General features: G+C 44.0%; 1 protein-coding gene and 1 pseudogene across 2 annotated transcripts; one reads left to right on the top strand and one right to left on the bottom strand.

Annotated features, from left to right (window-relative positions):
• Positions 1–35,590: 35,590 nt before the first annotated feature.
• Positions 35,591–53,194, top strand: LOC146174650 (uncharacterized). 2 transcript variants are annotated; one of them, XM_084583835.1, is made up of 3 exons: positions 35,599–36,506; positions 44,103–44,263; positions 52,950–53,105. In XM_084583835.1, exons 1-2 carry the CDS (start codon positions 35,777–35,779, stop codon positions 44,216–44,218), a joined length of 846 nt encoding a protein of 281 aa, XP_084439961.1. In that variant the 5' UTR covers positions 35,599–35,776; the 3' UTR covers positions 44,219–44,263; positions 52,950–53,105. The 2 variants fall into 2 exon arrangements, with proteins under 2 accessions (XP_084439960.1, XP_084439961.1); XM_084583834.1 differs by lacking the exon at positions 44,103–44,263 and having other exon boundaries at positions 35,591–36,506; positions 52,950–53,194.
• Positions 46,082–47,083, bottom strand: LOC146174651 (uncharacterized; annotated as a pseudogene).
• Positions 53,195–72,089: the final 18,895 nt, after the last annotated feature.

Genomic DNA, 72,089 nt, shown 5'->3' on the forward strand with positions numbered 1-72,089 from the left:
TTTAGCGTTTTGGTATCTATGATTAGCTCTCGCAAATCAGAAATCTGGTAACGAGAAAAATTAACTAAACTACTGCGATAAATGTTTAGTATCTTTGATACCATCAAACGTGTTATAAACAAGTAGTTGCGTTTTCAATGCCAAAGTATTTTATTGAAATGTTTTCTGTATTTTTTCAAATCCCTGTAAATAATAGGGATCGCGGTTTTTCATAAACGCGCTGTGCAGCTTATTATTTTGGCATATCATTTTCAAAAAGCGCGGCATCGTCCGCGGTTTATGCGCACGTCGTCTAGGTTTAACTATGTTGATGTGGGATAAACGCGCTTTATACAGGGAGCTAAATACTTCTATGAAGCTATTATATATGCTGTTTTCGCAGAAGAAATGAGAATACGCTGTCCCAATTTTTCGTTATAACGTAGCCTAGCGGTATAGAGCACCGGACACGAAACTCGAAGGTAGTTAGCTCGGACCGACTGGTGGCATGTGGCTCTTTCGTCTAATTCCTAGTTAATGTCTCTGTGACTATTTATTCCTTAATATTGATTGAAAAAGTTCTCTATGCTTTCAATTGTGTCCGTTGCTATTAGCTCGCTTCCAATGTATAATAAAATGAAGCCCCTCATTTGCTCTGTATTTTATTCCCTAATTAGTTTAACGACGGCTTCGAATCTGATGCCCTTGACGTCAAAGGTTCGCGTAAAAGGGTTAACACACAGCTCCCACGATTCACGCTAGATCCCCTACTGTGTGACACTGGCGGTAAGAGGGGATGTTCCACGTCTGCCGCTATGAGGGTAGGGGCTCTGGCGGACACTCACTCTTAAGGGTATAGGTTATGCTCAACATCTAAGAAAGTGATTCTTCAACAGCCGGACAGCTAACCGCTCTTTGTGTCGCAATCAGGCATATCAGTCAGCAAAGCCCTCAGGAATGGTCTATTTTCACAGATTCAAAAGAAGCCCTGCAAGCATTAAAAGAGGCTCTTCGCCGCGGAGCTCATGAGCAACTTGTCTCGGAAATACGACAACTTCATCACTATGCCATAAATGGAGGACATGGCATCATCTACCGATGGCTTCCAGGACACAGTGGCATAGCAAGCAATCTCCGGGCGGACGAGGTCGCACGAACAGCCCATCAAGATAGCGATTGTGAGTTGATCCCCTTTTCCATGGCAGGCGCCGCGAACACAGGCTCTCCTTGTGGAATTCTGGCCACTTTGCAAGCTGCCGCTTAAAATCCCTGGACCCTGACCTAAGGCTCCGGTTTTCACCTGGCCTACCCCGACGTGAATAAACTTTTCTGTGCCGCCTGTGGGTTGGCGTAGCCTTCACAAACTCCTATTCCTTTGTGATAGGAATGGCAAATAGCCCTGCATGTACAAAGTGTGGGTGCGACTTGACTATAGGCAATATTCTTTGTGAGTGCCCCATATACAGTGAGGATAGACAGTGTCTATGCCGTCGGCTGGAGCGTCTAGATTTACGCCCATTGACTAAAATTAAGATCCTAGGTCCATGGCCACGGCGATCGGCGATCGTCTGCTGTGAAGGCCTCCTATAGGCATTGCTCCGCTTTATGAAAAGCACAGGACTGATCGAAAGGTTATGAGTTTGCTGTTATGTTACGTGATATGACTCTAACGTGATGTGATGTGGCATATCTGTGATGTGACTGTACTGACTTCACCCATCCTTCTCTTACCCACAACTATTATATCCACTCATCCCCTTCCCCCCGTGCAGGGTAGCATACCGGTTTCTTTTACTGGTTAACCTTCCTGCCTTTCCTCCTCATCTTCCTCCTCCTCTTAATAAAGTGGTAAATAAAACAGCCATCACCGTAGCTCAGGTTAGAGAGACACTAAATTCGAAGGTCGTGGGCTCCGCTCCCACCAGAGGAAAGTGGCAGTTGTTTCTCCAGTTTTGTAGTAAATTATCTGCACGATTACTTAGTACTTCACTTCTGTTAAAAAGAATCCCCTATGCTTTCATTTGTGGCAGTGGCTATATCGGCTGCCTTCTTATATATATCTGACAAAAGAAAGCTTCTCATTTTCCTTACATTTTGTTTAGATTCTCCTTGAAAGAAACACCTGCCAACAACGCACCCCTTTCTTCTACTGACTCGTCATGTACATCGCATTGCATGTTTTCCTGCTGCTGCGCGATATTTTGTTTACTTTTTCAGGTCACGGGGATATTGATTCCATCAAGAAGAACAGAAAGCTGGGCGAGTTGGTTGTTATCCATTATTTAACAGCGCGAAAAAACGAGGGCGTTAACACACACAACAACACGAGCGCCAACTTTCAACTAAAGATTTATTATCACGAAGGACATTTATACACAATCCCGCCAAAACACACACACACAAAAAAAACCACTGATCCTAGTCTTAATCTTTTTGCAACGACCTCTCAAGAAAGGCAATTTCACAGTTAATCAGTGACAATGACGGTTTTGCGACACACGCGGAGCCCCCCTTATCAATGTGATACGCTTCTACTAGTTCTCCTACCGTATGATCTTTGTGTTTGAAAATGGCAGAGGTCTCTTGAAGCAAAAGGGTGGTGTGTTCCCGTTGTCTGCATTGCAGAGCTAAATTCTAGCCGCTTGCTTTGTCCAAAGAATTAGAGAGTTCCCTGAGGCGGTGGTTTAGGCAACGACCTGTCTATCCTACATACTACGCGCCGCAGGACAGGGGGATTCTATATACAACCCCCTTTACGCAGTGTACTCTCGTTTCAGCATAGTTAACAGTACAATCATCTTCGGCCCTCCTACCTAGTAGAGACTCGCGCCTTGGTTGTACAGCCGGGCATATATTGCTCAACTTTCTTCGAGACGAAAGTAAGACGTCAACTTCAAATTTACGGCCAACTTTCTTGAGACGGTGTGATACCAGGTGGATGTAGGGAATAATCGCGACCTTCTGGCGCTTGGCACATTCACGCATGGGGTTAGATTTCATTTTGGACACCATTCTTTCACATAGCCTTCCAATCAGGACCTCTGGAAAACGTGCCTCCGAAGCCTGGCAGTTTGCCTTTTCGCACTTACCTCAATCAGATAGAGGCACGACTTATTCAGAGCGGCGCGAATACATGAAGTGCCAATGCCATCGTATCATTGTTACAAAACATACGATCAATAAGACATGCAGATTTCTGCGTTATTCGATTAGGTGAAACAAATTACATATTGTAGGTTCAATGACTGCTTAAGAAGCAGGTGCTCGCATCCAGAACATCCATCATTCAAAAAACAATATTTATATTGCCGCTTATGACGAGTGGAGAAATCAAAACTATGAGAGTTAGTGATAGTTTGCATATCAGAGGACAAATTCTTTACATTCGCTTTAGGAGGCCGGTAAACTACACCAGTGCTTCACTTTCCTCAAATACTATTGTGCGCAGACGACACCACTCTTGTAGTTGCTGCGGAATGTCTTCCGGCAATTCAAACAACTATAATAAACTAACTGACAATGTTGTGTTCCTGGTTCCTAAACAATCGCTTAACACTGAAAACTAAGTGCGCTATTTTTACTCTAGGCACAAGACTATTACCAATGCATTTACACTTACTATAGGTAACTCGCTAATGGAACCAGTTTCTTTTTTAAAATATTTTGGCATTATATTTGATTGCCATTTACACTGGAAAGAACAAATTAACAACATATGCAAAAAAATTGCCTTTGGGTGTCACACGCTCATTAAGGCGGGATTCTATTTTCCTTACGGTATATACGTTCCCTCTACTTCTCGTTTTTCCATTCAAATATCAGTTACAAGCTGTGAATCTTGGGATCAAATATATAAACCATAGTTATCGCCGTTAGAGTCTTCAAAAGCAGGCATTGAACGCAATAACTACTAGTAATTTTGATCAATTCAGCACCAACATTTTTGATGCCACCAGCTTACAATCGTACCTAACCTTGCGCAACGATAACGTTTCACCTGTGATCAACTCTATAATCAGCACTGTCTCCTCTTCCGTTAGGCCTATTTTCCCAGCCTTCGCGTAAACTAGGCAAGCATCAAACTCTAACTTTAACCTCCCCAAATATAGAAACGTATATGGTGAGCGACTTATGGCGTTAAATGGTGTTCAAATATAAAATTAATTCCCGATCGAGGTAAAAGCTGCCAGAAATTCTACATTGACATGTAAACTGCATTACCAATCTAATAAAATTCTGCCTAAATTTATTGCTTAGTAACTTTCACATTTGTTATCTAGTTTTTGAAACTTTCTTTGCACTGCTATTATTATTATTATTATTACACACATGCTATTACATGTGCATAATAATGTTTTGAATATCCCATACTTCGTTTGCACTTTATTGTATTTTGTCATCATATACTTTCTTACTCTCTTCTTTTCATCACGGTACATGCTTATCGATTTTGTTTACTACGCGCAATCACGTGGGCATATTATTTTACTTGCACTTTGATTTTGTATTTTTCAGACGTGTGCAACTATAGCAGTAATGATGTTTTTATATCATCATTTTTTTTCAACCCTTGATCCTCTGTGGCTGAACATGAGAGCAACAGTTGTATTTGGACCGGCCACCAGCCTTCTGAGCTATCGGTCCAAACAGTGTTGTACATATTATTTGGTTCTGTCAATAAAGTTCCAAATTCCTTGATAAAAAAAAACAGTAAGAGCGCGCTTGAGGTAAATAAAAAGTGATTCGACAGTAAGTCTGCTACATAGACTATCCGTGATGCATTTGTAATATTGTCACGCCACTGACGACGAGGAAGAATTGTGCTGGTCTGGGAGAAGAAGAGGAGAAAGTGTTGGTGCCTGGGGTTTAGTAGGCTTCACCTTATCCCACTGCCATATCACTGTAAATAAACACCCCTTTTCTATTTCACCGTAACAACTTAGTGGAGGTTCTCCGTTCGATCCCTAAGTACGGCGCACCAAGACCAACTGGAGTTTCGACGTAGTCGCCGCCTTGCTGGACTGCCACCGCTTCCAACCGTCATGGACCACACCAAATCTAACCGTGCCAGTCGCGACGATGCAAGTCAGGCTGGTGAAAGGCCTGCCCCCTCCAGCTCTGTTCCGTGCCAGCCTTACCGGGAACCACGACCGTTTGCAGGAGAGGAAGGTGAGGACGTTCAGAAGTGGCTGCTTCATTATGAACGAGTTAGCCGGTACAACCGGTGGGACCCTATCACCATGCTCACAAATGTAGTTTTCTTTCTAACTCCCACGGCTATGACCTGGTTCGAGAATAACGAGGACAATCTGACAACTTGGGAACGGTTTGCCACCGTAATAAAACAGCGTTTTGGTGAATCTGTACCGAGCAAAAAGCGGCTGAGCAGACCCTTGCTCACAGAGCTCAATTGCCGGATGAAACTTGTACCACTTATACAGAAGAGATCCTCAGATTGTGCAAATGTGTGAATTCCAACATGCCCGAAGAAGACAGAGTCGGCTATATTTTGAAAGGCATCGCGGCTGACGTGTAAAACTTTTTAATTGCCAAACACACCCTTGAAACCGTCTCCGATGTTATTAAACACATCCGCGCTTTTCAAGCTCTCAAAACCGATCGTATTGCACCAAAATTTAGGCGGCTGAACAACTTGCCTACCGTGGCCAGCCTTGATGATCATGCCCAACTAGATCTTCCGTCGACGATCCGGCAAATCGTGCGGGAAGGACTGCTGCGGCTCAACCCACTTCCCCTGCACGAATCTGCTGAGGTCTTTGTCCAGACGGTATCTAGACGGCCGGCTTCACCACCACAAGTGATTACAACGCAGCCTTTCGCACAAGCTCCTGAAGTTGCAGCTTCTATTGACTATCCTCCTATACATTTCGCCAACCGGAATGCGCCGATGCCTGACGCCCCAAGCTATGAAGTGCACATAGGTCTTCCATTCGATCTAGCAGGATTCCTGAGCAGTATGAGCATTCAGCCAGACCTACGACGTGCCCAGCTGTTCCTTGCTCTTATTCCCAACAGCATTTTCTACCTTCCCCGCCGATATGCTACCGCTGCGGCGTCGAAGGTCACATCGCCAGGTACTGCCGCAGTAGGTTCCCACCTCGCTATAACCGTCCGACGCCTCCAACAGTACCTAACAATCGGCAATACAGGCCCGTTTTTCAGCAATCCAATACTCAGCGTGGGTAATACCGCAACATCCATAACCAGAATCTCCGCCACCACTCCCCTGCATCTGATAGAAGTGTTACTCCTCCACCCGCCTTCCGTGCGCCTCGTTCTCCATCACCGCGGCGGCGCACCATGTCGTCTCAGCAGGAAAACTAACCAGCGCAACCAATGCGGGTGAGGCCGCTGGAAATGTGCTGTGTGCCAACGTCCCTCCAACTATAATGCTCAAAAACAAAATTCGTGTGTTTATTGATGGTGTGTATACATTAGCTTTGGTGGATACGGGTGCGACTGTGTCTGTGATGAGTAATCAGTTTAGGCGCTTGTTGGGACGCAAAGTGATGTTTGAATATGACCGTGCTTCAACGTTTTGTGGTGTGAGTGGAGAGGCGTTGTGGCCACTGGGTGTGTGTAGTGCGCAAGTGACTGTGGGTGGTGCAATTTTTCAAGCCAAATTCGTAGTCTTACCCCACTCTACGCATGACATCATTTTAGGAATGGACTTCTTGAAGTTTTGTGCCGCTACCGTGGACTGCCGAAGTCAAGAGGTTCATTTTGACGGCTCGCATCTGCCGACTCTTTTTGAAAGTGACCGTAATGAAGACACAGTTTTTAGTATTACCGAAGACACAGTAGTTCCACCTTTGTCTGCCATGTTCGTCCCCGTGTCCGCTCCACTTCTTGACCAGGTTTCATTTCAGGCCGTGGTGCACCCAGTTCACTCAGCATGCCTGAAGAAAAATGTTATTATCCCTCACTGTATGATCACCTTGCATCACGGTAGTGCCTCGTTATGGACAATTAATCCATCGTCCGAGCCCGCAGTTTTACCAACGGGATTAAAGCTTGCCTTCTGTGGACCCGATGCGCCCCACGTCGTTGCTTTGGTCACAGATGCTACGAGTGCCACCGTACCTCTGCCTGCTGATGAAACTTTGATCTTCCGCATCTTTAGCGCCGATCTCAGCTCACCTCAATGCCGTACTCTTGTGGATAATCTTCTACCTTTTTCGCCTATGTTTGACTTTTCTCAAACAGATGGACCAACCTCTCGCCCTGCACATCGAACCCATCATAGCATCGACACTGGTTCGGCTCGTCCCATTCGTCAAAAGCCATATCGCGTGTCCCCATCTGAGCGCAAAGTCATTCATGAGCAAGTGGAGGACATGCTACGGAAAAAGGTGATACAGGAGTCATCTAGCCCCTGGGCTGCCCCTGTTATTCTTGTACGCAAGAAAGACGGTTCGTGGCGATTCTGCGTCGATTATCGGCGTCTAAACTCTGTTACGAAAAAGGACGTCTATCCTCTTCCTCGCATAGACGATGCCCTCGACTGCCTCTCTGGTGCGTCCTATTTTTCTTGTCTTGATCTCAGATCTGGCGACTGGCAAATTCCAATGGACCATGCGGATAAGGAAAAAAAAAAAGACAGCCTTCGTAACGCCAGATGGCCTTTATGAGTTTAATGTTATGCCATTCGGGCTGTGTAATACGCCAGCCACATTTGAACGCTTTATGGACACAGTTTTGCGCGGCTTAAAATGGGACATTTGTGTTTGCTATCTGGACGATGTCGTCATATTTGGGAAATCCTTCCATGAACACAATGACCGTCTAGTACGCGTCTTGAATTGTCTGCACAACGCCGCCCTAATCCTAAACTCGAAAAAGTGCCTCTTTGGAGAGCGCCAAGCGCTGGTGCTAGAACACCTTGTCAGTGATGATGGTGTAATGCCGGATCCCCAGAAAACTGCCGCTGTTGAGTTTTTTAAACCCCCGCAGACAGTGAAGGAGTTGCGCTGTTTTCTAGGGTTGTGTTCTTATTTTAGACGCTTTATACATCACTTTGCGGACGTCGCTTACCCATTGACGTGCCTTCTCAACAAAAACTCCACTTTTGACTGGACACCAGACTGCGACACGTCATTTCGTCAACTGGAGTTTCTTTTAATATCGAAACCCATCCTACGTCACTTCGATCCTGCTGCAGTGACAGAAGTTCACACGGACGTTAGTGGAATCGGTCTCGGGGCAGTCCTTGTCCAACGGCACGATGAACGAGAGCATGTTATCGCGTACGCAAGTCGTACCCTGAGCAAGCCAGTGCAAAACTACACAGTCACCGAACAGGAATGCCTGGCTGTAGTTTTCGCTGTGCAGCGTTTCCGTTCATATTTGTACGGACGGTCGTTTACTATCGTAACTGACCATCATTCACTCTGTTGGCTGCGGAACCTTCGAGACCCATGTGGTCACCTCGCACGCTGGGCCCTCCGGTTACAGGAATATGACTTTGCCGTGGTGTACAAAAACGGGAGGCTTCATGCAGACGCAGATTGTCTTTCTAGGATGCCAATGGTCACGACTGGACCTGACAGCGACGATTTCGACAATTATATATTGACCCTCGAGCCAGCGTTCCCTGACACGAATGTTTTCAAAACGGAAACAGAAAAATGATACCAGTCTGCAGCCTCTCTTTGCCGCCGCCCAAGCCAGCGTACCTACAAGCCGTTTTTGTGTGCGTGATGGCCTCTTATGGAAAAAGTTATTCGTCTGTCGACCAACGATACTTACTCGTAGTTCCCAAGACGCTATGCACGGACGTATTGCGTGTTATGCATGATGATCCAACTTCTGGGCATTTAGGATCGGTTCGAACACTCCACCGTTCTCAAGAAAGATTTTACTGGCCCAGAATGCGCTCGACGATTGAACAATACGTTGCCATGTGAAAGCAATGTGAAGACCCCGACAGCTCCATTTGATCAAGTAGGCATTGACCTCGTAGGTCCGTTTCTGAAATCCGTGGATGGAAATCGCTGGATTGTAATTTGCGTGGACTATCTCACACGTTACTGTGAAACCGCCGCTCTTACATCTGCTACGGCACATCAGGTGTCGCTTTTCTTGCTGCACTCAGTCATCTTACGACACGGGCCGCCACGAATTGTCATCACTGATCGGGGCCGACAATTCACTGCTGATGTTGTTGAAGAGCTCATGCGTTTATGCGCCGTAACTTTCCGACACTCGACGCTATACCATCCCCAGACAAATGGCTTGACTGAGCGCGTCAACAGAACGCTTATCAACATGCTAGCCATGTATGTGGACGCAGGGCATAAGAACTGGGACACCATACTACCCTTAATCACGTATGCGTTTAATACCGCCACGCATGAGACGACAGGGTACAGTCCATTTTTCCTGCTCTATGCCAGACTGCCATGCTACTCCCTGGATACTATCCTGCCGCCCTTCACAAGCCGTGAAGACCCCTGCCTGGCTGAGACCCTCTGTCTCGCCGAAGAAGCTCGGAGAATCGCCCGATTACGGTCTGGTGCTTCACAAGAACGTTCTAAAGTGCTATACGATGCCAGTCACCAGCGAGTCACATACTCTGTAGGTGATTTAGTCTGGCTGTGGCGTCCAGTTCGACGCCGTGGCCTACATCAAAAACTCTTGGCCCACTATGACGGCCCATATGTGGTTGTCAAACGCATCAGCGATTTAACTTATGCAATAGCCCGCCTGACAGCATCGGGTCGTCGGTCTGACAAAACCGAACTATGTCATGTTGCCCGTTTGAAGCCGTGTCAGCCTCGCACGACTCACGAACACGCCCAAAGGGCTTAGGCTGAGTAGGGGGGAAATGTCACGCTACTGACGACGAGGAAGAATTGTGCTGGTCTGGGAGAAGAAGAGGAGAAAGCGTTGGTGCCTGGGGCTAGTAGGCTTCACCTTATCCCACTGCCATATCACTGTAAATAAACACCCCTTTTCTATTTCACCGTAACAATATTAATTCGTCATTATGAAAAACGATACACAGTCTTTATGAAAAACGATACACACCCGCCGCGCACCTTGGTATAGACAGCAAAACATATCCCGGTATCTTGGCAGTGCAGTTTTCTTTAATCCGTATTTCATAATTACAATAACATCATAAATGAAGGAGTGTTGTTATAAAGAAAGAAATAAGGCGGTCTAAACTTTTGCGTATACTGCAAACATCGCATTGTAGAATTCACGTGTTTTCTCTTTCATTCCGAATTTGCTCAATCTCCTAATATGTAAAGACATCGTTTTAGAGACGTCGTTCTAAGTCTTATGCACTTGTCACACGAAGAACATGTAAATATCTTTCTTTACAACAGCAGAAAATCTTAAATTTTTCAATTGCGATTTATACACGCTTGCGCTCTTATGAATATAGTGGCGAATGTAAGGTATGATGTGCGGTATATGAGCTGTAGCATCTCGTAATGACATCAGCTTTGAAAGAGACCTTACTGGACTGCACCATTAATTTGGCCAGCTGTGGCTGCATGACGAACGCTGATATCGCAGTGTATTCTGGCACCTTGCATCTCGCCTCCATTCTCGTAGGTGTGTGTACGTGTGTCACCTATTTCAGTTACGTATAATGGAATTTTGAAGCAGCTGCAATCGCTCGATGTGCAAAGCGCTATTCGTCCTGATCAAGTTCCATCTTATGTTCTGAAAGCATGTGCCGAGGTGGTAACACTTTATTTGATTACGCTGTATAAAATCTCGTAAAACTCTGGTTGTCTACCCACAGAGCGGAAAATAACTAACATAGTCCAAATCCATAAAAATGGCTTCAAAGCTGAGCTTTCAAATTACCGACCAATTTCTCTCGCAAGCGTAAAATCAAGATTCTAGAACATATTATTTAGAGTGCCGTTGTAAAACATTTGGGAAATAGCAACTCTTTTGCAAATGTACAGCATAGTTTCAGGTCTGATTTCATGTTGTTCACAGCTGTTGGAATTCAGTTATGATATCATTTCGTGTTATGACTGGAAATCTGCATATTTTTGGATTTAAAAAAAAGCGTTTGACTGCGTACCACAAGCCCATATATTGCATAAACTTGCTACCCTCGGGATACACCACACTGTACTTATAGATTCGTGACTACCTTTTCGATAGATCACAATATGCTGTAATTGATGGTGTGACATCCCATTCTGCAGATATTACTTCCGGCGTACCTCTAGGGTTAGTTTTGGGGCCCTCGTTGCTTTTAATTTATATTACTGATATTGTCAAGAACATTTTCTGCAAAATTCGCTTGTACGCAGACGAATGTGTCGTGTACAGCCCAATAGTCACCGAACATGATGTTCGCACTTGCAGCAAATTTCAGGAAGCATCCATCAATGGTGCTTGTTGTGAAAAATGACGCCGAATTCAAATAAATGTAAATATGTTGCTTTTACACGAAAGCACGAAAACGCAACCCTATAAACTCTGCTCACTGTTTAAATTCTACTCATATGAAAAATGTTGCAGAATTTAAGTACATCGGTGCGTATTTCAGAGAGGACCTCACATGGAGAACCCATATTGACTGTGTAATAGGCAAAACATTCAAAATGCTGAATTTCTTCCAGCGTAATTTCCATAAAGCACCCACAGATATGCTGGCGCGGTATGAGTTTAATGTATGATTACACCATCGAATGGTTTACAACGCGTACAGAACCATGCAGCACATTTTGTCGCCAATGATTGCGACTTTCAACACAGGGTTTCAGCAATAAAGTAATCTTTTGGCTGAGAACTTCTCAGTAATAGGCGCACGCGCTGTAGACTAGAAATCTTCTATCGCACCTATTTCAGCCAAACCGGGATAGATTAAACTGTGTGTGTTGAGCTGCCACATTCTGTATCTGCACGTTGTGATCATGCCTTTAAGGTGCCAGAAATCAAATGTCGAACTAATGTTTATCAAAACTCTTTCTTTATTCCTCATGTCATATCTGTTTCGATCAAACGCTTCAATAATCTTGTTCACTGCGCATCTGTGGAAGCGATCGGCGCTTTTATTCATAGAGCCACCTAATCTTAACTTTGAGGACGAAGAAAGAGCACTGAACGATAGCAAAGGGGGTTATTTCAGTTCGCAAGCTTCGTCTGGGCAGACGAAGACAAGTCCACTTGTAGAAACGTTGGCTCGGTTTGTGAACCGAGGATCCCCCTCTACCCTCGTTCAGTGCTGCTTCATACTAATCTTAACTATGTGTCATTTAATGTACGCGCGTGTGTGATTGATTTTCCTGTATTTAATGGCTGTTGCATGTGTTGTTTGAATGCCTTATCACCTCACTATAGCACTTGTAATGCTTGATTTCGTTATACGTACCCCTGCAATTATGCCTTCGGGTGTTGTAGGTATATGTAAATAAATAAATAAATAATGAGCGCGGGCGCATGGCCAAGATTGAGCCCGCTCTCAGAATCAGTAGTAGAGCGCCCTAGCCATTGAGCCATATCGGTGGGGCCCTATGAACAATATAACTTGGCCTGTGAGTCACACGAAATGGTGATCTGTATAGTTTGCATTTTCATTTTCGTCCGAATGCACAAGGTACACTGAAAAATACGCATGTAAACACCATAGATATCAGTGTAGAATATTACATCCGATCATATTTGCCAAGATACTGGGCCGCACGAGTGGGGTGCTTAAGAGAAATAGCACCGTCAGAAAGGAATTCTACAAGTTTCTGCTAACGTTTTCTCAGTGTACTCACGGAATAGACAAGCAGTGAGCAGCCGTTATTATGACCCAGTTTGTAATAATGCTTCCAGCACATTGGTACAAATTCCTTGATGTTTTAATCTGCAGCCTAACCTGGGACAAATACGAAACAAAATTAGTTTGTAGATTTACTATGGGGGGGGGGGGGGGGGAGGGGGCTTACAAGATATAATAAAACAAAGTATTCAAAACAGCTTATGTTAGCGGTAACTATATGCAAACATTTCAGGTAGCCGTTTATCAGTATGATCTGTAACTTTTGAGTTTACACTATGTTCCTGAAGACAATATTTGAAATTAACTCATTCTTTCTTGTTAAAGAATATAATTTGGAAAATGAATATAATGGTGCTGACTATGCCAGGAATTTCTTAACAGACCCTAATTTATTTAATTGGACAACGATTCTGCGCCTCTTCGAAATCTAGGTCACATTTAACTTAGGACACCAATTGTACATGCAACATGAAAGTTATGAAACTCACATCTGCCACCAGAAGCAGAATAATGACGGATAACAAAAACCCGGAGTTGCGCTAGCCGAATGCCAAACATCGACTTCTCTTTGGCTTTTGGTCGGCAACTTAATAAACTCCCCGCAGCGAAGCAACGCAGGAGAAACTTGACGATGACGTCATTATCAGACGTTTCAAATTTCTACTGCTTTCGCCCAATTCCGTTTGTAAGTAGACTGATGCCTGGAAACAACGCCTCGTGGCTTCTCCATCCTTTTATCCCTTGGTGTAAGCGTTTGCGTTAAATACGCATCCCCTCTAGAGATGATGTCACCATCGGTATACCTACCGTATGCTGCGGCGTGAATGATTACGACGTCAATTTAAATGACAGCGCAAAGTGACTCAGCATCATTTACCATCAGGCATTCACAGATTCGATTCATTTAATTCAAGTGAATCCTAAACCGCTTCGGCTTCCCTTTAAGCAAGAGTTGAAAATGAGCGAATAGCTCCTTTAAGTTGCTCTACAATTGCAATAATCTGCTAACGTGACCGTACACGCATCAGCAGAGTTGCAGCGATGATGACGGAAGGACGCCACATAGAAAGTAGCCCCAGATCCATACCTACAGTTTACAAGTATCACTCAAGACGAATGTATATAACACCTTCCCTGTACCCCCCTATGGGCTACAAACGTGAACATTAACGAAAACAGTTGAATTTAAATTTCCGGCAACGAACGCAGACAACTATAGAAAAGCAACTCATAGGTGCAATTTTGAGAGGCAGGCAGCGTGCAGAGTGGGTCAGGGAACGTGCGCAAGTTACCGATATTCTAGCACAAATCAAGAAGACTAAATGGCCTTCGGCAGGGCATGTTTTGAGAAAGAACACAGCCGATGGTTGTCAAGCATAACGACTCGATTACAAGAAAATGCAAACGTTGCGGGAGGCGGCCGAGCGACTAGAAGTAAGAGTAGGAAGTTTTCGGGGACTGTGCTGCAACAGGATCGAGTTAATCGGTGGGATACAAAAGCGGCGTCTGCCCTGGATCGGGTGCAGTCACTGCTGATAGTGATGCTGCTTTTGACGATTAGATTGTCGACGTCAATATAATCCAAAATTTTCAGTTGTATTTCGATTAAAAGGCTGATTTAGCAGATGTTTTTTTTTCACATATCTCCGGCGGTAACTTGTACAGGTGATAGTGACCCGTTCCAGTGCAGATTCTGTAAGTGCTTGCTGCTTACGATTCATGGCATATTGGTCCGGCTGATGTGCTTGCCGTGCACAATCCGGGTTTCCGGGTTTGTGTTTGCATGGCCGCAAACTGCAAAAAGTAAAATAACCATCTTAAGTGATTGCGTAGACTTCCTGAGTCATCAGACAGGTGCGCAAGTCATTCCAGCTGTTTTATTTCTGAATAGCTAGCAAATTGTTTACACAGTTTATAATGAAACCCGTGCATTGAGCTCAAGAACAGGAAAGCTACATTTGCAAGCTTCATTCCGTGTACTTGCTCACTACTTAAAGGTGCTCGATGGGACTTTATCCTAATACAAATTTGTTAAGCTGAACTACTTTCTCTTCTGATCGTGCCCCAAATCGCGAAAAATGCAAGAAAAAAACAACAACAACAGCACCTAGTATTTGGTGTTTGTACTTGATGATAAGGTCATGGTTCAAGACAATGTGCAATTGAAGAAGTGCTCAAAGCGAAGTTTGTTCCAAATTATTATCTGTGTGATCAGCAACGTTTAAATCGCGCTTTCGAAAGCTTTTGAAGATTACTTGCACCTAAATGCGGCCAAAAGTAAGTTCACCGGCTAGAAATAATAATAGAAAAACTAAGTCCCATCATTGTTCACCGAATGTACAGTTCCGAAATCATTTCCCAGCGCTTAGTTAAGGGCGTCCTGCACCCAAGAGGCCACACTGCCGCCACTGAAGCCCTTCAAAATCCAGATAGAGTTCCAAGCTCCTCCGCCGACTGAACGGACTGTTGACTGAATGACCATTGAAACCGTCCTTGCTGTAGTGCTCAAGGCGTATAAGTGGGCAGTCAATCGGTTCGAGTGTCTTCAAAATGCCTATGCAACATATTGCTCAAATTCCCTACGATCGGCTCTCAGACACGAGACACCGCTTTGACTACACCCAGAACTATTTTAGGCTAGTTCGTTCATTCTGATACGACTAAAGCAGCGTGAATGTAACTGTTCGAAGGCGAAACAAAGAAGTGACAAGAAACAGCATTCACTGACAACTGGTCGTTACTGTGCAAAACGTGTACAAATGTAAGAAAGCAGAGCCAGAGGCAATCAGATACATTCAACGTCGTACGGTGTGAAGGGCCATAAGAGAGATAAAAACCAAAACAGGATAATAAGGCTGTTTTAAAGACGACAGCTCCCAAAGATAATAAAAGATATCATATGGTCTGGTGTAACAAAACTTGAAATTGGGCTAGATAGTGCATTGCTTGACTAAAGATAAGGCGCACAGGAAACACACACAAGAGAAGCAGACACAGGACACGCGCAGTAGAGACAGGATAGCGCGGGGCCTGTGTGTCCGCTCTTGTGTGTGTTTCCTGTGCGCTTTATCTTTAGTCAAGCATTGCACCATCTAGCCCAATTTCAAGTTTTGTGAAACTATTTTTCAAGCAATGAGGGCTCTTTTATATGTGGGTCATCTTTTTCTCCATCGCGTCAACATGTGGTCTGAATGAAGCACATATTAAAAATTCCAAGGGTGCCGTTAAAGGGCCCATGGAAAGCTAATTACTAAAATTAGCAAACGGGCACGAGCGATAAGTATCCCAGGGACACTCTCTGGAACAACAAAAATGTTTAAGCCCCGTTTCGCCCGCGTAACATGGGAGCGTCGAATTAGCCGGCACTCCCTGCAAGACCCAATGACGCCATAGGGGAGACCTAAGCGTGAGTATATGTCACCCGTACTAGTTGCAAGCGGTAATCAAAAGCACTTTCAACAATTGTTTGCAAATTATAGGCTCCACGCAGAGCTTTTAACTTTCTCTCGAATTCTCACAATGACCACTATGCTATGATTTTTTTTGCATTAGAAAATTATCGTAAATAGCACTTAAGGGGCCGTTTAAGTCTGCATAGGTGCAGTAATACTAAAGCATACAACCGTCATTTTGCTTGCTATAGATTAATTTTAATTTATTATTTCATTACGTAATCTATATTTATAAGCCCTTAATTATTTATTTTCCTCGACGCTCTCCAGCTTTCTTACGCTGGACAAGCACAATTATGGAAACGCTCACCAGAAGTGCGCGTAGAGGGATGATTAGCGCTCTAGGCTGAAATGCGGAAGGATGATGGTTACATTCCTGGCATGGATACAATTATGTTTTAAGTGTCAGTAAGTGCGGACACGCTCAGATGACAGGCACTATCCGCACACTGTGCTGATACACTTTGTTGACGCGACAAGAAATGACAAGAGGCAAGAAATGATCCGCATTAAAAACCACACTCATTGATAAGCCAGGCACGGTCAAAACTAAAATTTACCAGTGTTGCTATAAGAAGGCGAGTGCACTCATGCACGACTTTCACGCGTCAATTACGCAGTCTAGGGCCTTCCTTACTTGTAAAAAAGTCTTACTCTATTCCGCGGCCGACGCTAGCTCGGCTACTGTCTGTAACCATGGTTTCAAGTAGGCGAGGCATTCGTTTACATTTGCGGCAGAGAAGCACTATAATAAATACAGTGCTTTTCCGAGTAAGCGCTCGTTTTGCTTAAAACGTTCGTTTAACCAGTACTGCAGACAACTGTATTAAGAACGACATTCTCAGTTGGAAATAAAGTCAGGACAAATATGCAGGAGTTCGTAACATCTCCGGTTGTTGTTAGACGTCGGACAACGGCCGATTCTCGATTTCTAGCACAGATCTTTTTGAGAAACGGCTGTTCTGAACAGCTTCCTTTTTTACAGAACCTTGGAACTGTGCCTGCGTACTTGCGAAGGCGTACGCTTTTTTAAACATAAGTTCTTATGTGGCCGCCAGCTGCGTTTTACCAGTTAAAGCAGGCATTAACTGGAGTTTTGTACATCTGGTACCACTGCGGTCAATAAATCACGAATCTTTATTCACAAAAATGGCCTGAGTGTCTATCATAGCCTGAGTCGGTTTCGGGCGTTAAACAACATAAACTAAACTAATAAAGGATGGCCTGATGCTTAAGGGGGACGTGGGTGGGTTAGGTGAGTTTGAGGGCTCCGAGCTCCGAAATGAAGTCAAGAAGACCACTAAGCTTGCGCTTGGCATTGGTACTGGAGACCGTCCAGTTTTTGTGCCTCTTGATATGGTTGGCAGATGTGTAGCGGGCTCACCATTCCAAGATAAACTTTCCTAGTTGCGTTATGCGCCACAAGCTTTTTTCTTCGCTCAGCACAATATTTTAACGTGGAATTTTAAACTGGCAAAAGTGTAATATTTGACACCTTCATAGATAAGCAATCTATATCTTGGCATTATGTTTTTGCTCCATTATTGGCTCCTTCATTCCCCGATTCTCTTTGCGTTCTGAACTGTCTGGAAATGCGCTTACCGCCTGTTTATGGTACGGATTGGAATCTAAGGGTTTACTAAAAATTATGTCAAAAGGAAACAATCACCGATCAACTGGTTGTATTCACGATGTGGACGTTCGCCAATACCTGGAGTCCCTGATGATCCAGACAACAAAACCAACATGGTAAATTGCGGAATCGGTAATCTTCCACTCACGTACGCGAGATTCCTGGCGGGTGATAACGTAACTGAACTTAAGTCTCGTGCTTTGACTTTTTCATTAAGCGAACGAAACATCTGTGCGGAATCCGAAACGTCTATATCCTGATTTCATTTTTTGACTAGCGATCACTTCCTCTCGATATGGAGCGGAATGCGCCAAATAGTGACCAGCTAGTCAAGAAACGAGCACCAGTCGATATCACCATGTGCCTACGGCAAAGAGATAGTTCAATGACCGTTTCTTTTTCCTTAGCCAGCGAGTCTGCACCACTGAGTATATATCATCCTGTTGACGTCACTCGAAGGAGTAGTAGAATGTCTTTTTTCATATCCAGCGAGTCTGTACCACTGAGTATGTATCATCCTGTTGTCGTCACTCGAAGGAGTAGTCGAGTGTTTTAGTTACATGTGTCTGCTTTTTGGAAGCCATTTCTTAAAAAAACTCTACTTTCCTCGAACTGTCATTATTTATGGATATACAGAGTTTTATGGCGCATCCAAATGTTATCTTCTCGCACTCGTGCAGCTCTTCGGAACAATGGTGGTAGGCAAACGACTACTACTATCCATATGAAAATTCGAACAAAATTTACGAATGTCCTTACACTGGTCAGCAATGTAATATATAAAGTCGGTAGCCAATGTGGTAAAATAATTGCCAAAACTAAATGCAAACTGTCCTGGCGACCGCTATGCTGCACGCATAGGCATAAATCGGCACTTCTTGTTCAATGCTATAAACATGAATTAAATACTTTTCTTTAACATCGCATTTGAAAACAAGTAACTTATTTAATCTCCTCGTTAATACATTCTTGCTTTCTTTTTTCAGGGGCTAGTCAGCGCCAAAGCAGTGTTCTTTCTGAGCCTAAAAATTTGATTTGCACATAAGTGCATTGCTCTACATAGTACACCCGACTTGCCACCAAGAGCTGATGTAAGGAAACTGGGGTCGTGAAGCTCTTCTAGCAATCTTCGTTGTTTTTGTTTTTTGAGAAATGTACGCCAATAAATTTGTTTTCTTTTGTAGTGTTTAACGTCCGAAAGCGACTCAGGATATGAGAGAAACCGTAGTGGAGGTCACAGGAAATTTCGACCACGTGGGGTTCAGTAGCGTGCACTGACATCGCACGGCACACGGGCGCCTTTCTTTTTGCCTTCATCGAAAAGCGGCCGCCACGGCCGGGATTCGATCCCGCAATCCTTGGGCACAATAGTCGAGCGCCCTAACCACTGCACCACTACAGCGGGGCGTAAGCCAATAAGTAACGGATGAATGCATAAACCAGTAAAGTCGCAGATATTACAACGCAAAGCAAAGTCGCGTCAAGTATATTAATAGGAATGTCCATGAACACAATGTCTCGTGTTCTGCCAGCTTATTACGCGACAGATGTGACGCAATTATTGATTATTCTTGTTGAATGAGTCCTGAAATACTTTACATTAGACTATTTAGCAATGTATTTACTCTAGACAGAGAGTGTGGCCAAGCTGCAGGAAGGGACTTACACATGTGGTTAATTTTCCATGGCTTCCACCCCTGCACCTGTTAAAGTAAGAGCAAATGAGGAGCAGTTCGATGGTGTATTTTCTTTGTTATCTCCGATTTTTCTCTATAAGTGTATAAATCTCTATGACCACAGTTAGTTCGGTTTTATGATAAACATCCCTATATACTTGCTGTAGGGCATGATGACTGCAGCACATTTTTAAGTTTAGGTTCTTAGTAGGAACTTATTCTACAATCTCTAACTCAAAGGAACCTTTTTGCTGAAACTGTATTGATGCACCAAGCAATTATTCTGTTCCCATTCTAGCCTGAACTTGCTGCCCGCTATGCAAATTTAAATTAAATACCATAGCAAACTTGAATTATTGCTGTCTGAACTAAAGTACAAGCATGGTGTATTTCGTCAATTGCCAAAGCCAAGAAAAATACAGTTGAAGCAGAATTAGACTAAGGCTACAATATATATTATCTCAGAAGAGCTGTTTATGTTCTTGCAATCCGGGATGATACAGAACGACACTTCCTCTGCTTGACAATACCTTTTATAAAGAAGCAAAATGTTGAAGCTTAAAACATTAGGCGAGCAGATGTATTAGTTTAGAATTATTTATTCCTGTTAAAATCGTACAACGCTTACTGTTGGAGAAGCGAAGCCAATGAGCGATGTAATGATGGTAGCCCAGAGCAGATACATCGGTTTCTTGAAATAAGCAGCTTCGCTGAGAATAATTAATCCTAAAGTACCAAGGACTTAAAAGAAGGAATTACTCAAAACAGAAGGACACACAATAAACAGGTTTGTTTCTTGGCAGAGCTTCGTGCGATAGATTCCAGTGCTGGAATAAAAATGACGCTCACAAGATTTTTGGGAAGCAATTTTCAGATTTCGTGTTAGAATGAGATGGCCACAGGCTGAGTGTGTAAAAAAGCAATCACGCTTTTATATCGGGACCCTTTATGCAACATGTCATGTTTCCATTAGTGACGCGCTCGTTTTTCAAACCTTGCAGAAGACTCGGAAAAATCGAGCAGCGGTTATTATATTTTCTGGTCTTGATTTGAATATAGAAAAGACCAATCAAAGGAAGTTTGCAGGTGGACTTTTCGCACACAGTGGAGTGGCGTTTTTCAGTGAATGCTGCCACAAACGACCTCTGCAAACATGTCTGCACAAAGCGCCCTGCGGTTCTTCTCCCTCTTTTCTTCGTTGCTGCTAAGGTGCTGTCGCGACCAAAATAATGCGGGTCACGCGTCGATCGCGTTGCAGCTCTCACGTGTGCGGTACTTGGCCAAAGCAGGACTGTTTCATTTTTTGTGTGTGCGCGAGGGTTTCGCCGAGAGTCACCGCCTTATGTGCAAACCGCCACCTGTCGTAAAGATTTAAGAGAGAGAGAGAGAAAGAGAATGAATATATTTTATTGATAAAATGTAATTACATGGGTGGTTCACCCATGGTCTGGGAAACTATTGGCGAATACGATCCTCCAGACCTGACCGATCAGCTGACGCTAAGGGGGAGCTCTGTGTGATTCATCTTCGCCTCCCAATGCTCACGGCTTAGCTCCTGTAAACTGTACGCTTTACTTCTTTTGGGCATTTCTAAACCGAACACCCCCACCTGAAATATCTCCCCTTTACCGCATACACACGTCTCAAGTACGACGTTTTACTAAATTAATTTCCTCAGTCCTTCACACAGAGTCGCCATCCATGCCTGCTTTTTTTTTCGGAAGATTGAACGCTCAAACATCATTTCGGCAACAGCAAGGACCAACCAATCGAAAGGAACTTGCGGTTAATGAAAGCTACAGGAACTACGAACGCTACGGGGGCATTTAGGCAGGCGTTTTGGCAGCAAAATTGGAGCGGGACGAACGTACTACCATAATCGTTCTTTGCTGTATTTTGCAGGTTGGTTATACTTTTCCATGCTACCTTGGTGCATGCTCTCTAGCTTTCTGCCGCTGCTTCCAACCTGCTAGCGTGTTTTTTTTTTTTCTTTATGTGTGTAAAGGTCACTATTTCGCGGTGTTACAAGTGGCATGCAAAACTGAATAATGACGAAAGCTTCATGATATGCGGTGAATGTGAATGTTGTTTTCATGGTGCTGTATGCTCTCGCATGAGTGAAACGGCATTCGCTTGAAAACAAGAGTCGATTACAATGGCTTAGAAATGCGAAGCATGCAGACGTCCGGGTGGAGCGAGGGGAGATGCCTCAAATGGTGACTCGAATGCAAACTGACCTCAAAATCCTAATTGTAGAAATAAAACGAAAATTGACGTCCCTTCTTCCTGTTAATGGAAAGCTAGATGAAGTAGAGGCCTCAATCCAGATGCTGCATCACAGGTTTGGTACTGCCAAAGAATGCCTTGACACGCAAGATAACGAAATCAAAGGCATTAAATATAGAGTTGACAAGTTTGAGAGAGGTAAGGGCTCGAAAGATATTGCCTGCTAAAGCTTAGTGTCCGCAACTTAGAATGGCGCAGCAGGCGCTTGAACATTGAGATTCGCGGCATTACTGGGGTAGACGGAGAGGATCTTTTGTCAAAAGGTAATGAAGTGATAGAAACGATAGGCGAGATGCGTCTCGCTCAGACGGACACTCTTGCACTTCATAGCATGTCTGCGAAGCCCGGAAAGACAAAAGGTGTGATTGCTCATTTCGTGAGCCAGGGGCTACAAGACGCTTGGCTACAGAAAAGGAAGGCTGCAAAGAAAAAGGATCACTCATGTTCATTACTGAAAACATGACCGGCTATCGAAGCCTTGTTGTAAGCCACAAAAGAATGGGCTAAGCAGGCTGGCTTTGCTTGCTTGAAGCATGTGAATAGGAACGTTTTAGTCCGTAGAAAGAGTGACTCGTTTCGTGACTTGTTGTTCAGCCATTACTCAGCATGACACTTTTATCAAGTAAACGTGGTTATCGCTGATTCCATTCAATTTTCACGCTGTATTTTTTTTCTGTCTTTTTCTGATGATTGTGCAGTTTGCCATTTTGACTTACATTTCTCCGCTGTGTTTTATAACACATCTTTTAGGTTGCATTTGATGGCAACTTTTTTGTTCCTGTGCTGCATTTTCGCATGTTAGGTTTTCATACTATACACTGTATTTTGGATTGTTTTTGAGCTTCCATTTGATTTCATTGCCTCTGTGTTTCGTTGGTGTCAAATATTCATGTTTATTTCCATTCTGTATCAATATGCATACATTTGTCGTCTCCCTTACTTAATGCTCCTAATTGAGGCCTGCAAGGTATTTTGAATAAATAAATTATTAAGAGTGTGAGTTACCTTCCCACCCTCAATAGCTGGCAGCAGTAGGATGCATGAAGACGCCAATTTTTCCGGGATGTTCGGTAAAGATTTCTGCAAAATGTGTTAATGGGGCCTCGAGCTGCTGCTTCCGTTCAAGGCATGTCCCTTGAAAGGACCGTAGAACCTCGATTACCGGATCCAGTAAAATGCGATGCAGAGCAGCTATCTATATGTTCCGTGCCTACAGTAGCGGGCTCATGTATATCCGTCAACTAGGTTTTTTTGGCTTCTTCCTGAAGGCAATAGCTTCTTCCAGGATCGTCGAAAGTGACCCCTTCATCTGTAAAAAAGTTTCGTTCAAGAACCATTGGTACCGACAGGCTCGGTAAACACTGAGCATGCTGACGTTTTGTTTTCCCTTTAAAAGCAACTCTCCGGCGGACAATGCCTTCAGTAAGGGCTTCCTGGCCTGATGCCATCTTTACGCGAACATATAACACTCATGTGTATAACACTGCTGACGGCAACTTTTCCGAAATTTCCTGCTTTCCTCTTTAATGCTCATGATGGCCAGCGATGTCAGATTGACTCTATGGTTGTGCCCAGTAATTTGGCCCTTCAACTCAGCTTTCAAATATTTCGCTTTAAAACCTGCCGCGAGGGCAGCTTCTGGCGAATATGTTTCTCCAATGTCACACATTGAGCTCTATTGTATCGTCGCCCTGTTTACGACCTAATAACAGGCCGACATTAGGAAGGCGGACTGCGCCATTCTTGATTCTGTGCTCAGTTTTATAAGCCAGGCGAGCCCGACTGGCGAGGGAAAACGATAAGGATCTTGCACGATCGACGCTCCTTAACGGGATACGACGTTTCGCAACGCGGTATCCCCATCATAAGGAATGGATATTATCTCTGTAATGTGAGCTTGCTCAGCCCAAAGCACAACGTCACACAGGCGGCGTCAACGTGTTGAGGAACCCACATCGCATTGATCTCACAGAGTGGAGTCAAACTGTTGAAAGTGGATGGCATAATAAGAATAAAGGCCGGCGATTTCAATAGCAAATCAATTTCGTAGAATATTGTCATCCGATATAGAGTGCGCCGCGCTTCAACGAACGTGGTGACCTTAGGAAGGACGGCATGCCTCATATCTTGAGTGCATTGAAAAATTCCTTGCATACCTGCCTGTATTCAATTATTTCACTACACGTGAGCGCCAAGGTTGAGTGTGCGCAAAATACTCGATCTAAACTGCACACATCATCGAGCCATACAATAATACATTCCGAATCAAAAAAGAGGAAAAGAAAAAGCAGCCAGTACCAGCGTTGACCGACTAAACTTAATAAGTTCACTTACTCCACATTGATAGCATTATGAGAAACAGTGGCAAGGAGCACCACTGGACTAGCCAGATCGGAAATCGTCGTCTAATCCAAGATCACCTGAAAGCTGCATCCAGCTGATACCTGCAGATTTCAGAGGTGCGAGCATTTGGTAGAAGAGGTTTATTAAGCAAATCTGATGACTTGGACTGCGTTGCTGACTTACTGCATTGCACTACATTTGCCGCGTTGCCTGTGAAGGCATTTATTCCAGAACAGCTTGCATGCGTTAAGGGAATAGTCCGCGGTGTTGATTCATCCGCTACGCAAGCAGAGATTCTTGAGGACCTTCATGAAACTGGTGTTGGTATCATGTCAGTGTACCGTTGTAGCAGACAGGCTGCAGGCTCACGCGTACCAACGGAGTCAGTAATTGCCACATTTGCAGGGTCCTCTTGCCCAAGTGAAATTAAAGCTTGGCCATTTATATACCGTGTTGACCCTTTGCATCCTCGGCCATTACAATGCAAAACTTGCTGGCGTTTTGGGCACAGTGCCAAAGCGTGCAGGTCGGCAACGCGCTGCAGCGTTTGCAGCGGTGATCATGCTTCAGATAACTGCACATCTGAGTCTATTAACTGCTGCTTTTGCCAATGCAGTCACACAGCGGATGATCCCACTTGTCCAAAGAGGGCCGATGAGCAGAGTGCCCTAGACATTATTCAACGCGATAGGTGCTCGCGCGCAGAAGCTTATGCCCTAGTAGCAAAAAAACAGAGTGCATACGCAAATGTTGTTCGCACCTCAACTCCTGATGTTGAAGCAAGCTTAACAAAGTCGGTTGTTGCTGTAGTTGAGAAGGCTGTTGCTGGGGTAATTGATCGCTTGATTAATACATTCAGCGGTGCTTTGCAGCAACTAATTTCGGCGCAGGCTGCATCGTCGTCCTTAGATACTCTAAACCCGTCTACCTGCTCAATGTCCTATAAAACATTAGATAACATTAAACCTACCTCCTCTTCTGCGTCCACACCTGTGGAAGCAAACGATACTGACCCAATCCCTATTTCTACCGCATGTCAGTAAGATGTTGAGATGACCTGCCCATCTCAGAAGCGTCGTGCTTTCCCTTCTCCTAATAAATCGCACCATCCGCATGTCAAATCCAAGAAAGGTACTCAAGAAATTGCAAAGAAAACGGATGTGTTGAAGGAGGCTGTTGCTGCCTCATTTTTAAAGCAATAATCGTGGCGGGAATCTCTCTACTCCAGTGGAATTGTCGCTCTATCTTATCTTCTTTCGACGACCTACAGCACCTTACTCTTAAAATTACCCCTGATATTATCTTACCGCAAGAAACTTGGCTCTCTTCTAATCGTCCTTTCACAGTAAAAAATTACCGGTTTTTTATAGCTGATCGCCCACACGGCAGGGGCGGAGGCTTGTTAACACTGATTTGAACAAATCTAGTTCATCGTGCTAAAGTGGTTCATGAATTTATTGGGCCTGATTATGAGATACTTGCCGTTGAGTTAATTGTCCCGCAGTGTGTCCCGGTCATAATTGCAAATATCTACTTTCCACAGGCGTCCGTAGGACAGATTGTTTAGAAGCTTTGCTGACAATTAAGTCAAATGTAGTTTCGGCTGTGGACTTCAATTCCCATCATGTCACATGGGGTTTTACAGCAGACTATAGTGGGCAGCTACTTTGGTTTTGGTTGTTTAGAAATGATATTCAATGTTATAATAGTCGCGCCTACACTTATATGAGAACAAATTCTCATTCAGCTGTTGATTTAACATTAGCTACAAATGGTATTGGAGTATCATCGTGGTCTACAGTAGACTTCGGTCCGTCATGTGACCACTACCCTATCACTTTCAACATTGCATGTAATCCGATTAGGTCAAATGGTATATCGTGTAAATTTGTCAACATTACCCTGTTCAATAAATGTCTAGGAGAGGCCTTCAGGCAATCTGCCCCTTCTGATTGATCGAATCTTGGTCCTGAATTATTGTCTTCAATTTTAGACGCAACTCGGCGATCAGAGTTGAGTTCAGTCTGCCATTAAAAACAAGACTCCTTTGAGCTGGTGGAATGAAGATTGCGAAAAGCCTATCGTCAGAGGAAAGCCGCATGGAAGCGCCTAGCCCATAATCAGTGCCCAAACAACTGGATTATTTACAAATTCTTTGCAGCTCCGGTTAAAAGAACAATGTGCAAGGGTAAGGAGGAATATAATGCGAATCTGAACACCTATTTGTCTATTCCAGTCAAAGGGAAATCTCTCTATAGATACATGGAACGTACAAAAGTTTTGCCACCCCGCCGGGGTGGCGCAGTGGTTACGACGCTCGACCACTGTTCCCAAAGACGCGGGATCGAATCCCGGCCTCGGCGGCAGCTTTTCGATGGGGGCGAAAAGCAAGGCGTCCGTGTGCTGTGCGATGTCAGCGCACGTTAAAGAACCCCAGGTGGTCGAAATTTCCGGAGTCCTCCACTACGGCGTCTCTCATAGCCTGAGTTGCTTTGGGACGTTAAACCCCACAAACCAACCAACCAATCATTTCATACTACCCAGTCCACTGTTTTGTCACAAAAAGATGAATTAGATCAATTGGAATCAATTGTCTGAGGCCTTTCGGCGCGCTTTCAAGCTTGCACTACCTTTTCTTCAGCCCGATTGCAATTTGGTACACACTTCACTGAGGTAACTATATCTGAATTAATGTCTGTAGTTAATTGCCTGCAGTCGGCTGCCCCTGGAGTTGACAGAATATCTGTTGCCATGCTGAAAATACTATTCAAAGACTTTGCCTCGTACCTATTGCAGATTGTGAATTGGTCTTTGGAAAAAGCTTGGATTCCACAAGCTTGGAAAACATCGAAAATTATTTTACTACTTAAAGACCAGGGCAAAAGTTAAACTTATAGAATGGATAGTCTGCTCTCGTCTCACGGATCATGTTCTATCCTTCCAAGGCTTTAGCGAGGCTCAGATTGGATTCCGAGAGGGATGCTCGATTTGGAACGCACACGTAGACTTGGAGATTCGTATTAGGGTTGCCATGAGGCAAAAAGAGGTTTCAGCTCTAGTTAATTTAGATATTGTCACGGCGTACGACAGCCTAGAATACTGCATTTTTCTTGATAAGCTAGCTGATCTACATCCCCCATTATACATCCTTGCGTGGATTAGGGAATTTTTAAAGGATAGATCATTCTTCTGCACAAAGAATGCATTAAACTCCAATACTTACACCCAGTCAAGAGGTGTACCCCAGGGAGCAGTCCTGTCGCCGTTATTGTTTAATATATTAATGCGAGACATTCCTATTCACCCGGCCGTCAAGGTTTATGTGTATGCAGACGATATAGCTTTTTTTGCTTCTGCCACAAATATTCAAACCCTGTATCAATTGTTGCAAGATTATCTAAATGCCACGGAAGTCTGGCTGGACAGCCTAAGGCTAACTTTAAATCTCAACAAATGTGCCGTCCTAGTATTCCCACAGACATCCCCCGTTAACATTTCCTTGTCTTATCATTCTGTCCTAATCCCGCAGGTTGATTCTATCAAATATTTGGGTGTATTATACACACCCACAGTTAGACTGCAGACCTCAAATTATAAGCCTTGTGCTTAAAGGTGAACGTGCCCTTGGCCGGTTGATAAGAATCAGCAATAAGGAATATGGCATGCGTCGGGACACTCTGCTCTTGCTTTATAAGACCTACGTACGACCAATACTTGGATTCGGCTCCATTCTCTTTTCTGGGTGCTTAATGTACAAGCTTGAACCCCTGTTTGTTTTGGAATGACGAGCTCTGCGCCTTTGTTTAAGTCTGCCCAAATCAAGGGTCAATGCTTTGCTGTACTTGGAAGCTCGGATACCAAATCTAAATTCGTGGTTTCAGCTTCTAACTGTGCGAACATATTTAAGGTCTTCGTAGCCAGTCCCTGGATTGGTTAACCCCATATTTACTTCGATCCCATCATACTTCTTCGATAATATTTGGCCTAGGTATAAGCTCCCTCAGGTTGTGTTTACTAATTCCCTGCTGCCGAAACTTTCAGTATCAGTAACCTCTTTAGTACAAGTTGACCACCGGCGGCCTGATACTATAATTTCATTTGATGACACCCTCCCAGGGAATGCTAAGCATTTGGCTGCCAGTGTATTAAATGCCCTTATACAGGATTACCTAGACAATTTTCCGAGCCATATTGCCATTTTTACAGATGCGTCTCAGCAAAATGAAAAAGCAGCTATTGGCATATACTCCCAGGCTCTTGACTGGAGTTATTCATTTCAGGTCCCAGACTATACGCCAGTTTTCGCTGCTGAGTTTCTGGCCATTGAGTTGAACTTGACTAAAATTCCTAGTAATATTTCTAAGGTAATTTTTCTTTCTGATAGCCTATCCGTGCTGTCATCGCTCGAAAATTCGAGGGCCACTCTGCTTTGCCGTTCACTTCATGTTTTCCTTCCTCCTCACATTTCAGATTTGCGTTTTCAATGGGCCCCTTGCCACTGTGGTATTACATATAATGAAAGGGCAAATTTTTTAGCAAAATCCGCTCTTAGTGACCTCTTGTTCCATTCATACCTAATACTGTTTACCCAACTTTAGCACGATTTCAAAATTTCCAACGTCTCCATCACCTCAATAACGAGCCTCTCCTTTCTGCACCAGATTACCAACACCTCAGATGGCCTTGGCGTGGCCGCATGTGTGTTTGAAGGCTATGTGAAGTGTCTATGACTCTCTTGCGCTGCAGATTACCGAAACTAAATCTGTATTTATGCCGTTCGGGGTTATCCGCTACTAACCTCTTCGAGTCTTGCAAATAAATTGAATCCATAGATCATTTTTTTTGTCTTCTGCCGGAGGTTCGCATCTCTCCGCAAAATTTACTTAGCAACTCCCCTTTCGAGATTAGGCCTTCACACTAACCATTCCAGTTCTCCTCTCCTTCGGAGCAAGCGCCAAGGTATATGCCTTAAAACCAGCTTGCGATTTTATTCATGATTACATAATTTCAACGGGTATATTCCTATGCTAAGTACAATTTCAGTACCTTTTCTTTTCCTTTTTATTTTTTCCAAATTCTAGTTAAAGATTCATATGTATTTGAATACTCCAGTCCTTGAACATAAAAATTTACAATCTACAATGCACCCCGCCGTGGGTATGTGCCATTTTGTCTCAGGTCATCATCATCATCGGGACTTCAGTTAAGATCAGCTAAAATCGGCTGCTGCGCCTTCCACCTTCTACAATTTATGGTGCCGAAACCCGGGACGTTATTGTCAGCTCCTCCGTCGATCCTTCCTGAAGGTTGGAAGAGGAACGCCAACGACCCTCCAGAAAGATATCAGGAGCTCCACCACCGAACACACCGGAAAGAGACGAACAAGGCTTCAACGAGACATTATAGAACGCACCAATAGGAAGCGTGTCATTCAGTGATATTTTCAGATCCGGCTCTGCCAGGAGGCAAGTAAACTGCTAAAATCGAACGAACGGACTATTCATGATTTAAAGCTCATTCACGCCAGACTAAACACCTGCAACGACGGCCTGCGCATACTGAATGAGACAATGCATGCTTTCAATGTCGACGTTTGTGCAGAAGACGTCACAGCTGTACAGGAGTACAAGGAGACTGCCACACGGACAATGAGGCTCCTCAGCCGCCACATCGAGCGCCTTCAGGTGCCTACTCCCGCTGCCGACCGCCGTCATTTTAGGAAGGCAGCAGATGAGCTCCGTGCAGCAGCTGCATCGTCTGCGAACACAGCTTTACCGGAATTTTTCATCGAACTACCTTTCAACTTAACCACCGATTCTGCCATTGACAAGAGAGGCAAGTCCTAAGGGCCACCGTTTCCACGCCGACACCCGATTTCCGTTTTTTCGAGTCAACCTCAGAGGCATACACGCAGGAGGCACAGTACAACAAGGCATCGCTGACATTTATTGATAGGAGTGAGGATTTTATGGCCCAGAGGGATGTCAGCACTCATCGAGGAGCGCGTGTAGCACCGTGGGAAAGAACTTTGGGTGAGGTGTATACAATCAGGCACCGATCCAAATGGGGCTGTCCCAGAGTAAACAGAGCATCAAGCCAATTACGAACGTTGAAAGTCGAGCAGGGGCTTCTGTGATATTCTAAAGCAAGTTTCCTTTTTGCCCTTCGACTAAAGAAGATTGCGAACGAGCGCCACATGTTGATTCTGCGCCTGACAACATACACATGGAGCGACCATCCAAACTAATCAACTTTATCAACCTGCTGGGGTACAAGACTGGCAAGGAGCAGACTACGGGATGTAGAGACCTCCCTCGAGGCCACCAGAATCCACACACAGAGAAGGATGGAAGCGCATTAAGTGGCCAAGAGCAAATCAAGAAAAACAGCGAACAGCAGAGGTACTCACTTTACCTAAAAAAGGTCAGTAATGGGGCTTCTGGAAAGCATATACGAGGGGAAGACGCCGCAACAGTGATTCTAGTTGTCACGTCGACCTCTGTAGGCACTACGAAAGATGCGTAGGTGAGAACCAAACAGATCGTCTACGACATTATTACGCAAGCGCGAGAACTGAGTCATGCAATGCTGAAAGCACTTCTGTAGTGCGCAGAGTTGAAGACAGTCAACAAATCTTCGTTCAGCTAAGAAAATTAGTGTCCACTCTTTAACAAGCAAAAGAAAAAGCAAAGGCCAATGCGCAGAAAAAGAACACAGTGGAAACACAGTTGTTTTAGATTGTTGTGTGGTGTCAGATTGTCAGATGCGTCAGTGTTAACATGAACAAGATCAATGATGAATATGCTACACTGAAGTGAGGCGAAAACACAACAAGACCTTCGTGTCGGGGAGTAGGGCTACAGCAAGCAGATGCCATCCAAGTATTTCAGTGAATCTTTTTCTCCAAAGGACCACGTTTCCTGAAAGCCTAGCAAAGGGTGTCAGAGCTGGTACCTTGAGAGGTGGTGCTCTGGTCGTCGCCTAACAGAGAGCGTCATCATAAGGGGTGCCACAGACTGCGGGAAAACTACCCAGGTACCACAGTACTTACTGGATGCCTACATCAATCAATCGACGTTGATTTATGTATTGTGGTCACTAAGCGCCGACGACTCAGTGTTGTGTGAGGTGGTTGTATAGCACAAGAACGATCAGAATTTCGACAGACTGCAGACTACAGTGTGATTCGAATCTGTGCTGCCCCGACCCTACGAGTCCATCTTGTTCTGCGCTGTTAGTGTCCTTTTGAGGAAGTTGGATGTCGGTCTTACTGGAGTATCTCATGTCATCGTAGACGAGTTCACGAGTGACATGTTAGTACCAACTTCATAATGGTGAGCATCACAGACCATTGATGTGGCGCTGTTACAGCTTCGAGCTACGTTTCACCTCAGGGCGTGTGTTGCAGATTCGCATGCATCTGCAAGCGAAACGAAGAGGAAGAGGTGGTTTGGGACGAAGAGAACGAGAGTGGGAGCGCCATGTTGGGACGTCAGTAAAGATCAGCTAGAATCGGCTGGTGTGCCTTCCTTATTCTACAGCGTGCTCGGCGCTCGCCTAGTGCTCTAATTAAATGTAAATATTTATTCTTATATTTTACAATTCATTTTCTTTCTTTTAAACCGTATTGCGTCCATTTGTTAACTGTATTCCAATACACAAGCCACTAGAGTCTGGGCTAGAAACAAATTTTACTTTTACACGGACCGAAATGCAATTGCAGAGGATAGCGCCAGAAACTGACAGTTTATGAAGTGTCTTGTCGCAAATTCGTGGAGGGGTAACAATGTAGCACTGTGGCCAAGGATGCTGACTTGTTCTCGCCCCCTCAGCTTTGAATTTCGCTAGCAGTTGTTATTTAAAATACATTTATAGCAACCTAGTAAGGTCAAGTGTTCATGTGATCCTAAATATTGAGCGAAATCGATGACTTCAGTTCGCCTTCTGGCATCTTCTGTGTCACGACCAATCAGTGTTTTTAAGTAAAGTGCCGGGCCTGAATAAATTTGAAAATTTCACATTAGTTTATTTTGGGGTGCGTTTCATGCTACGTCTTGTAAACTGTCGCAATAATATGAATGGCTAAGAGTGTTGACATTTCTACGAACATGTGTTGATTTTCCTGCTGGTGTGCAAGCCAAAATAATACTTTTAAGATAATAAATTCTCTAAAAGTAATGAATACAGTAATACTAAATTAAAGATCTTTGTAATGGCACTAGTGTTCGTTTAAATGAACTCATGAATTCTGCGAACGTGCTCAGCGCAGAAAAAGTTCATTTCACGTCCCCAAATGCAATCGGCACCAACGCACCAACATTACACAGCAATATATACGACATGACATAGCTGCGTGAAAAACACACACAAGACAGGGTCATACACACAGGCAGGGTCATCCACACACAGACTGCATCAGTTGTTTTTTTTTTTTGAGCAACTGTATTGCACTACTAGCCCGACAACACATCCTACTCAAGATACACGACAGTAAATAAAAAGTTCCGGGATTGCAATTAAGTCTTGTTAAGATTAGCTAATCTACATGAATAATTGACCAGATGCGCGAATACATAATTAGCTTAAATAATGAAATCGGCTATCAGTGTCTAATCAACTGACTAATATATGTAAATATTTATCTGTTCATTTAATTGATCAATATTTGAACATTTCGGTGCCTTAAATTGACATACAGCTATACAGTTATGATTAAAATTATTATATTATTTACCTATGAAAAGCATGACTGCAGTTCATGGTGACACTCTGATTACAGTCTCCGCCCACAGACTCGGGTGACATTCATTACTGGATAAGAAATGATTTCGCTTTAAAAAATTAAAGAGCACTGCAGAATCTGCATTGAAGTAATGCGAAACCATGGATAATGATGTTGGTTGCTTCTGGTTGCTTTTAGTTGTTTAATTCACTTCTTGTTTACCAATTCTAGTCTTTGGTACGTTCTAATTGCGCGCCAATCCCTTCCTATGCCCTTTTCCGCCTCTACTTCCCGTTGCGTGACGTCACATCCTTGACGTCACCCTAATTGACTGCCTTAATTAACTACTTAGTCTTTGCTACTTTCAAATTGCGCGCCAATCCCTTCCCATTCTCTTTTTTGAATCGACTTCAGGTTGTGTGACGTCACCTTATTTGACTGATTTAATTAACTATTTTAGTAACTGACACATTCAAATGAGGCGCCAATCCAGTGGCTAATTAGAAGATTTTCCCCTTTGCTTTCATATTTTCTGCCTGTAATTAATTACTTAATTAAATATTGGCCTTATTGTTTTTTCAGATATATTGGAACCACTCATTAACCACTACCACTTCTCGATTGCTCACAACTGTTGCGTACAGAATTTTGCGTGTTTTGACTTAGTTACCGAATAACCTTACTGGCCAAATTATTTTTGGACACAACATTATGTCACCCCTATTTATTTATTTATTTACAATACCTTACAGGTCGCCAGGAAGGCGTTGTGCAAAGGGGGTACAAGAAGTATGGATACATATAATAGTGCCTAAAAAAGCAGCAAAATCATAAGGGATGAACAGGGTTAAATACGAAAATATATTAAGCAATCATGGCAAATATAGCAACCACGCAAAAGAAAAAGCCCAACATGAACAAAATAATTAAACAAGAAAACATACATATAAAGTAACCTGGCATAAAAACAGATGCATATCTTTTAGATGGGAAAATAAAAAAATAGTAACAACGTAGCAACCACAAGTGATAAGACAGGGAAATAAAGTGAAAACAAAGTCATGGCTCCCTGATACAGATGAGAACGTCCTAAGTACAGTTGTCGATGAAATGTTTGACTAGATGGTCATGGAAAATTTCACGATTGCGGCGAGAGGCGATGTGGTTTGTAAGGTCATTCCACAGGCGTATAACACGTGGCAGGGCCGAAAAGTTAAAGGCATGAGTACTGCCATAAATGCGTGCAAAACTGTAGTTAGAGTGGGATCTGGATGACGAATAAGAGGGTCGTTGCAGGTGTGATAACGGTGAATGAGTGGCATGGATTAATTTGTGAAATAGAGATAGAAGGACAATACCTCGACGCAGACTTAACGGAGGGAGCGAAAGTTCCAGCTTTATTTGTGTTACGCTTCAATGATAACTATAATTCCGTGTAATGAAACGACTGGCCCTGTTTTGGATTGATTCTATTATATCGACTAAGTATCTTTGATGGGGAGACCAAATGGAAGAGGCGTATTCTAGCTGAGATCTAACAAATGTAAAATAGGCTTGTTTACGCCCATTGGAAGGAGCGCTATGTAAGTTGCGGCGCAGGAAGCCTAAAGACCGGGAAGCTTTAGCTGAAATGGTAATTATGTGATTCGCCCACGAGAGATTCGGTGCTAGGTGAACATCTAAGTATTTATATTCATTTTTCCGCGCCAATATGTTGTTACTAATGGTGTAAGGAAAGTGAGAACTAGCTGGCTTTCGAGTAAAAGAGATTATGTTACACTTGGAGACATTCAAGGTCATTAGCCATGTGTTACACCAATCGTTAATGATATCCAAGTCGCATTGAAGTGCGCTATGGTCACCAGTACTTTCTATTACTCTATATATAATGCAGTCATCAGCAAATATTCGCATTTTGGAGGAAATGTTGTTCGGTAAGTCGTTGATATAAATTAAGAAGAGTAACGGACCAAGGACACTTCCTTGCGGTACACCCGACATAACATCTGAGAGAGGAGAGGAATAATGATTAACAACTCTGAATTGCTGGCGATTAGAAAGGAAGTTGCGAACCCATGACCCCACTCGTTAACCTCTTCCACTTCTCAATTACTCACAACTGCTGCGGACACGATTTTGCTGACGCGGCCTGCGGACAGAAATTTGTGAACATAGCGAAGTAATGCCTTCGCGGTAAAAACACCCAGAGCCTACTAGAGACGAGGTTCCCATACAACATCAACCTAGCTCAATGCGCCTTTGGTTATTTAAACATTACCAAGCTTTGAGTGACAAGTATACTAAGCTTAGAAATATTTTTGCTTGTTCGTCACCTGCAACAGCTTTTTTTTTTTCAACTGCACATGCTCAGATAACTGCAGGATATATGAAAACGTCGAACATACTTCTAGAAGAGGCCAAGCGACGGCTGCTTATGCGTTTTACGTGCTCTACCCTTGTTGAATCTTGACTTCCCGTCAAGTGGTTGGTGAATTTTGTACTGCCCTTTTTTTACCCTTTTTTTTGTTAAGACGGGCTGGGGGGGAGGGCGTTATCATCGCAGATTATTCCACAACATTCCACGTTATAGTATTCGAGACATGATAAAGAATAAGTTTTTTAGCACTCCGTGCAGCGATTTCGCGCTGCAGTAAATCTTCAAATGGAAGCCACGTGTATTTTATTCCACTCGCGATAAGAACGATGCTATGTATCATTTTAAAATGATTTTCTTTATTTATCGGCCTTTGATCGAGACGTGCCAAAGTATGTTCGCTACGTGGGCGTTACAACCGACCGCGTCAGCCTGTTCACGGTGGAATATCGAAAAATAGATGTTCCAGCTGGCAACGTAGCAAATGTCAGGCTTCTGCGCACTAGTGCTAAGACATCGTCTGACAGAGTAGTGCAACGGCTGTGATGGAATCGCAAGAGTTAAGAGCAGTGAGGACCTTACTAAACGCGCTATCGCCGCACGAACTAGGCCGCCTCGATGAAGCAAAATTTTTTTGGCTCCCACGAACGCGACGCCTCGATCCGAGCAACGTCTCCAAGGAAGTCTGCGACGCTTTGAAAGCTGTCCACCCAACGGCGATGCGCCTGGAGTGCATAGCGCAAATTCATTGCTGGAGTATGCCGTGGCAGGCAATCCGTGGGTGGAAGTTCTACCGTCTGGCTCAGACGCCTACGCGAATAGACTGTGCCATGGTGCTGCAGCGCATGGCATCGCATCTAAAAGATCTCGGCAGCGACGACGGCGACCGGGCACCGTATGCTTGTAGAACGCGCGACAATGCTGTCCATGCATGCCTGATGACAAAGGTGAAGTCGCCTCTTAGCGTCACATCGAATCCCGTCTACGTGGCGATGTGGATCACACAACCTCTGATTGCCACTCGCTGTTCATTGGAAAGCATTGAAGAGCAAGTGTACGAGGCTGTTCACGCTGCAGTCCGCGGCAACATTGTATGTTTGGAGGAATTGACTCGAGGCACTCTCGAAGAGACCTACCAGGATGCCATTAGGGTTCTGAGCCTGACTTCAGCGCCAGCAGAAACCCAGCCGAGTACGAGCACTCTCGAGAACCCTCGGTTATATTTAGGAGGAGTCTACCACAGCAAACAAGCCTCTTCTCTTCAGTACGGAAAAGGTGAGTACGATCTTCATCACATGTGATTACTTAAATGATAGACTTGCTGTTTATTCATGAAAATTCAAGGCCAGAATAACAGTGTGCGATATGCGCTCGGCAATCGATGTATACAACGAATTTTAAAGAACCGTGCTATGCGTAATCATTTTATCGAATATTACAAAGTGGTCCACACTGGAACTCAATTACTACGTGCTTGCTATGTATAGCCTCGTCCACATCTACCTAGACCATGGTTACTGCTTTAAAAGCACCATTAAATTCGAACTGTCCGCACAGGAAAGCTAACTGACAGTCCACGTGAACCAGCACTTCTTGGTCCGTCTGTTCTTGCATCGCTTCGCATCAATTTGTGCTAGCGTTGGACAAAATATTGCTCTGAAAGTAGTGACCGTGTTATAGCTAGAAGTGGATGACCCTACACAGAAATATTGCCGTAAAGTATATTTGCTCCATCAGTGTAAATTAGCCATTAGGACGTTTTGCTTGTTCGCCTAAGCATCGCTTTGCCCCGCCGCGGTGGCGCAGCAGTAAGAGCGCTCGACTGCTCATTCCCAGGATGCGGGATTGAATCCGGGCCAAGGCTGCTGTTTTAAATGGAGGCAGAAAACAAGGCACCTGTGTGCTGTGCAATGTGCGTGCATGTTAAAGAAGCCCAGGCGGTGTAAATTTGCGGAGGCCTTCAATGCGGCCTCTCTCATAGCATGAGTCGATTTGGGACGTTAAACCCCATAAATTACACCAAACGTCAGCATTGCTCAAATCGTGAATGGACGGCTTATTTCGTTACCGTTATTGCAGTCTGCCACGTGATACGCTAATTTCCCACTGAAATTTACCACAAAAATCAAATGGAATAAATAACCCATGCCTAATAACTTCAGAAATTTCGCATAGTGGGTGGAACAGCGCGAAAAGGCGAAACACAAGAAGAGACGCACAACAGACGACTGCTGACTCGCAACTATTGTTTTATTAGGAAGAAAGCGGATTCTTATACAAAAAATATGTCACATGATGTTACGAAGAACGAAACCCTTGACCAGTCAAAATTCAAGAGATATCTTCTTCCTTCAACAGCCACGTGGAAAACCCTATCAAGCAAGACCAAACATGCAAGCCCCCCCTCCCCCTCCTCCCCAACGGCCCGTTTCACAAATTATAAATTATCACCAAATATTATCCAGAAAAGAAACCTCTTTTTCGATAAGCACCAATGAAGGCTGGCTGACACACTGCGACTGCTTCTTGCTGATGTAATATGCCTCAGTAATTTCTCTCGTAGTTTTGTCCCTATGGCGAAACAAAATCTTTGTTTTTGAAACCAAGGGGCGACAACTTTTGTTATTCTGCTTTCCTTCTTTCCCACAAGCCCTACAATGATATTTCAAGTGAGAATATCGTGTGTACGACAGCGAATTGGGGCATTCACGCAGACGAATATTTATGCACCGACTCGTTTGACCTATGTATACTTTATTGCATGACAGTGGAATTCGACAGCGCAGGCGCGATCTACTAATCTCGACCTATGCGAAACCTGGCATTCAAACGGGTTACTCTTCTTTAGCATTTTCTGGCGGTTCCTGATAGCGCAGCAGAGCCCGCCCAACATTTGCGGCGCCGAAAAAACATTAATTTCGAATCGCCCAGCTACATTTTTTAGGTTATGTGCAATCTTATGCATGTAGGGAATCACTGCTAGTTTTTTCTTCTGTGCGCTGTCCCTTATTCTAACCGGAAAATCCTTCCTAACCATCCGCAAAAGCTTTTCACATGTTGCCGAAATAACCAAATCCGGGAATCCTGAAGTTTTTAGCCTACGAACCTGTAGCAATACACTATCATGAATGCAATGATGATATAAGCTCAGTAAGCTTGAGCGAATGCAACAACTAGCAATTTCATTTTTACAATTTTTGGGTGTCCAGAAGAATAGCTTAACACCTGCTTTTGGGACCTCGGGGAGTACATGAAACATAAGTGGTCACGTTTGAAAAACAGTTTTATGCTCAGAAACTGGAGGATATCGTTCGACGGGTTTGATAGGGTTTTCCACGTGGCTCTTGAAGGAAGAAGATATCGCTTGAATTTTGACTGGTCAAGGGTTTCGTTATTTGTAACATCATGTGACATATTTTTTGTATAAGAATCCGCTTTCTTCCTAATAAAAAATCAGTTGCGAGCCAGCGCTCGTCTGTTGTGCGTCTCTTGTGTTTCGTCTTTTCGCGCTGTTCAAACCACTATTCAATTGTACCAACTCGCCCAACTGTCCATCCTACTTCAGAAGTTTTTGCTTTCCTTCAGTTTTACCAATCACGTTTTTTGCAGGTCGTTGTATCCGGTTAGCATGGATGCCAACTTTGTTTCAGTTGCAGGTATGCCTACACGTTTGTACGACGTTGTGACTTCCAGGACCGTGACGAAGCTAGAAAGGACTGTCTCAACCGATAGCCCTAGCTAAAGTGTTCTTCGAGCGAAGTCACAATAGAGATATATGTTGTTAGGGGCTTTTGACAGTCACTGCATAGACAGTGGTAGAGGGTCCCTCGCATGAGCCCCTTCGGTAGATGTGGTTATCACTGATAATATATGATGAATAGACACAAGACTGCTTGGCAAACGCAACATAAATACCGAGAACGACAATACACAGCTTATCGATTCTCTTAATTACAACAAGCGGAGTCTGCGTGGCGGGCGCTCGCGAGCATTTTTAACCAACCGAGCTAAAAAACCTTTGATAGCACAGCAAAAGCAGCACTAGAGAATAGCAAAAGCCAGAGCGTTGCGGCTGCTGTTGAGACAGTAGACCCGTCGTCGCACCTACACTATTTTGCATGGCATCCTGGTTATATGAGCTCACGTCACGTGATGACGTTATCACTTTTCTTCAAGGTATCCTGGTCATGCGACTCATTTAAACTACTGACGTCATCAGCTTTTCAAGTTATTCTGGTCATGTGACTTGATGGCGTCATAACGTTTTGCAGGTAACTGGTACCACTTCTAGTGAGCAGATTTTGGTTGGTTGGTTGGTTTGTGGGGTTTGACGTCCCAAAGCAACTCAGGCAATGAGAGACGCCGTAGTGGAGGACTCCGGTAATTTCGACCACCTGGGGTTCTTTAACGTGCACTGACATCGTACAGCACACGGGTGCCCTGCTTTTCGCCGCCATCGAAAAGCTGCCGCCGAGGCCGGGATTCGATCCCGCGTCCTTGGGAATAGTATTCAGGCGCCGTAAGCACTGTGCCACCCCGGCGGGGTGAACAGATTTTGCGGACAGCCTGTGCGGAAAACTTCCGGCCCAAAAGCGTCTCATATGAGCCATATAAAGCTTCCGCCTTAATCAATTACATGCTTAAAATGCTTCAGATTTTCTGAGCCTATGAGGCCCGATTAGTCTTTAAATGTACAGTGCGTCAATTCTTTAACAGTACCGCGCCAGTGTCGACTGTCTGGCGCTGCTGCGCCCGAAAACGCAGTAGATGACAAGGCAAGCGAGGGCAAGGGCATGCCTACAATTCCTGCTGTTGCAGTGAGCCTCGCTTGCTAGGCTGTTCTTATTAGTACGAAGCAACCCCTGCCACAATCGGCTGGTAGGCATCGGTCCCTGAAGAAGCTATCACTGCTTGCTTTCATCCGCCATATGTGCATATAGTGCGAATAATGTCTTGAAAGTATGCACATTTGCAATAAAAACCTAGCATGCCCAATAATTATTTGCAATCGTTACCTTGGCCAAATTATTGTCGAGAACATTAAATATCGTAACCTTGATTACTTCCAAAATAAATCTTCTCGAGACAATGTCTGCAGATGGAACCAGGGACAAGCAATATTTTTAACGTTATAGTTAGCACCAATCGAAGCCATAAGTATACAGCAGATAGAACAAGCGCTCGCAGAGCGCGGGAATAACACGTGATTCGTTTCGACAAGGCAGAACTGCCAAGCAGACGACACTCGCCCAAGCAGCATGATTACGCCCCCTTGCTCGTTCCCTCTCCCGATTTCCGCTCTCCTTCGTTTCGGTGCCGCTGCCACCGGGCAGCCAACTCTCACGCGGTACTGTTAAAGAATGTATAGGCTGTACTTGAATCACCAGCGCATCGTGCGAGAACACTTAGACAGGCGTTTTCATAAGTGCTAATCATATGCTGTCTATACCAATATCGTGTATTAAACCTAATGAGGTAATCTTTGCGCATATAGAAGTTGCAGGCACACGATCAAAGCATTGAGCGGTCCAACGCAGAAACCCATTACTTGCAGCAACAACTGAATATACCGAAACAGCGGCTGTTATTAGAAGGGCCACTGACAAGGCGGTCATTCGTCCTACAAATATTGAGAGCTTCCACAATTTGCCAGGTTAGACAATGGTATGCGCGATCGATAAAACTTGCAGACATGGGGAAAGGATTGCACAGCTGTTTCGTTTTCTTATTCCTGTTATTGGTGTGCTTGCATCCAAGGAATTGCAAAACAAGTTTGAGCCACCATACAATCCCGGGAAATTGGCATGCTCTCTGAGCCTCTCAGTGAGACAGCGCCAGTCTGTTCTTTCTACGCAGCGCCACAGCTGCGTTGAATCCTGCAAGCCACGCCAATAGTGCAGGGAACAAACTTAGTTTCGTGCTTCATTTCGCATACGATCTTTGTTTTTGCCTTGGCACTTTCTGGTCACAGAGCAGACAGGACAATTTCAAAACGGCTTTAAAATGAACAGCTACGCCAAATTTGTTGGCAGTACTATTGACATTGTCCGATGGTTTCTGCAGATGCAAACAAGAGGACTTGAAACGTTTTTTTTTCTATTGACCATGAGGCAAGGAGTGTCAGCAGGCCTTTAAAGCTTTGTTTTGCGTAGTTTTCTTTGTTGTGTGGTTTCACCGAGTCTAACAACCTACAGTACTAAGTAAATTATACCACATTTGTTGACGTAAAAGAAAACGTTTCGCGAAGCAACTGTTCCCTGTCTCTTCGACAGGTGAATGTATGATCGGGAATAAAGGTCGGATGTCTCATTAAAGGCCAACTCTTTCGCATGGAATCATTCATGTCGTGCTTGCGTTGTTTCACTAAATTTGCTAGCGAAAGAAGCGCAAACTGGGTGTTGCGTATAGCGGCATATTTGCAGAATTCTCACACCAAAACAAAGGGCGGACGGGGATAATTTACATTGTTTAAGAATCAGGGGTGTAGGCCAAAACTCCCAAAGAAGGAAACGCGCGGCACAGGTTTCATGGATTTTAGAACTGATTTATAGGAAAGAGTGCAGATAGTCTTATCTGTTGTGGTAAACGGTAGGCGTAAAAATGACAAGTTATTCAATACCGGCGTAAAACATTAGAGGCTGAAACCGGTTGCAAAACAGAGCCTTTATATTAGCATTTTCGCAGAGCGCCGCTGGGCCGGCAGGGTACAAATTCAAGGGCCACTATCTTTCACCTCAGCTATTCCTTAGAACAGGTTCCGTGCAGCGTTAAATATTACACCTCGGCTCCGAGAGTCCGGTGCTCTCTTGCTGGCTAACACGTCACTACTACTGCACGTGCACTGCTCGGGGTGGCAAAGTGCTCGGGCTCACTGCTCGCGCTGCACGTCCACTGCTCTGACTGGACGCGTGCTCCTCATTTGCGCCGTGAAATGATTTCACCCACAGCCGGACAACGAAGAGTCTGTTGTGAACGCGTGCGCTCTACCGACACCAACGCTGCCCATACGCAACAGCAGCCAGACAGCGAATTTCGCTGAAAACCTAAAGCTCCCGCTCAGTGTTAGCCTTTTGGGTGCGTTCGGTGTGTTCCCTGTTCTTCCTCCGGCCTGGTGCCACGGAGACACAGACTTCTAACGCTAATACAATTGCATGTCTAAAATATTTAGGGGAACTTTCAACGTTCAACTTCAACGCCAAAGATGGGCACAAGAAAAATGGCGGGAGAAAACGCAGTGCTATGTGAAATGTGCGACCACATCTTTATATCGCTTCTCGAAGCCACTGGTATAAAAACGAAGCTTGTTCTTCGCGTTGGCGCTTGCGGAAAAACCTTTTATTGGCGGTAGCTGAAACAGTTGTGTTGCTGATTCTGCTTCACAGTAATTCACAGATATGGAAGGAATGAGTCAATAATACCTGGCCGAACGCGTCGAATATAGCAGGCAAAATGAGGTTCCGAGACATGAAGGGCCATTACGAATACGGCAATTACGCTGTCGTGGCGGGATTAGGAGAATCAAATAGGGCACTGCGCAGCGCCGCGCACAGTGTATCGCTTGCTTTCTCTGCGCTGTACTGAAAATGCGCTAGTTAGGGTCGCGACCAAGTAAAAAATTTACGGTGCTTTATATCTGGTTAAACCGAGTGAAAAGTGATAGCTTCAAGATGGTTTAGCCTAGCAACTACCAAAGAACCGCTGAACGGACAGCCTACAATACTTTCCCCTGGGTAAACCATCGTTCGGACCAAATAAACGCAACGAACCGTAAAACAAGACTTTGCCAGGCTAAATCATCATTAAGCTACCGCTTCTTAATCGGTTTACCAAAGTTAAAGCACCGCTAAACTCATTCTTACTCACGTCGGCGCTTTCCGTCACGTACTTGACGCAGCATAGCGTGACGTCACTTCCTATGACATAGACGCTGCATTTCGGCTCCTCAGCGAGCCCAGAGTAAATTACGTGACCAGATTTTGATTCATCTTGAAGTGACCTTGATGTCCCCGGCTTCACCTTGACTTGAACTTCGACCTATGCAATGGCTTGACCATCGGTCTCACCACTGACCATCAAGGGCTGAGCCTTGAAGGTCACTGACAGCGCACGCCGAAGAGAGCCCGAAAACTCTAGTACCGAAATTGCCGCTTCAAATTCAACGGCGTATGAATTTCGGACGGCGTATTGGATCCGTTGAAGGGTTACTATTCTCGAGGACAGCATTCTGCTGCTATGTGAAAGGGACCGGATGTAAGAGGTTTCCTCGCAAGTATTTTCAACATATGTTACGCTTCAGTTTCGGTTCTGGATAGACGTCGAGACGACGACGCTTTCTTTGGTGTACACACTGAAAATGAACACCTCATCAAAATATTGTCTATCTGTCTTAATTTCATCCAAATATCGCGCATGTGCCGGCCGACTGTTTTGTGTTCGCAAATAGATCTTTAATACAAAGCATTTGATGTCCTGGCTGTCAGAAAAACCTGGCGATGGCGTCATTAGTGACGTAGGCGGCAAAGCTCGAATGCACCAGTTTTTGGCTTGATGGCGTGAAAAAAAATTCCTTTAATTTTGTGCTCTTGTGCTGAAGAAATATGCTATCCTTTCTTCATTTTATTGCTTACCGAGTGCGCAGTTAATGCTGCCCAGATTTCTGGCATATTGTTTTATGGAAAAAAATAAGGGCGACTATTTGATTTTTATCGGGTTACAGCTGCCATTCCGTTGCTCTGGAGCCAACATATTCAAATATCTGTAAACCTAAGCAGACAAGAGATTACATTTGACATAACTGCAAGGGTAGAGGGAAATGAGCCTTTAGGCTGCCGCTTTTGATGAAAGAATTTCATATTTTTCTCTCTCTTATAGATAGCGCCAGCGTTCCCACTCCGCTCCGGTTGTTTTGCTGCGTCACGTGCTGGCGGAACTACCCTTCCCCAGAGGCACTCAAACGGCACATGCGTTATATGCACCCGAAAGCATGAGCAAGCATCGCTTCGGTCCCATTGTCCGTGGTGCACCTTCGCCAGGTGAGGCACATTTGTTCAAGACGAGCCGGCTGCGATGCTTCATTATTGAGGGAGCTCAACTTCTGAAGCCAAGGACTCATGTTCAATTCCGGCCATGACGGCCAGTTTTTGATAAATTCGTAAAGCAGGGTGCCCGTGTACTGTGCGTTCTCAGTTCACAATAAACAAATCCAAGCAGTAGAAAATCAAGGCCCACCATTGCAGCGTGTCACGTGGCCTTGAAGTTTTAAACCGGTGAACCTTTTACCTCAACTGTCTTTATAGAAAGCTTTTAGCGATATAGTTTTCCTAAATAGACGATTAATTCTGAACGGTCGCAGTCATTTTCACAGGCACATTAAAGCATGCGAGAATTCCCTGAATTGCAAAAAATGGTAAATGAATTCATTTTTATTAGCGCAAGAGCATTAATAGAAAGTCTATGGCGGCGTTGCTGTTCTCCGTTATTTTAACACAAAAATAAGCACAAGTATGCGGCGTCCAAATGAAAACACGAGTTCGTACTGATCTATAGCAGTAGGAGAGCAGGGAGGAATGGGACACTTTTCATAAATAAATTTTCAGATATTTTTATTTTGAACACAGATGTTTGATGGCTTACAATAAAACCCAAAACACGCTGCAAATTCTGAGAATCAATACTTGCTATCGCTTCTGGGGGAAGTGGAAAAAAAGACAGTTTACAACAGCAAAAATCTGTCCCATCCCTCCCTCAAGGCGGAGTGGGACATCACTTGGGAGGAATGCGATGTGTGGAATGTTGTGATAACGTTTTACCGAACATTATATGCTGATATTTCCACATCAGACTTGTAGCAGGACTGCGGGTGCTTTGTTCCCCCGATAGTATTTGGAACTTGCAGCTTCATAACAATGTCGGTTATTGGTACAATTACTTTATATTCCTGAAGAGGAAAGGAAAACTGGGAGGTCTCGTCTTTCTTTCGAACGATCCGAACGCTGACTTTACAAGCTGTCACTGCTCTCGACTTTAACCGCGTAATAGATGAGGTTTTTTTTTTACAAAACCTCACAGGGACAAAATCACATTTTGTCACTTTAAAAGCTTCATTCGGCCATTCGACCTCAGAAATGTCGTGTCTCTCATGATTGACACTTGAAATGTCACTTTCAGAATCGTCAGAGGGAATAGCAGCTGTCTTTTCACTCGGTGCGCTGTGGACCTTGCAGAGACGCAGTTTTCTAACTGGACGTATATTGGGGGCAGTCTTAGCTGTCTTCGGCGCTCTTTTTTCTGATGCTGCCGTGTCAACCTTCCTGCAGTTACTTGTTCGATTGCATGTTTCTATGGGGCGTCTGTAAACCCTTTAGTGCTAATTTTCTTCCTTCCTTTTTGCCTTGGGTTACGCGGCGCAGCCTTAAAATACGGCCTAAGGTCGCTCGGTACAATGCGACTGCGAGGAAACATCGAAGACAATGCAGCTTCATTGACCATGGGCATGACGACATCTCTGATGTTGTTTCGGACTGCATCAGTCTCTGTCTCTGTGTTCAAAAACATTTTCAGAAGGCTGGAACTATCTATTTCACGTATTGCAGTGACTGCCTGTGGTGGGACCTCTCCGCTAGTGAAATCTTCTGGTCTGTCAGCGACGGACGATATCATGTAGTCATCCACAGTGAAGGGCTCGCTATTGAAAGGCCAAATGCCTGTTTTGCGGAACCCCTAGATTATGTTATTTTGCGTTACCATTGATATTTAGGCGGATCTCACTAGTTCCCCAATGTTGTAGATGGATATGGCCTTCCCTGGGTTTTTTATAAGCTAGTCATTGCAAGCAGCTTTGTAACGATATTTCAATGGTCCATATACGAATACATCAAGTGGCTACAAGCAGTGGCTACAATGGAGGAAAGGTCAGCAGAATGACCCCTTTCTTTGGCCTTGTTGATCGTGCTGATGTTGACATGACTTTCATGATTGTCAATAATAAAAGGAATTGGTTCTTCGTTCGAGTACCTTGTATATCTTACAATGCGCTGTAATGCTAAATCAACGGTCCACTCTGACCTGCCTGCCAGTCCAGGACTTGTCTAGGGCGCCTTTCAGAAAAAAATATTTAAATCTCACCCGTGGAAAATAAAATACCGGTGGCAGAGAGTTTTCTACGGCATTGACGGCGCACAAGACTGTGACCAATTTTCCGCGTTGCGCGGATGTGACCTGGCCAGCTTGCTTCTCTCCATGTGCTGCGACAATCTGTGGCAAATTGTGGGCAGTTGTCAAGCCTGTTTCGTCACAGTTGTAGATGCGGAGGGGAGTTAGCTTGTGTCGGTCGTAGGCGCCTTTCAGATTTGAAAGACAGACATCAATGTTGTGCTTGTTGAAGCTCGTTCCCGACCGAGACTGGTCGTTTCAAGCGATCAAACCTATAGCTCAGGATGACTGTCCATAAAGCCCAGAAACCAGTCTCTTCCAGCTACCTTGCTGACTTCTCATGACGTTGGACACTTACGGCTTAAAACTGTTGCAAACTGAGTTGCCAGTGAACGAACCTGCATTCTTGTAAGCACATAATGCATCTTGCTTGTCTTAAGCAAACATTATTTCAAGAGCACTTCATCTTCTGCTGTGAAGACCATACCGCAGGCCAAGTTGGAATTGAACAAGATACTGCCTCTCGCACTGCAAACGTTGTACTTCTTTACAGCTCGATCAAGGGATGATTTTGATACCTTAAGAGCTTCTACGGCCCTTATACTTTTCTTTTCTTCTCACACCTGTCTCACAACTTCCAACACCAAACTGTTCAATCTGCGAGCCCTCTCGGGATGCTTTTTCTTGTATACCCTCGGCATCATCCTGAACATTCAAATGGAGCAATAGCATGCAAATATAAATAAGTACCCTCACAAAGCCCTATTAAGTTTGCTTCGCTTAATTCACTGCATCCAATAAAGAGCAGTGTAGCTGTAGCCTACTATTTACGCCCTTCACCAGGGAGGCTTACAGAACAGTACGGTAGCAATCAGAGCTCGTAAATGAAGCAATGTGATCGTTTTATAATGCCTCTTTAGTTCCCCATCTAAATTGTCCTCACGCGAATTTTTATCTAGCCAGCCTGACTATTATCGCAAGCCATTTTCATGCAACCGAAAGTTTATAAGCTCAAAATGTGAGATAAGCGAAACTAGTTGCTTTTTAGGCTAATGCGGCTCAGCCTTTCACCTCAGTCGCTAGTCACAGCACTAGGCTTATGTCAGGATGGATGAGACAGTGTCCCGTTCAACCATGATCTTGGCTGTCCCATTCCTCCCAAGCTACACCACCCAAAGAAATAAACCTTCCATGACGACAGTTGTCTCCTTAGACCCAAACCTTTTACGGTACGAGGTAGGACGCTGATGCGCCTTCTTTGAGAAAAATGGGTATTAGCAATACCCGAGTTCTTTATACATGAGAAAGCTTTAATTGAGATAGCAGATTCTTACTTTTTACAGGTGAATCAGACAATTTCTTGTCACAGCAATTTGAACCCGCCGAAGACGTCCGCCATTAGAGCCAGGCTATCGATATGCTAGTTCTATCTCGTGAGCAACTATAGAACGTTTTGAACTAGTTGCTGGAGAGATACACCAGATGTTCTGCTCCTCCAACCATCCCTACCTCCAGACTCTCCCGTACAGATGATGCGCAAGCAGTGTAAAAAGCATGCGGCGTCACGGGGAAACCCGAGGTCGTATAGTACACCATCGCAGTACTTATCACTCGAAGGCAGTACAAACAGCACGCGGCATTCACAGGCAAACGCGATTAATTGTTTGAAAATTGATTGATTAATAAATGTTATTGGCAGAAATTGGGGCTAGGGGAGGTGGGTTAGGAAAGAGCAATGGTCGGCAGTCTTTGGTACAAGAGTCCATTGGCCTCAGCAGCAGCTCTGGCTTGCTGCACCAGCATGAGCTGATGCTGAGCGTTCGAGTCGGCTAGAAGGTCTTCCCACTGCTCAGGACTAGGGCTGCGCTGCCGCAGTACACATGGCGTGCAAGCAGTATAAATGGTGCGCCTAGAGTAAGCTTTGTCGAAGTACTGCACGCTGATTAATAGTTGTGCCATCAGAAAAGGCAAAGCTTGAGCCACCCTGAATTTATTTTTTGAGAAAGCAGCGTCCGTATGGCTACGTGTCCTGAGCCGTTTCGTCAATAATGTCCTTCCCTGGCCACCGATACAAACGACCAAAAAAGACAAAAGAACAGAGGCAGGCAGCGATAAGACAAAGAAAAGAGTACGGAAAGTGAGTGTGAAATAAGTAGCTGTCACAAACACACAGAAAAGAAAAATTACGCCTCCTGAAATCTAGAGCAGGTTACCAGCATAGCACTTTTTTCGCAGGGGCAAGCAGTCTTCGGCTGATGCACATAACGCCTTAGGCCTTGCCGCAGCGACAACGGCAATATCTGCGTCGACATAGAGGGGGTAAACCTTATACAGAATGCTGTCAGAAAGTTTCATGAGGCATGTTGTGTACAGTCAATAGGGCTCCCACGCAGCCATTTAGATGTTATCCTAAGCGTAAAATCTTACTTTAAAAGGCTTCGCGAATTTGGGCGCCACTTAAGAGGTGGGAACCAAACTCATAGGGACTATTCATTTCCGAGTACGATGCGAGTCAGCCAGGATTAGTCAGACTCTTGACCATGCAGGTACTTTCGTTCGACTTGATTAAATCGGGGCTACGTACCTTTGTCCGGTGGCCTGCTATTTATTATGGTGAATTACAGCGGTATGTTGATTAGTATATAAAATAAGCGAAACTACATTAAAAGCTCTATCGCATGTAATTCTCATATGACCTAACAGTAATCCATGCCTCCTTTTTGTTCAAAGTACTAGGTTCGTAAGTATAGTCAGTGTATCGAACAAAAATACGGTCCCGCGAGTTCGGTGTCACTCACGACGGTTAAATGTCAGTACAAGCAGGCTGCTGAATAGTCCATTCAGCCAAGAGTTTACATATCAAAATTTGTCGCGAGACATTCGTTTATGGCTAGCTAGCTAGTGAATACTATTATTTTATTAATCATGTAGTGAAGCATATATACGTGTTTGCGTATATTGGGCACAAGGCTGGAAAACATCATGCAGTATTTATGCTTTTCACTCGATACATTTTGAGGCACGACAAAAAGGAAAGGTATCTTAGCTAGTAACATATTTCTGCATAAGTATATGAATAGCTGCTAGAGCAAACGAAAATTGCAGAACAAACGGTCCTATATGGCGCAATGGCAACTGTGATAGCATTTACGCTGGGTGCTCAGGACAAGCAAACTGATACGAAGTGGATGGAGTACAAGTGTTATAAAGTTTGGCAGGACGATGTTTTAATCCCTACAGCTATAATGACAGCCCTGATTTGTATTCTTATTTTAAATTAAGACCAAAGCACCACTCGCTCATCACGAAGCATAAATGGACTTAACGTGTTCATCCTTCCGTGTTCCCAGGTTTCCATTTCATGAAAAATGACGCAATAACAGGCATCTTTTTTTCCTCAGCGCGTTTTCTAGTATCACTCCCTGGAAGTTGTTCGTTTAGTACTGTACAGCATGATGAAATTGCAGTTACGCTCACTGTTAGACGGTTTACAGGCTCAAACCTAGGCAGTACAAATGATGTGCTGGAGCATAATCGCTCGTAGTGCGCCTGTCATGTGTCCTATCGATGGCAAGGGCAGGAAAGAAGGTGTCACCTCAAACGCTTCGTCACGTGCATGATTCGCTTTCTTTAAAACAAGTGTTTCACAATAGAAAGTTTTTTGTTTTCTCCCGCGCTTTCTCAAACTGTAAGCGGAACTACGGCGATGGTTGCCACATAACAAGAGCTGACGATTGCTTGTGCTTTTTGTGAAACCTGTAATATATCCAGTGTTAGATCCTTTTAATTTTGCCGCAAGCATTATGAACACCGAAGAAAAAAAACGTCATCGGGTAATTAGCCCCTGTGTAAATTGCCGTGACTTGCGTCGAAAGTTTGGAATTTTCACAGCTATAAGTTTTCTATAAATGCTTGTATAATGGCCGCGGGTTTTTTTATGAAACATTCCGAAACATAATTAGATTTGTATTACGATAACACGCCTCCGTCGCGAAAGGCATTTAGCTCTGCACTTGTACGACCATTTAAAAGACTAACCTACTCTAGGACACCAAAGAGAACAGCGTCGATGTATGTTGTGTTTAAACTATGGTAGGTACCTAACCAACGTAAGATGAAGCTAGGGCTGAGTAATTAAAATACGTTCAAGTGGGGCGACTTTGTAAAGTTACAGGACTGTGTTTAAGTCTGTTTAAGAGTGGAAATGCCGAAATCCACTTTTACAGGACTGTTTTTCATTAGCCGCGTCGTCATTGTCATAACTACATCATCCTCACTATCTCTGCTATCACCATTATCAACTAAACGCACCATCATTGTCATCACTACATCATCATTATCCCAAACTACAGCGTCACTGTCATCGCTACTATAATCCTTACGTTACACAAGGAGAATTACGACCTGTTTCTAACGAGCCCAGCGGAGGGTCACCTAGCTGGCTACCGTATATTTGGATGGTTGTGTGCGTGCGTCCCGATATTTTGACATTTGTAATGGTGAGGAATTAGTTGGGGGGGGGGGGGGGGGGCGGTGTGGACTCGCCTAATGCAGCCCGGTGGTTACAGGCATGAGCTGTTCGAGTTCTTTTCAAAACGTTTTCCCCGCAATAAAAAAAAAAAAAAAAACCCGCCGTGGGTCAGTCGGTTAACGCGTTCGGCAGCGGATCGGAGGGGTATTGGTTCGATCGATTCTCGGTGGAGAGAGCTTTTTGTAGCGTAAGCTATACTGCGCTAGGTTTTCTGGCCATCGGCTTGGTACCGTGTTACCGTGGCACCCCGCAAGACGGAGAAGACGCTACAAAAGCTCGTATGTTTCAAACTGAAATTTGTAAACGATCCTATTCTTCTGGAATCTGGCCCGACACAATCCCAGCAGGTTTGCCGAAACCATCAACTGGAATTTTGCAGCAAAAGCTACACTTCGCTACCCTTCAGCATTTCGCCAGTGCCTGAAAGGGGTGCCTCAAAGAGTTGGCAGGCGATATATGGCAGCTGACACGATTGTGCACTGACAGGATGTAGGGTTGCCTGATGTTAAGTTCGGCAGGAGCTCCCAACTCGAGCCTCTCCTTTCATATGGGAGGTGATATCAGAATCAGCCTGCCAGGACCCTTGCATTCACGTTACCCTTAGGCCACGCAGGCAAGTTCATACGGTTTGAAAAGTGGATGTTTATTTATTTATTTATTTATTTATTTATTTATTTATTTATTTATTTATTTGGTAAATATCAAGGCCGTTGATACGTTACAGATAGGAGTGGTTTAACTACTTATACAAACATTAGAACAAGGAGAATTTTTAACATAGGTGATGAAGCGCAGATTTGAACGCTTCGGGTTCGGCAATGGAGACAATGCAGGCGGGCAGGTGGTTCCAGTCTGAGCTAGCCTTGGGGAGGAAAAAGTAGAAATACTGGTTAGTCCTGCAGTTTGGAACATTAACTTTAAAACGATGGTCGATGCGGGATGACATCTAACTCGGAGCAGTGAAAAGACTTTGCTTCAAGGATTCATTTCTGTAATATATTTTGTGGAATGCAGAAAGTCGAGAAAAATGAAGCCGCACCGAAAGATCTAGGAGATCTAGAGATCTCTTCATGAGTGTGGCACTAGATGAACGGGAGTAGCTATTCAAAATAAAACGAGCTGAACAATTCTGAACAGATTCTAAGGTATTAATAAGAGTATTGATGTTAGGATTCCACACAGAAGACGCGTATTCCCTCTTACTACGAACGACTGTTTTGTAGAGAATTAACTTTAACGAAACCGGAGCAAGTGAAAAGTTACGACGAAGGAAGCCACGCATGCGATTAGCGTTGTTACTTAATGTTCGATGTGTGTTTTCCATGAGAGGTCACTGCTGATGTGTACGCCAAGATACTTATATACTGAAACAGTCTAAAGAAGAGCCATTAAGAACGTACGGATGTGGGTTATCCTTGTTAGGAAGTCGTGTTACTTTCATTGCTTTACATTTGGATACGTTAAGTTTCATTAGCCAAGTTTCACACCACGCAGAAATGTTGTTAATATCACGCTGCAAAACAACGGTTGGGTAAGAAATTTCCTTAAATATGTTAAAGAGGCTATCACTGCAACACTCGCAGCTTTCGTTCTATCACTAGGTCACGCCTTGCTTAAACCCTCGCAATTTTTCTTTCTTGAAGTGTCAGTGCGAACAATGTTTCCTCCGACCTTTCTTGATCACAATTTCTGTTCACACTTTCTTCCAGCCACGCATGAGGCACAAAAATTGTCGCTTTAAAACGCATGGTATTTATTCTTTACGCCGGCACTATGTAAACAGTACAGCGCATTTGGGGAGCTTCGTGCAAACCTCGTTCAACTGAATCCAATACGTTTGCTGGAAATGACAAAAATGGTAGCTCAAAATATAAAAAAAGTAATCTTTAACCTGGTAGCTATTTTAGCCCTAATAAAGTGGTATCCCAATAAAAGAATGAATGCGATTTCCTTCTTTTCTTGTTCAACTGCTATTATTACTTGCATATTCAAAACTGGCGCAGTCATCTCATTCATATATTTTATTGCTTCACCAGGTCCGAACGAGAAGAGCATGCATACAATCGCCCAAGCAATGGAAGTTCCTGGAGAACGATATCAGCTACCCAGCCGGCAGAAGGAACAATTACAATCCAAGAACGTGCGCCCATGCCTGTACATTCACGCTGAACACGCAGTGAATCTCGTCCTGACGTTTCCTCTCTTCTTCACCTGGAAACATACACTGCGCCTTTTGCGGTGCGCAATTTCACAAGGCCCACCTTGAAAAACACCGTTAACAGAATAGAGATTTAACATTTAAATTCTGTTTGTTGCCAACGCGCAAGAGAAACAACTGGTACCTACCAGTGAAGAAAAAGGAATGTGATTCTCACTACTACAGCTCTCTGCAGCGCGCGGTCAAGGTTCATTAAGCATTTCTATACAAAAACTAAATGGCACTTTCCCCTCAAGGACACCTTATGTAACGAGTTGTTGGTGACTGGCGCCACCACGGACCCTAGCTTTCATACGGAAGCTGTTATCCGTACCGTGCGATAGGTTGTAAGGTGGAGGGAAGAAACCACTCGCGGTAGCGGTCGAGGCCGTGGTATAGCCCCGACCGACGGTCTCCCCGTCTGTCTACCAGACAGGGCACCCCGGGACCTTCCTCTGTGTATAAGGGTGAATCAAAGCGACAGAATATTAGAAACGTTATACTATACATGCCGTATGGATAAATCTTCAAAAATAAACCGTGATCGGTAATTGAAAAGGGGCCGTACTGACATAAAAATGAACTATCAGAAAACAGGAGAAATATTCTTAAAATTTTTATAATTAACTCCCTGACTAACGAACCAATAGCAAACCTTTCTGCCTTCGTAACAGCCCAAATCATGAACAACTTCATTGACCAAAACACTAAAGCCGAGAATCAAAGTAAGATCAGGATAACAAACTGACTGCCCCTATGCGCGTGTCCTGTATATCTGCGTGTTGTCCGTTTTGGCGCTACATAAGGAAGGTAAACTGCTATCCCTAAAAGTCTTGCCGAACTCATGGATGGATGGATGGACGGACGGACGGACGGACGGACGGACGTCAATGGCTTACAATCATAACTTAACGCAGGCTTTCAGGACGACGCAGTTTTTCTGGATTTTTTAAAAGCATTCGATCGGGTCCCTCATCAGACTTTTACTAAAACTAGCACAGCTTAACATCCACCCTAATGTGCTCGCCTAGATTAAGGACTTTCTTTTTTCTAGATCTCAGTATACCTCAGTTAATAATTCTAACTCTTCTTCGACTTATGTGACGTCTAGTGTACCCCAAGGAAGCGTGCTTGGTCCTTTGCTTTTTCTAATCTTTATTAATGATTTACCTGCCTGTGTAACATCTAGAGTTCGTCTTTTCGCAGATGACTGCGTAATTTACCGTAACATTATTAATGACAGTGACCGCCAATTCCTACAATCTGACCTGAACGCAGTAAGCTCATTATGCTTTAAACGTTTCTAAAACTAAACAAATATCTTTCACTCGTCGTACAGCTCGCATTTAAAACACTTACATGCTCAATGACAATGCTGTTGAACTAACAAACACTTACAAATACCTTGGCGTGCACCTTCAGTTTGATGTAACATGGCATCACCATATCGACCTCACCCTAGCTGCTGCTAACCGTTCACTTGGTCTTCTTAAATGTACTCTCAAACACGCTCCTATCCATGTTAAAAAACTTGCTTATATCGCTCTAATACGCCCTAAAATTGAATATGCCGTGGCTATTTGGGACCCTGATCAAGCCTATGTTATCACCAACATCGAATCCTTGCAGAACCGTGCTGTGCGTTTTATTTTTTCAGACTACTCGCCTTCCACTAGCGTCACAGCATTAAAACAACGTGCTGAACTGGAAGACTTATCATGTCGTCGTAAACACGCTCGGTTAACACTTTTCCATAAGCTTTATCACCATCCACTGCTGCGCAGTGATTTGTTTCAGTCACCTGATGTCATTTTTCCACGACTTGATCATGCCTTCAAAGTTAAACGCGCAAAGTGTCATTTAGCATCTTATGCCGATTCATTCATACCTCGTACTATCATTGAATGGAATAACTTGCCATCGCACATCGCTACAGAAACTAACATAAAAAATTCCAAGAGCTACTTCACTGTGACGGAAATGTGTAGAATATTTTGGTGTTGTTTTTCTTTCCTCTTTTGATGTTATATTTATTGGTTCTTATTGTAATTGTTGCTAATTGCATCATGGTTTTTACAAATGTATCCCCCCCCCCTATGTAATACCCTTCTTTGGAGGGCCTTTAGGGGAAACCTGAATAAATAAATACAAAAATAAAAAGAAGCACAAAGTAAAATTCCACACCATACGTCGGAAAGAGCGTACATTGAAAATCAACAAAAGTAAAGTTATTAAATTGAGAGAGATAGCCCATACAAAGGCATCCCTCGAAAAAGCGAGCATGAAATTCCGGCAAGTGCTTACCATCGGAAATGAAACTGTACAACAAAACATAACCAGCGATATTATGATGCTGCGTCTTTTAATTACAAAAGTGATCACGAAGTTTGTTTAAAGTAGTGCGTTTAATAATTTGGAAGCCAGTTCCTTAGCATGTGCAAACCATACATAATCCTGCATGTGCCAATTTGTCATTTCTCACAATTTCGCATGTTATATGTAGTAGAATGAGGTTATAGGTTTGTTATGGGCATAAGAAACAGGTATTATTCTTTACCTGGTTTGTATATTGTTTGCTGAGGCGATAATCATATGTCTTTGTAACAGATAATACATTATATGCTGCAAATAAGAGTTGAAAGGGATAGTAGCACACAGGAACGCTTCCAACAGCATGTATAAACCTTTTTTGCAGAACATAAATAAATGAAGATTGCTTTGTGTTCTAGAGGACCCAATTAAATGGCAGTAATTACGTCTTGAGCAAAATAATGCATTATAGAATAACTGCATTACGTTACGGGGCAGTACTCTTGTTTCGGTATATCAGTCAAACTACTTGCGAGTTATTTTTTTTTTTGTTAAATAATTTATATGCTCATTCCAAGACACGGTCTCGTGAAAGACAACGCCTAATCTTTTAATTGTGCTCCATGTTTCTGTCAGCATTATCACGTCAAATGTGCTGCCTAGCTGCTGAAAAAAGACTAAGTCCTGTTTCTTTATTTTTCACTGATTGAACGTTAAAGTGGCCACGACAGCTAACGTTTGAGCATAAACTGATTACTGGATTTCAATCCATGCACCTTAAATTATAAATCCTCAAAATTTGAGCTCATCCAGTGTATTAGTTTTAAAATGAATATGTATTGATAGCAAAATCAGCTTTATGGTCCGGCAACCATGAGACCAATCAACTGGGGTTGATTTTAGTAAGACGCTTTTATTTATTGCTATACTTCTCTACCTTGCGTGAAAAAAAAAAACTGCCTTTGTTTTTTGTACATTTGTCTTTTTAAGGTTTAGGGTTTTTGTTCTGTCCATTTCTCTAGCTTAGCTAGAATTTCATTAGCATGAATTTGATCGGTTTCCTTTGATGAAAAAAATGCACTTGTACCATCTGATCTGCGTAGATGACAAATTTCACTGCTGAAGCTAGACTGACGATACCATTTACGTAGGCATTAACAAGGAATGACCCCTCAATACTACCTTGCGGCACGCCACAAGAAACTGCTAAAGTATCTGAGCAAAATCCTTCGATGTCTACTATTTACTTTCCATTTTTTAAATATGAGTGGATTAGCGAGACAGCGACGTTCAGCAAACCATATCTTTCTAGCTTCCTAAGGAGCATGAAGATCATGATTAATAAGATCATAGGCCCTTGAAAAGACTATAAATATGCCTTGTATGACGTTTCCTTTTTCAATATAGTCTAAACAATATTCTTTTTGTGCAAGAAGTACCAACTCAGTTCTAAGACCTTTACGGAAACCATGCTGGCAATCAACTATTATATTGTTTTTGTTCAAATTTTGAAAATCCTTTGAGAATAATTCTTTCAAGTGCCTTTGATAGGAGAGGAAATATGAACACTGATCGGTAATTTCTCATGCTGTTATTGCCACCTTTCTTGTACAGTACCTTCACACGAGCAACTTGCATTTGGTGTGGAAATATCGCTTGTTGAAGGCATGAATTGAATACATGAGTTCTGAAGGGTGCAAGAAAAGAAATGACATGTTTGAAGGGCTTCACTTACATCCCATCAATATCAATAGCGCAGCTGTTACGTAGACTACCTATTACCTCCGTTACCTAGGAGTTGCTACCAAGATCAAGAAACGCTTTGGCCAACACCTCGGTGTCATTGGTTTTAATTTTGCGAACTGACTTGTTCTTAACGTTGTAGTTTAACAGCGAGTGTAGGTTCATTCGTGCATTTGTGCGTCCAGAAAGTGAGCTGAACAAATAATTAAATGCTGCTTTCGAGTTCGTTTCACTTCTTTATCTGAACAATTGCGGTAAGTTCTAAGTTCCTTCAGATCATCTGGGTCTTTGTTCTTAATAAACCGGCCAGATGGTATTTTTCTTCCTTGCTGCCAGGCCCGGGGTTACCCATAGTCTATGGAGTTTTGTTTTTTCTTCGGCCATATAAAAGCGAAACAGTCTAATATACGGGCTTAAGAATATTACACAGTTCTTCGTAAACTGCGCACGCATCTCTTTTCCTGTACACACTATCCCATGATGTGATTAAAATCTTTTCTAGACATAACGAGATTCTTTGGTGTAACACGCTGTATTAAATTTGCGGGCAAACTTGTTTTTGTGTGGCTTTTTCTACAGCACAAAAAATGGGCATGTGGTCACTCAACTGAACCATAAGAGCTCCTGCTCTAATTCTCTCCAGTTAAACTTTTTTTGTAACAAAATTGTAACAAATATTTGTAAAAAAATATTAATTAATGTCGACGTATTCAGTGTAACTCTTGTTGAAATGTTAATGACATTTACAAGGTCATTTGCCTTGCAGAACCTCCAGTTGAATATTTGAGTAATCACTGCTTAACACATATATATTCACATCCCCATCAAAAATAATGTCTAAATGATAATTATTTACAAATAAAATCATCTAAGTATTCTAAAAACGGGGTCATCATTCCATTCGGAGATCGATCACCAACCAGAACTACAGTATTTTGTGATTTCAACAACAGGAAATCATAGTCACTTGTGCTTGCACAGAAAGTTACAAATAGTTCGCACGTGAAAGTATTTTTGACAAATGGGCATACCCCACCACGACCACTAGCCCGATTGACATAAAAAGCCTGGTAGGAAGGTAAACGAAAAACACGTGTCGACAATCTGTGCTCCATGTTTCTGTCAGCATTATCACGTCAAATGTGCTGCCTAGCTGCTGAAAAAAAGTCCGGTTTCTTTATTGTTTACTGATTGAACGTTAAAGTGGTCATGAGAGCAAACATTTGAGCATAAACTCATTAATGGATTTGAATCCACGCACCATAAATTATTATAAATTATAAATTCAATTTGAGCTCACTCAGTGCATTAGATAGTTTTAAAATGATTTTTTATTAATAGCAAAATACGCTTTATGGTCTGGCAACCATCAGCCGCTGACGTCACAACGAAATCTCGTCCTCGTATCGTCTGCTATTCACGGTATCGGCTGCATTGTCAATTGCACGCACGCCATGGACGGTGGTCACAGATAGCTTTTTTCTTCAGCAAGAATATTTAATTGATTTGCATATTCTTGTTATTTGACCAGCTTTCACTATAATATGCGACCTTAGTGACACTCGGACTTATGGGCTTCGTATGGATATTGTCGAGGAGGCCGAAATCGACGGGCCCATGCTGTATTATTTGAGCATACAATGAGGAGCATATAATCCTTACGCTATGAGAGCTTGTTTAGCAACAAGCTCTAGCGCATATAAAAAGGCATATGTCCAACGTTTCCTGCCGCCGTGTGCGCGGCGAAGAGAGGAAGTGGTTAGTGTTGTGTTGTTGATTGCTGAGCTATTGACCGTCGCCATTTCAGTCCAGAAATTAAGAGAAAAATCCAAACAAGCATACACTGACGTGAGATCTTATCTTTTGACGTTTCAGGGGCAGATAAAACTTTTGAACGAAGTATAAGCTCCTGATTTGGCCATATATGCGCGTGTTATTTTCGGCTGGTAAAGAACTTTTGGAAAACTTCGTTCAGTCTGGCCACGGTCAGCGCACGAAAGCATGCGCTGACGTTGCTTCAGTCCCGTCATCGCAAAACCCAACGCGATTCGAATGCGCTTCACTGGCCGCACTGAACGACAGCCTCTCATCCACCGCTGTCTCCGACTCGTGGTGGTGGTGGTAACTATGGTTTATTATTTTTTTTTGTGTGTGGGGGGGGGGGGATACTAGTCGCGTCTTATGTTGGCCATCTTTGTGGCATCACTCTTCGCGACCAGGGGGAAGGGGAAGTTGGAATTATTGGGAGGTAGGGGTGGGGAAGGTAGCTGACGCCGCCATTTCCGCACGAAGCACTATAGGCCCATGCAGGCCCTACAGAATAGAGCTGAGGCCGGTCTCCTCCAGATACATTAGGAGGAGCCGGTGAGCAGAAAGTTGGTTCCGAGCCGGGAAGAACAATTGCTCTTCCATATCAACAGGTGCAGCTGTGGCTTAGCGGTTGAACATCCGTCTCGCAGCTCTAACCGAGGATGGCGACGTTACCCTAGAGGCAAGGAACAATAATTTCAGAGATATCATTACTGAGTGCACTGTAGAAGCAGGCGGTAGGATAGTTAGGGAGGATACCAGTAAGCTGTCTAAAGAGACGAAAGATTTGATTAAGAAACACCAGAGTATGAAAGCTTCCAATGCAACAGACCAGATAGAATTGGCCGAGATATCAAAGCTAACCAATAAGCGCGAGGTGGCCGATATAAGGAAGTATAACATGGAGAAAATTGGGCATGCTGTAAAGAACGGGGGAAGCCTCAAAGTGGTAAAGAAGAAATTGGGCATAGGCAAAGACCAGATGTATGCGTTAAACGACAAGGCGGGCAACGTTATCACGAATATTTATTTAATTCTTTTTTATTGTACACCTCAAATGCCCCAGTACGCGGTATTACATGAGGGAAATACATGGCAACACAGAAAATCAAAAATTAATTACAAACATTAAATAAAAAGATCTTCGACAGCTTTTTTAAAATTCGCGGTGCTGGTGTGGAGTGCGGCATCGCCAGGCAGGCCATTTCAGTCGACTGCAGTCTGGACAAAGAAGGAATGCAGATGTGCAGAGGTACGTGCGCGAGGTGGATAAGCGGCTTTTGCGTGGCTGGTTCGAACGGAGGTGCGATGAGCTGGTTCTAGATCAGTAAGTGACAAGTGATAGAATTTATGAAAGAGGCCAAGTCTGTTGATTTTACGTCGTGTCTCGAGGTTAGGCAGGTTAGCTTCAGATTTCATAATAGTCACACTGGAACGATAAGAGTAATCGGAAAAGATGAATCTAACTGCACGATTTTGGACACATTCGAGGGCTTTAGTGAAATAAGAAATATGAGGGTCCCATACTGCGCATGTATACTCAAGCTTAGGACGAACTAGTGTTACGTAGGCCAGAGACTTGACAGAAGAAGGAGCTAATGGTACAGTACGTCGTAAGTAAGACAGGACACGATTAGCTTCGTTAGCAATTGTTTTAATATGGGCGGACCAAGAGAGATCATGAGATATGTGATCACCTAAGTACTTACATGCTGATGCGGAAGAAAGAACGGAGCCGCAGAGTACATAATCAGGCGTTATGTATGAGAGTGGCCGCTGGAAAGAAATTAACGAAGTTTTACTAACATTTAATGACATTAGCCACGTTTTTCCCTAAGATTCAATTCGTGAAAGGTCAGTTTGGAGGGCACATACATCGTTCTTATTGTTAATAGGGCGATAAATAACACAATCGTCCACGAATAGGGGAACGGTAGATGAAATATTTGTTGTGATGTCATTAATGTATATTAAGAAGAGTAGTGGACCGAGGACTTACCCTGAGGCACACCTGAGAGTACGGGAGACCTGGAAGAAGCGGTATTATTAGCATGCACAAATTGCTGTCGATGAGTTAAAAAGTCACCAATCCAGTCATACACGTGCGAATGGAGATTAAGGGATTAAAGTTTTAAAAATAACCGTTTGTGAGGAACTTTGTCAAAAGCTTTTTCGAAGTCTAAAAATAGGGCATCGACGGGGACGTTATTATCTAAGCTACAACTAAGGTCATTGATGAATAATGCTAACTGTGTCTCACACGAGCGGCCTTTGCGAAACCCATATTGGTTGGGATGAAAAAAAAACTGCAAGAGATTAGAAAGTTTACTTCATGTGAGTGGATTATATGTTCCATTAATTTAGAGCAAGCACAAGTGAGAGGTATAGGGCTATAGTTACTGGGTGACTGTGAAGGGCCTTTTTTGGAGACTGGAATGACCTAGCCTACCTTCCAATCTTGCGGAACCATGCCTGATTAAATTGACTGCTGAAATATATGAGATAATATTACACTTGAAATGCGCTTTGTGTTCATTAGTATTTTTGCATTAATTCCGTCCACACCAGCAGATGAAGTAAGTTTCAGTGATGACACCCGCCGGGGTGGCGCAGTGGCTACGGCGCTCGACTACTGTTCCCAAGGACGCGGGATCGAATCCCGGCCTCGGCGGCCGCCTTTCGATGGACGCGAAAAGCAAGGCGCCCGTGTGCTGTGCGATGTCAGTGCACGTTAAAGAACCCCAGGTGGTCGAAATTTCCGGAGTCCTCCACTACGGCGTCTCTGATAGCCTGAGTCGCTTTGGGACGTTAAACCCCACAAACCACCCCGCCGGGGTGGTGCAGTGGTTACGGCGCTCGACTACTGTTCCCAAGGACGCGGGATCGAATCCCGGCCTCGGCGGCAGCTTTTCGATGGAGGCGAAAAGCAAGGCGCCCGTGTGCTGTGCGATGTCAGTGCACGTTAAAGAACCCCAGGTGGTCGAAATTTCCGGAGTCCTCCACTACGGCGTCTCTCATAGCCTGAGTTGCTTTGGGACGTTAAACCGCACAAAAAAAAAAAAAAAAAAAAAAAAACCCACAAACCAACCAACAAACCAAGTTTCAGTGATTGAATAAGTTTTGCGATTCCATAGGACTCGAATGTTAAGTCAGGCATGAAAGGGTGATCAAAAAAAGGAAATTCTGGTAAGGTCGTATCAGGCTCGCGGGTAAACACAGAACAAAAGTAAAATTCAACACTCGGGCAGCGCCACAGTCAGTAATTGAGATCCCGTCTGGGTCGAGCAACAATAGAGGCTTGGAGTTAGTGGGATTTACGATTTTCCAGAATTGTTTTGGATTATTACGTAGCATCGAAGGCAGGGTCGCTGAATAAAATGATTGTTTTGCTTTTTTTGTTTTTGCCAAGACATCGAATGCTTTGCCAACATCGTAGTATTTTTTTCCAAGCTCCTTCGCTGCAAATCCTTTTAGCCTCACGGAATAACCACTTCTTTCTTTTATGTACACTGCTTAGTGTATTGTTGAACCAGGGTGATTTTATGTTTTCGGTTAAAGTGATTGTGGGCACATGAGCCTTGATAAGTTCCTGCATTTTATTTCTAAAAAGTGTCCAGTTGGTGTCAACAGAGTACCAGTTAAATTCTGTTAGGAACCAACTACAAAATTGAGTGAGTGTTTCATTAATTTTTTTATAATCGGCTCTATCGTGCATGGCTATTTTCTTTTTCACCTTTTCAGGGCGAGGCATGTGACACTGGAATGTAGCATGGATTGTTACATGATCTCTAAGCATGGGAAGCTGTGAAACGGACAGCACGTTATCTGGGTGTGACGTGAGGATGATGTCGAGAATATTTGCTAATTTGTGAGCTTGCCTGGTTGGGAAATGGACTATTTGTGACGAACCAAATGTGAGACAGGTGTTCACAAAGTCGCCATCGGAGCTATGTTTTAATGCCGCTAACGTGATATCTGACCAGTTTATGGCGGGGAAACTGAAGTCACCAAGAATTAGTATCAAAGAAAAAGGGCGTAACTTAATTAGGCTGCCTAGCGCGCCATGAAAATGTTCAAATAAAGAATTATCGGCATCGGGTGGGCGATAGAATCCTGCAATCGTCACAGGAGGAAAAGTAGCACAACAAGAGATAAAAACCGCTTCGGTTGGCAGGGTATGTCGAGACTGGTGGACTGCAGACTGCTATGCGCGGCGATAAGAACACCACCCCCACGTTTCCCAGTACGATCGCGCCGGAATATATCAAAGTTGTTAAAGGGGTGCAGTAATTCAGAATTGGGAACTAATGAAGTCAACCACGTTTCGGTTAATACAATATTACTATCAGTGGTATCGATAAGGTTAAGCAGAGAATCACGCTTAGGGGTGATACTTCTAATATTGGCGTAAAGCAATGAAATACGGTCATGACTTAACCTTTTACAGTTTTTAGCAGGTAGCTATGCACGGCGTAGGATGACTTGTTGGCTAACATGGTCAAAAATGTAAGCTTTTTTTGGCGATTTCCATTTTGTTATGACGAAGTTTCCATTTACCGGGCTGGCTTTTGGCGAAAGCGATGAGTTGTTTTCCTGCAAACTGAGTGTTAGGTGAATAGTCCTGGGATATGCTGTAGTCGGTGTCCTTTAGCTTTTTGGCCCATGAAATCACTAATTCCCTGTCTTTAAAATGCGCAAATTTTACAATATTTCGGCCTCTTCTTGCTAGGTACACTGGCACCAAGCCTGTGTGCGCGCCCTATATCTCTGGGCTGCAGACTGACACCCAGATCGTCATTGCAGTGCAGAAGGATAATTTCTTCTGACTGCGCCCACGTTTCACTGGCACAGACGTCATGGCCAAAAAAAAAGGTTGCAGCGACGTGCTCTGTCCTCGCTGTCATCGAGTCTTTGTGACAAGGTAGTTATGTCATTTGTGTGCTGCTCGGCAATGGTCTGGATACCTTCAACTGCTTCCTTTACTGCGAGTAAGGCAGATCAGTCAATTTCTATCTCATTGAGGCGTTGTTTAAAATCTTCGAGTGCCATGTCATTCTGCGGCAACTTGTGCATTGATTTAACTTCGCTTAGCAAGGATGCCTGCCCAGATCGAATTTCTTTGAGGGCAGTTAAAATTTCTGAAACTTGAGGATCATTAGACCGCGTGGCGGGTGGTCCGGGGTTTCTTCGACGTCACCAGATAACTTAAGCAGGTTCAAGAGCAAACAGGCGCAATCATAAACAGCAGAACCACAGAAGCGTGGGCTTGGCAGAACATCCAAATCGGCATGAGAAGTGCGCACAGCGAACAAGGAATACCGATTTGTTACCTGCACAACGAGCAGTTGTGGCAGGTGAGAGATACGCATCTTGGCTGCGCTCACTGAAGACGGCGCAGTTTCTGCACGCCTTTTATCGAGCAGGAGTGATGGCAGTAGCGATTCCGTTGTCTGAGGTGACAGTGAAGTTAGTAGCCAGACGTAGTCCAGATCAGGGGGCGGTGGCGCTGGACAGAAGTGCGTTGTGTCGGGTGTCGCGGCTGGAGAACAGCAATGAATCTTTACCGGCAGGCGCAAAGGCTTAAGCGGCAGGTAAGATCCTGTCAGGGGGTTTCCGATCCAGCATGGCTCGGGGACATGCGGCGAAAGGCAGGTCGCGGCGAGGGTCTGCACAAAGAGCAGTTGTGGCAGGTGAGAGATGCGCATCTTGGCTGCGCTCACTGAAGACGGCGCAGTTTCTGCACGCCTTTTATCGAGCAGGAGTGATGGCAGTAGCGATTCCGTTGTCCGAGGTGACAGTGAAGGTAGTAGCCAGACGTAGTCCAGATCACGGGGCGGTGGCGCTGGACAGAAGTGCGTTGTGTCGGATGTCGCGGCTGGAGAACAGCGATGAATCTTTACCGGCAGGCGCACAGGCTTAAGCGGCAGGTAAGATCCTGTCAGGGGGTTTCCGATCCAGCATGGCTCGGGGACATGCGGCGAAAGGCAGGTCGCGGCGAGGGTCTGCACAAAGAGCAGTTGTGGCAGGTGAGAGATACGCATCTTGGCTGCGCTGCCGAGCCCACTGACAAGATATGGACAAGATAGTCAAAGTAGCCGAGGAGTTCTATACAGATCTCAACAGCACCCAAAGTAGTCAGGACCGTATTGCGATTGGCGGTAGGGAAAATAGTCAGACGTTCCACCAGTGACAAAGGACGAGGTCAAGAAAGCATTAGAAACTATGAAAAGGAGGAAATCAGCTGGAGAGGATCAGATAACTACAGATTTGTTAAAGGACGGGGGGGGGGGGATATCGTGCTAGAAAAACTGGCCACCCTGCATACGCAGTGCCTGGTGTCATCGACGGTACCGGAACCATGGAAGAATGCAAACATTATCCTCATTCATATGAAAGGGGACTCTAAGGACCTTAAAAATTACAGACCAATCAGCTTACTGTCTATTACGTATAAGGTGTTTACTAAGGTAATCGCTAATAGAGTCAGGACAAATTTAGACTGCAATCAAGCAAAGGATCAAGCAGGTTTTTGGAAACGGTACTCTACTATCGATCATATCCATACCATCAACCAGGTGATAGAAAAATGCTCGGAATATAACCAGCAATTATACATAGCATTCATTGATTACGAAAAAGCATTTGACTCAGTTGAAACTTCGGCGGTGATGCACGCATTGCGAAATTAGGGAGTAGACGAGCCGTACGTGAAAGTGCTGGAAGATATATATATAGTGGCGGCACAGCAACCATAGTCCTGCATAAAGAAAGCAACAAAATTCCCATAAATAAAGGTGTTAGGCAAAGAGGCACGATCTCCCCAGTATTATTCACAGCTTGCTTAGAGGAAGTATTCAAAGATTTGGAATGGGAGCAGTTAGGGATAAGGGTAGATGGAGAATACCTCAGTAATCTGCGATTTGCTGATGACATTGCCTTGCTAAGTAACTCGGGGGATGAACTGCAAATAATGATTGATGACCTAGACAGGAAAAGTAGAAAGGTAGGCTTGAAAATCAATATGCAGAAGACTAAGGTAATGTTCAACAGCCTCGGGAAGGAACAGTGGTTTACATTAGGTAGCGAAGTACTGGAAGTAGTAAGCGAATATGTCTACTCAGGACAGGTAGTAACCGCAGATCCGGACCATGAAAAGGAAATAACAAGAAGAATAAGATTAGGATGGAGAGCATTTGGCAAGCACTCGCAGATTATGACTAGCAGCTTACCGGTATCGCTTAAGAGGAAAGTATACAACAGTTGCATCTTACCTGTACTCACCTATGGGGCTGAAACGTGGAGGCTAACCAAGAGGGTTCTAGTTAAGTTGAGGACAACTCAGAGGGCTATGGAACTAAAAATGGTAGGGGTAACATTAAGAGATAGGAAGCGTGCAGAGTGGGTCAGAGAAATAACTCAAGTTACTGACATTCTAGTAGAAATTAAGAAGAAGAAATGGACATGGGCAGGACATGTAGTGCGAAGAGAGGATAACCGATGGTCGCTTAGGGTAACAAACTGGATTCCAAGGCAAGGAAAGCGTAGCAGGGGGCGGCAGAAAGTTAGGTGGGCGGATGATGTTAAGTTCGCAGGGGTCATGTGGATGCAGCTAGCACAGAACCGGGTTAATTGGAGAAATATGGGAGAAGCCTTCGCCCTTCAGTAGGTATAGTCAGGCTGATGATGGTGATGATGAGTAAGATAGTTGTTTAACCGGCTTACGGGGCTTAAGGATGGGGACAACGATGACATTCCTCCAGCCGTCCGGTAGTATGCCGCTCTCCCATGTGTCGTTGAAGATGGCGACGAGGCGCGTCTTCTCCGGGGCGTCCAGATTACGGAGCATCTGGAGTGCAAGTCCGTCAGCGCCAGGAGCTGATTTCTTCTTCGAGCGGTTGAGGGCACGCTGAAGTTCATGAGGGGCAATGAGATCATTGCAGAGGGCAGAGACGGTCTGTGCCAAAGCTGCTGGTGGTGAAGGAGTAGCCCGGAGGGGTGCAGGGGGATTTGCCACTGGAAGGCCAGCTGATGGAGAGGGAGTGACTGACTTGGCAAGGAAGTCGGCAAGTTGCTCTGCCAAATTTTGAAAGGAAATGTATCTTGCCATGGCTGCTCCCACGACAGGTTGACGATTGGAGGCAACCAAAAGGGATTTGTGGATGCGCCAGGGAGCAGAGGACTGTCTGGCTGACTGTATGGACCGGCAAATGCTGGCACAGCTCTCCAAGGAACGACGATTGGCCTGACGACGGCAACAAGCATCAATCCTGCTGTAGGCTTCCTCTGCTCGGGTCGATGGGTGCGTTCGGCCACTAGCTCGACCCGTCGTCTGGAGGCCCTAAGTCCGAGTAGACGTGGGTCCGGGACTGGTGCATGGAGTGGGACTGCACAGGTGATTGTGAAATTCTTGGCACAACGTCCAAGGAGATCCAGGAAATCACCTTCAAGTGGAATGTCTAACTCGTTCTCTGAACTCGGCCCATTTAGTAATGGGGTAGAGCGTTTCCATCCTCCGAACCCTAAAAGAGGGGTTAAGGAAAATCGGAATATGATCTGAGCTCAAAGAGTCGGGTGCTCTGGCCCACGAATAGTGGCAGGCATCAGAGAGGAGAGCCAGGTCGATGAAAGAAGATCGTCCTGGCCGAATGAAGGTAGGGGAGGTGGGAGACAAATGCAGATGGTGTGCCAAAAGAAAACAAAATTGAATTATTAAGTGTCTGAGCCCTCAAATAAATTCGCATAGTTTAGGACAAAAAGAGTAAAAAGACAGGAGAACAAAAACAGGTAGCATTTACAAAACACATCCTACTCATCAGTCGGCCTAAAGAGTTAACAAGTGAAACATTACCATTTACAAGCATACAAGCAAAGCTTTTATCAAGCAGTCACATTCAAATACTTTAACACAAACAAATAATATTAGAGCTGTAAGAACATGTCATGCATGTCGCTAATTAGGATGCTGTTTTAAATAGAGACTTCTATTTGCATAAGCTTATTAAGTAGCAGTGAAACATTGTACATAGCCTATGAAGGCTATATTTTGTCAAGAAAGCTTGATACACCCGGCATGACAAATAACACAATCACACAAATGACAAAGGAATACCTAGAGGGTAAATAGCATTCATGAAGTCTTAAAAACATGATGATGCTGAAAGAGCAAACAGCTCGTTAGTGTTTGCTCAGTATTTAGTGACAAATCACTTTTGTCTGCATTCATTGTATTCCCCCAGACTAGGCAGTAATCACTGGCAAGGCAAAAGCAATGTATGGTATGGTCAGACCGAACACAAGCAAAAAGTGGCATTTACTTCTCAAAGGACACCCCTGCAGTAAATGGCTTGGACTGATGCTTGTGGAATGGTTCAAGCCCTTGATGACTAATACAGAACCTGTTTGCGGGACAATGCATGGTGCGGTAGATGAAAGGAAGTTCAGCTTGCCTTAGATTAACCACATCAAATGTCCTGAGGATTGGCGGCCTGGCTGAACGGCCTCCTCCGAGGGGCATCTGCTGCATTTTACTTATGTTGTGTAGTAATGTGGCTCTAGTTCGATGAAGGCAGAATACAAAAAAATTGCCGGTGTGTTTTGATTTTGGTGCACATGAGACCTCAGATGGTCTCAATCAATCCAGAGCCCTTCACTATGCTTTCCTTTAGTTTGCCATCATTATAAACCATAAATTACGAATTTACTGGATTTCATAGGATATCTGCTGCACAAAACAGAATATACTTACTGGTCCCGATGAAAAGCCCTGAATGCAAGTTATACAAAACATACTTCTTTCTACCCTTTATGTAAATGCACGGGTCAAAACACACAAGATAATTATGACTGACCTTCTCAGCTTTAAGGACGTGCATACTGTTAAAAGCTGAAGTAGTATAGAATTTGTGTGCGACTGCGAAAACCCTAAAGTGTTGGTGGATGTCTTTAAACAAAATTATGTGGCCAATGTTTATGGCTACATTTGAGTGCAAGATTGCATCAGTGCTGTCAATTTTGTTCGGTCTTTTATACTGTTCACTGTGAAACACATATTGAGATGATCTGAATCTGCCATGCACCATAACTGGACCCCCTATTATCTGGCCAATCTAGCTCTGAACAACCTCAAAGAGTGGCTGTGGATGTTCTCTTGGTTTGCCAAGAACATCAACAGGTTCTTGGTTCGAGCCACACTGCTTCCTCAGAAACTTTCGTGTCTGGGGGCTGGAAAGGGCGATGATATTTTTCAATGAGCTCGCCATGAAAACTCTCTCAACAGTGTGTAGTAGTACACCTTTAGCTGAAGTCACTAGCTCCTTCAGATGGCCTATGTTCGATTCAGTTGCAAAGAAGGAGTGTGCCCACAGCGGTCCCTGATCAGTTGGGCTCTTGTTCACGTGAAGGAGCTGATGGATGTTAAAAGTCATGTTGCGCTGTTCATAAAGAAACTGTCTGGATGACAAATGTGACTAGGCAGTCTTTCTGCAATCTCTCCATCTGTCACTTCATCTTGTACTAGAAGGGAAATCTCATGCACTAGCAACGTGAAATGCTTCAAGTATTTTGCATAGAAATGCCATCAAGACATGGCAGTGAAAAAAATAAGCCACACCTGCCATTCAGTTGCCTTTCAAACTTTTCGTAAGGAGATGGAGCGTTACCATCGGTGTATACAGAAAGTAGCTTAATGGAGCACAGCTCCTTATCAATTGTTTGCACTTTTTGTGGGCGGCCAATGTAGTATGACTGGCTGGGAGTTGACATCTTCGGGTCTGTAAGTTGCCGCGTAACGCCAAGCAATACACAGCTGATGTAATCTGGGGTGAATCCCCAAATTACAATAAAACAAGGTATATTTATCAAAGCCATTGGCTCCTTCACACTTTGGATGACTTTGTTATCGGCCGCAGCTTCTCTCATCCGTTCAATAGTTTCATCTGTACTTCTGGCTGGGGAAGGGCCACCAACCGTATACCTCACAGTTCCTGTTTGAAAAAAAAAGAGCAGATAAATATTAAAATGAGAAAATATAAAAAAATAAAATTTTCTGCCATATATTATTAGAGAAATAATATTAAAAATGTTTATTACACAGACAAATATGGGCTGGAGAAGTATATATAATAAAACAGCCCCTATGCAAACCATTCGAGAAAATACACGACAGTCCTGCTAATAAGACTAAAATTATCAAGCCCTGACAAGAAACAGCTAAAGAGCACACCCGTGCAAGCAATGACGTGACACTAAACGTATGAACATAATCAAATACAGTATTGTTCACATTGGAGAGAAGACAACAAATAGAGAACATGAAATTTTAGATGAACACATTAAAATAAATTTATCTGGGCACTATGCGTACAACACGATGTGGTGGCATTTCCACAGAGGTACAGGGGGGGGGGGGGGGGGGGGGGGGGGTCAAAAAATCCCAGGCCGCTCCGAACTGCCGCGGAGCAACTGCTCTCCGCTATCGCGGCGCTGTTATCGCACGCATGCCTCGCCGCGCTCGGGTTGCCAGGGTATGCTGTGAAAGGGGGTGAGGCCTCCCTCTTTTTCGCTCTCCTCGATAACGAAGATGACAAATAGATAGTGCGGCGTGCGCCTTTACGTTTCGCTCTTCGAGCACGGCTGTGATGCAGCGCTTCGCGGAGCAGGCGGCTGTTTGCCCAAAAGAAAGCGCAATGCTAGCGGCTATAAAATTTAGCGTCTGCTTCATCCTACTTTTCTGCTTACGATATCTTGCGTTTACTTTCACATAAGCTCTTTTGCGGCTCTCTGAGCCAGTACTTTGGCTTTCCATGGGATATAGAACTGGTACTGTTGCTCTATGTTCTCGGAATTTACTACATTAAAATCGCACCGGAGGACGCATAGTTAGATTGCATGTCCAACTGGTTTTTTAGTGCTCCTTACTTCGAGGTTGTTGTCGCAAGTCTTGTATTATTGAATGAGTTAAGTGCTTCAGCGCAGGTAAAGCAAATGAATTCGCTTGTGTCTGCGCAGTTAGAACGTGTCGCGGATGGTTCTGTGCGTACTTCACGCTTTGCTATTAATATTCTGCAGCTTTCATGTTTACATCTCGGGCCCTAGTACTCATCCGCCCATACTGAGGATACCGAGAATAGGAGTATTCTACTATTATGCCAGAAAACAAGCGCTAACGTCTAGGTTTTAGGACAAGCCGTCATATGACCAGTAAAATTTGTTGAGTTTAAACGAAATGCTCGTATGCCCTTCCCTCGAAATCAGGTGCCGCGTTTCTCTTAGAAGCCCCGTTATACATCCTTAACTTCGGATTGGTATAAAGATAGAATGTGGGCTTGTGCCTACATTCTAGCAATTGGAGGGACACACCGCACTTTAACAGGACATTATTTTTTGCCCAGGTAAATAGATCCTCTAGGGCTTGAATTCGATCCTGATGCGGCCTCTGGTATAGCTTGCTCTTGGTGTGAGACTTCAGTATGCCGCCGACACCATCGCATGCACATTTTCCGTGTGCAGTGGCAAATAAATTCTATTCTCCAAAGCCTTGCAAACTCCTTCGTGGTAGCAGAGATTCAGAAAGTTATTTTTGTTCTTACACTATGATGCACCTCCATCACAAAAATAGCGCATTTTTTACTCGCTGACCTTGTTTCACGATTTTGAGCACTGCGCTCTGAAAAGCATATACTGTAACTGCATCATGTTCCAAACAGCCGCAAATAAAGGCGAAAGACCTCACAGAACCTTCTGCAGTCTTGCTTTGATTCCTGGAGTAATAAACAATTATTATGGTGGCCTGCGTGTTTACCCAATGGTAAGAATAGGATGCGTTTTGAAGATCATCATTACGGCCTCATTAGTCCATCATCATTACGGCCTCATGTCGATTTAAGTTCACCTCCCGATTCCTAAAATGGGTAGCTTGCTGCTTACTGATAAAATGGCGGATTTTAGGTTGGTTGAAACTATCTGTGCACTTTTCTTGCGTAGTGGTTTGAACTCTGAATTTATCGCTATCAACTTTCCGCTTACCTTCATACTGAGAAGTAGGCGATGTAGGAGGACTTGCAATGCAACTTGCTTCTCAACTTCCATTTTCAGAGTACCAGAGTACAGAACAGAAAAT

This window comes from Amblyomma maculatum, chromosome 11 (genome assembly GCF_055883805.1).
Source record: "Amblyomma maculatum isolate TAMU_Amacu chromosome 11, ASM5588380v1, whole genome shotgun sequence".
Taxonomy (NCBI): domain Eukaryota; kingdom Metazoa; phylum Arthropoda; class Arachnida; order Ixodida; family Ixodidae; genus Amblyomma; species Amblyomma maculatum.

Bases quoted from the DNA above. Each gene is read 5' to 3' on its own strand.
- LOC146174650 (XM_084583834.1), top strand. From the start codon at position 35,777: ATGGAATCGCAAGAGTTAAGAGCAGTGAGGACCTTACTAAACGCGCTA. The intron at 36,507-52,949 runs GTGAGTACGATC...TTGCTTCACCAG, and splicing joins TTCTCTTCAGTACGGAAAAG to GTCCGAACGAGAAGAGCATG.